Source organism: Nicotiana tomentosiformis, chromosome 8, assembly GCF_000390325.3.
Source record: "Nicotiana tomentosiformis chromosome 8, ASM39032v3, whole genome shotgun sequence".
Taxonomy (NCBI): Eukaryota; Viridiplantae; Streptophyta; class Magnoliopsida; order Solanales; family Solanaceae; genus Nicotiana; species Nicotiana tomentosiformis.
The window spans coordinates 2,869,690-2,935,384 of NC_090819.1; the positions used below are offsets into that span (position 1 = coordinate 2,869,690).

At 37.6% G+C, this 65,695-nt stretch overlaps 7 protein-coding genes across 7 annotated transcripts; 3 read left to right on the forward strand and 4 right to left on the reverse strand.

Moving 5' to 3' along the window:
- The first annotated feature begins 18,814 nt into the window (after positions 1-18,814).
- On the forward strand, positions 18,815-23,089 carry LOC104109996 (ras-related protein RABB1c-like). The gene is made up of 6 exons (XM_009619407.4): positions 18,815-19,094; positions 20,215-20,354; positions 20,554-20,636; positions 21,307-21,511; positions 21,630-21,698; positions 22,733-23,089. Exons 1-6 carry the CDS (start codon positions 19,049-19,051, stop codon positions 22,823-22,825), a joined length of 636 nt encoding a protein of 211 aa, XP_009617702.1. The 5' UTR covers positions 18,815-19,048; the 3' UTR covers positions 22,826-23,089.
- A 1,621-nt stretch (positions 23,090-24,710) lies between these two features.
- LOC104109995 (chlorophyll a-b binding protein 8, chloroplastic-like) lies at positions 24,711-26,931 on the reverse strand. Its single transcript, XM_009619406.4, has 3 exons — positions 26,658-26,931; positions 25,718-25,779; positions 24,711-25,461 (listed from the first exon to the last, which is right to left on the reverse strand). Exons 1-3 carry the CDS (start codon positions 26,799-26,801, stop codon positions 24,846-24,848), a joined length of 822 nt encoding a protein of 273 aa, XP_009617701.1. The 5' UTR covers positions 26,802-26,931; the 3' UTR covers positions 24,711-24,845.
- Positions 26,932-30,063: 3,132 nt separating this feature from the next.
- LOC104109993 (ultraviolet-B receptor UVR8) lies at positions 30,064-33,164 on the forward strand. The gene is made up of 4 exons (XM_009619404.4): positions 30,064-30,440; positions 31,551-31,767; positions 31,961-32,273; positions 32,355-33,164. The coding sequence occupies exons 1-4, from the start codon at positions 30,124-30,126 to the stop codon at positions 32,837-32,839; spliced, it is 1,332 nt and encodes a 443-aa protein (XP_009617699.1). The 5' UTR covers positions 30,064-30,123; the 3' UTR covers positions 32,840-33,164.
- A 170-nt stretch (positions 33,165-33,334) lies between these two features.
- LOC104109994 (uncharacterized) lies at positions 33,335-34,947 on the reverse strand. The gene is made up of 4 exons (XM_009619405.4): positions 34,642-34,947; positions 34,047-34,083; positions 33,847-33,968; positions 33,335-33,714 (listed from the first exon to the last, which is right to left on the reverse strand). Exons 1-4 carry the CDS (start codon positions 34,894-34,896, stop codon positions 33,652-33,654), a joined length of 477 nt encoding a protein of 158 aa, XP_009617700.1. The 5' UTR covers positions 34,897-34,947; the 3' UTR covers positions 33,335-33,651.
- Positions 34,948-35,997: 1,050 nt separating this feature from the next.
- Positions 35,998-38,366, reverse strand: LOC104120058 (pentatricopeptide repeat-containing protein At2g13420, mitochondrial-like). The gene has a single exon (XM_009631734.4). The coding sequence runs from the start codon at positions 38,262-38,264 to the stop codon at positions 36,690-36,692; it is 1,575 nt and encodes a 524-aa protein (XP_009630029.1). The 5' UTR covers positions 38,265-38,366; the 3' UTR covers positions 35,998-36,689.
- Positions 38,367-39,455: 1,089 nt separating this feature from the next.
- On the forward strand, positions 39,456-41,382 carry LOC104120060 (CASP-like protein 2A1). The gene is made up of 4 exons (XM_070181897.1): positions 39,456-39,718; position 39,789; positions 40,594-40,710; positions 40,806-41,382. Exons 1-4 carry the CDS (start codon positions 39,540-39,542, stop codon positions 41,076-41,078), a joined length of 570 nt encoding a protein of 189 aa, XP_070037998.1. The 5' UTR covers positions 39,456-39,539; the 3' UTR covers positions 41,079-41,382.
- Positions 41,383-41,864: 482 nt separating this feature from the next.
- LOC104120059 (DNA-directed RNA polymerases II, IV and V subunit 12) lies at positions 41,865-44,492 on the reverse strand. The gene is made up of 3 exons (XM_018778993.3): positions 44,355-44,492; positions 44,178-44,270; positions 41,865-42,192 (listed from the first exon to the last, which is right to left on the reverse strand). The coding sequence occupies exons 1-3, from the start codon at positions 44,395-44,397 to the stop codon at positions 42,170-42,172; spliced, it is 159 nt and encodes a 52-aa protein (XP_018634509.1). The 5' UTR covers positions 44,398-44,492; the 3' UTR covers positions 41,865-42,169.
- Between the last annotated feature and the right edge of the window lie 21,203 nt (positions 44,493-65,695).

Here is a 65,695-nt window from a genome sequence, read left to right on the forward strand (position 1 = left end):
GATGCATCTATGGATCGCGCCGCACGTCCCTCGGCAGTGTACACGACACTCTGGATCGGGCCGTACGTCCTCGACAGAAATCGTGCTTAATAATAATAATCACACGATACTTTAATAATTTATTTCAGCTTGCGAAGTTAATGGATAAATTGGAAAATCCTTGGAATTTAATGAATTATTATGCCTGCTTGTCGAGGAATTCATTGTTATTCCTGTAAATGAGATTAATTGATAAATTGGAAATTATTTGAATTGAAGGAATTTAATTAATATATTGAGAATTGTTGCATTTGAAGGAATTTGATTATTTCCGTTGATTAAATAAATTATTTTAAATTCTGTAAATCAACATATCCTAGTTGTATTTCATTATTATTATTGACCCATAGTGAGTGTAAAAGTCGGCCATCTCGTCTCTACCACTTCGAGATTAGGCTTGATACTTACTGGGTATACGTTGTTTACGTACTCATACTACACTTGCTGCACTTTTTGTGTAGGAATTGAGGCGAGTACTAGTGGGGGACCTATCGTCTTACACCCACGTTATCCAGGGGCATAGTGGTGAGCTGTTTCTCTAATCCATTCTGCAGCTACTAGTGTCTCACTTTGTATTTTTTTTTATTCTGTCTATTTTTATTTCAGACAGCATTTGAGGTTTTGTATAATCTACTAGATGCTCATATACTTGTGACACCAGGTCTTGGCACACACATTAGTAGAATTTGGGTTTTATTATTTTTCTTGGTTTTTAATTTTCTCAATATATACTTAATTTATTAATTTGGCTTGCCTAGCTGTAGTGTTGGGCGCCATCACGACCTATAGGTGAAATTGGGTCTTAACAACATGGTATCAGAGCACTAGGTTCACGTAGGTCTCATAAGTTATGAGCAGGCCTAATAGAGTCTTGCGGATCATTACGGAGACGTCTGTACTTATCCTCGAGAGGCTATAGGGTGTTAGAAAATTACCTTTCTTCATATTCCATCGTGCAATTGATGTAGTTCTAAATGTCCTTTTCTTATTCTCTCACAGATGGTGACAACGCGCTCTAATGAGGTTCCAGACCAGGGAAGATCTACTCCCCCAGTTGCTAGAGGCCGAGGGAGGGCTCCAGCCCGTGGTAGAGGGATAAGACGTCCCAGGACTGTTCCAGTTATGCCGCCACTGGGTCTAGCAGAGAATCCCATTATTGAGGAGCAGGGTGAGGTGCCCATGGCAGAACCAGCTCCGGTGGATTTCACATCTGCACCAGGATTTCAGGATGTCATGGGTCGTATGATACGGTTCATGGATAATATAACTCAGGCCGGTTTATTTCCGGCAGACCTAGCCACATCTCAGGCGGGGCGGGGGAGCACAGACCCTTACCGCGTAGGCTCATGGACAGGCAACTGCTGTATATCAGACCCAGGGTGCACTACCCGTGGGTGGAGCCCAGCCAGTGGCAGCAGCTACACCTGAGCCCAGGCCAGCTGTAGCCGCCGATCCTTAGAAACTATTGGACAGATGGACTAGACTACATCATCCTATCTTCGGAGGTGAGAGACATGAGGATCCACATGATTTCATTGATCGTTGCAAGGATAGACTGTACAACATGAGGATATTGGAATCCCATGGGGTTGATTTCGCTACTTTTCAGCTATAGGGTAGAGCCCTTAGATGGTGGCAGTCTTATGCTCTTGGCAGACCAGCTGATTCTCCTCCCATGACTTGGGACAGGTTTACCCATATCTTCTTGGACAGGTATATTCCACCCTCCTAGAAGGAAGAGTTACGGTTTCAGTTTGAGCAGCTCCAGCAAGGTCAGATGTCTGTGACTGATTATGAGGCAAGGTTTTTTGAATTATCTCGCCATGCACTTATGATACTCCCTACGGAGGCGGAGAGGGTGCGGAGGTTTGTAGCCGGTTTACATACTTGTATTCAGGCCACTATGGCACGAGAGGTTGAGATGGGTACTTCTTATGAGCGAGTTGTGGAGATAGCCCGGAGGATTGAGGGTGTGCGCCAGCGGAGACAAGAAAATATTATGAGAGATAAGCGGTTCAGGTACTCTGGAGAATTCAGAGGTGCTCAGTCTGGGGGCAGAGGTCAGTTCGTGAGGGGGAAGTCCAGTAGACCCCCATTTCCAGCACCACCACCTCCTCGAGGTGCTCCAGTGCAACCTTATCTTAGTGTTATACCAGAGAATTCCTACCGCACACCAACTATTTAGGGTCCTCCTAGTGGGTATTCAGTTCCCCAGGGCCAGACACTTAGTCAGCAGGCCATCGCACCGAAGAGTTGTTACGAGTGCGGGGATCCCAGTCACACGCGAAGGTTTTGTCCCCGGCTTCGGGGTAGACCAGTACAGCAGGGTCAGCAGCCTATGCTTATTGGACCAGTTGCTCTACCAGTAGTCTGACCACAAATAGGTGGAGGACAGGTGGGTAGGAGTCGTCCTAGAGGTGGAGGTCAGCCAGGCGGAGGCCAGCCAATTGGCGCTCCAGCTCGGTTCTATGCTTTTTCGGCTAGACCAGATGCAGAGGCCTCAGGATGCCATGATTAAAGGTATTATTTCTGTTTGTGGCAAAGATGCCTCAGTATTATTTGATCCAGGATCTACATATTCATATGTGTCATCTCTATTTGCTCCATTCTTGGGTGTTTCTCGCGAGTCCTTGAGTATTCCTGTTTATGTGTCCACTCCTATGGGCGATTCTGTTATTGTGAACCGGATCTACCGGTCCTGTATTATTACATTCTGTGGTTATGAAACTAGAGCAGATCACTTATTGCTTGAGATGACCGATTTTGAAATTATTCTCGGCATGGACTGGTTATCTCCATATCATGCTATTCTAGATTGTCATGCCAAGACTGTCACCTTGGCTATTCCAGCATTGCCTAAGCTGGAGTGGAAGGGTTCGCCTGTTAGTTCATTTAATCGAGTTATTTCTTTTATAAAGGCTCAACACATAGTTGAGAAGGGTTGTTTACCTTATCTAGCCTATGTTCGGGATACTACTGCAGAGACTCCGGCTATTGATTCAGTGCCTGTAGTTCGGGAGTTCTCCGAGGTATTTTCGTCAGATCTTCCAGGTATGCCACCTGATCGTGATATTGATTTCTGTATTGACTTGGCTTTAGATACCCAACCTATATCTATCCCACCGTATCGCATGGCTCCGAAAGAATTGAAAGAATTGAAAGAACGGCTTGAAGAGTTACTAGCCAAAGGGTTCGTCAGACCGACTGTATCGCCTTGGGGTGCACCAGTATTATTTGTGAAAAAGAATGATGGAACAATGCGGATGTGTATTGATTATCGCTAATTGAACAAAGTCACTATTAAGAACAAGTACCCATTGCCGCGTATTGATGATCTATTTGACCAGTTGCAGGGTGCTAGGGTATTCTCTAAGATCGACTTGAGGTCAGGGTACCATCAGTTGAAGATTCGGGATTCGGATGTTCCGAAGACTGCTTTTCGGACTAGATATGGACATTATGCGTTTCTGGTGATGTCCTTCGGTTTAACTAATACCCCGGCAGCATTTATGGATCTGATGAACGGGGTATTCATGCCATATATTGATTCGTTTGTCATTGTCTTCATTGATGACATATTAATCTATTCGCTCAGTAAGGAGGAACATGAGTAGCATATGAGAGTAGTGCTTCAGACATTGCAGGAACAAAAGCTATATGCTAAGTTCTCTAAATGTGAGTTTTGGCTAGAGTCTGTAGCATTTTTGGGACATATTGTATCGGGCGAAGGTATTAAAGTTGATCCTAAAAAGATTGAGGCAGTTCAGAATTGGCATCGTCCCACTTCGGCGATTGAGATCAGGAGTTTTCTGGGTTTAGCAGGTTATTATCGTCGGTTCGTGGAAGGTTTTTCATCTATTGCAGCACCTTTGACCAAAATAACCCAGAAGGGTGTTCAGTTTCGATGGTCCGATGATTGTGAGTCAAGATTTTAGAAGCTCAAGATAGCACTGACTACAGCACCCATGTTAGTGTTACCATCTGGTTCGGGAATATATACAGTGTATTGCGACGCATCACGCATTGGCTTGGGTTTTGTATTGATGCAGGAAAGGCGAGTTATTGCATATGCTTCACGTCAGCTGAATGCCCACGAGAAGAATTATCCAGTACATGATTTGGAGTTAGCTGCGATTGTTCACGCTCTAAAGATTTGGAGGCATTATCTTTATGGGGTGTCTTGTGAAGTTTACACTGATCATCGCAGTTTGCAGCATTTATTCAAGCAAAGGGATCTAAATTTGAGGCAGCGCAGATGGCTGAAGTTACTAAAAGATTATGATATTACTATCTTGTATCATCCGGGCAAAGCAAATGTGGTTGCAGATGCCTTGAGCAGGAAGGCGGAGAGTATGGGTAGTTTGGCTTTCATTTCAATAGAGGAAAGGCCATTAGCCTCGGATATTCAGTCCTTGGCTAACAAACTTGTGAGGCTGGATATTTCAGAGCCCAGCCGAGTTCTTGCATGTGTGGTGGCCCAATCTTCATTATTTGAGCAGATCAAGGCTCGCCAGTATGATGACCCATACTTGATGGTTCTTCGTGAAACGGTACTACGAGGTGGTGCCAAGGAAGTTACTATTAGAGCGGATGGTGTTCTGCGACTCCAGGATCGTCAATGTGTTCCTAATGTGGATGGACTGAGGAAAAAGATCCTGGAAGAGGCACACAATTCTCGATATTCTATTCATACAGGTGCTACTAAGATGTATCATGACATGAGGCAACATTATTGGTGGCGACGAATGAAAAAGGACATAGTTGAGTATGTATCTAGGTGTCTAATTTGCCAGCAAGTTAAATATGAGCACCAGAGGCCAGGTGGCCTACTTCAGCAGATGACTATACCAGAGTGGAAATGGGAACGAATTACTATGGACTTTGTAGTTGGGTTGCCACGGACCTTGAGGAAGTTTGCTGCAGTTTGGGTGATTGTTGACAGGTTGACCAAGTCGGCACATTTTTTTCCTGATGTAACTACATATATTTTAGAGAGGTTGGCCCAGATTTATATCCAGGAGATAGTTCGGTTGCACGGTGTGCCAATTTTCATCATATCAGATAGAGGCCCTCAGTTTACTTCATATTTCTAGAGAGCAGTACAGAGTGAGTTGGGGACCCGTGTAGATCTCAGCACAACCTTTCATCCGCAGACCGATGAATATTCACAGCGGACAATACATATTTTGGAGGATATGCTCAGGGCATGTGTGATCGACTTTGGAGGTCAGTGGGATCGTTTCCTGCCTTTGGCCGAGTTTGCTTATAATAACAATTACCAATCCAGCATCGAGATGGCTCCATTTGAGGTTTTATAAGGTCGGCGATGTCGTTCACCTATCGGATGGTTTGAGCCAGGTGAGGCTAAGTTATATGGTACTGATTTGGTAAGGGATGCCTAGGAAAAGGTAAAGTTGATTCAGGAGCGACTTCATAAAGCACAGTCCAGACAAAAGAGTTACGCGGATCAGAAAGCGCGTGATATATCATTTATGGTAGGTGAAAAAGTTCTCTTGAAGGTTTCGCCGATGAAGGGAATTATGAGATTCGGGAAGAAGGGCAAGTTGAGCCCAAGGTTTATAGGCCCATTTAAGGTGTTGAAACGAGTTGGGGAGGTTGCTTATGAGCTTGCATTGCCTCACATCCTATCGGGAGTTCATCCGGTTTTCCATGTATCTATGCTCCGGAAGTATCATACCGACCTATCACATATGTTAGACTTTAGCACAGTTCAGCTAGATAATAGCTTGGGTTATGAAGAGGAGCCAATTGCCATTGTTGATAAACAGGTTCGCCAGTTGAGGTCCAAGAGGATTTCTGCAGTAAAAGTCCAGTGAAGGGGCCAACCAGTCGAGGAAGAGACTTGGGAGGACGAGGAAGACATGCGGAGCAGATATCCACACTTATTTAGCACTCCAGGTACAATTCTAAACCCGTTCGAGGACGAACGTTTGTTTAAGAGGTGAGAATGTAATGACCCAACCGATCATTTTAACTTTTAGAACCCCGTTCCGTAAAATAAAACTTCTCGTATGTGCTTAGAATGATTTATGACTTGCGGGGATGGTTGGTTCAGGATTTGGAAGTGTTTGGGGTAAAACCGGAACACTTGGTTCCTTAAGTTGGCCTTAAAGTGCTAAGTTTGACTTCGGTCAACATTTTGAGAAAACGACTCCGGAATAGAATTTTGATGATTCAAACAGATCCGTATGGTGATTTTGGACTAAGGAGCGTGTTCGGAATTTTATTTGGAAGTCCGTAGTTAAATTAGGCTAGAAATGGCTAAAAATAAGAATTTAAGTTTGGAAGTTTGACCGATGAGTTGACTTTTTGATACCGGAGTCGGAATCCAGTTTCAAAAATTTTCATAGCTCTGTTATGTCATTTATGACTTGTGTGTAAAAAATTTGAGGTCAATCCGAGTTGATTTGATAGGTTCCGACATCGAATGTAGAAGTTAAAAACTCTTAGTTTCATTAAACTTGAATTGGGGTATGATTCATGGTTTTAGCGTTGTTTGATGTGATTTAGAGGTTCGACTAAGTTCGTATGATGTTTTAGGACTTGTTGGTATATTTGGTTGAGGTTCCGAGGGCCTTGAGTGAGTTTCGGATGGTTAACGGATCAATAATTAGACTTAAACAGTTGCTGCAATTTTTCTCGTCTGCTGGAAATTCTAGGCTGAGATCGAGCCCAAGTTCGAGGCCCAAAATCGAGGCCCAAGATCGAGCTCCCTGAGATCGAGCTCCCATGATCGAGCTCCCATGATCGAGCTTCCAAGATCGAGCTCCCAAGATCGAGCTCCCATGATCGAGCTCCCATAATCGAGCTCCCAAGATCGAGCTCCCTGAGATCGAGCTCCCAAGATCGAGCTCCCATGATCGAGCTACCAAGATCGAGCTCCCAAATATCGAGCTCCCAAGATCGAGCTCCTTGATCGAACTAGACAGATCTGTAAGTTATAAAAATAGAGGGCATTCGTCCCATTCGCCATTTTTAACAAATTGGAGCTTGAGCAGAGGCGATTTTTGATAGATTTTCAAAGAAAAGACATTGGGGTAAGTAATTCTAACTTGGATTTGGTCTATAAACATAAATATATCATTGTTCTCATCATTTAATTAGTGTTTTTAGATTAAAATTTGGGAAATTTTAGAAATCTCATAGAAACGAATTTTCGAGATTTCGGTATCGATTCGGAGTCAGATTTGAGTGAAACTGGTATGGTTGGACTCATAATTGAATGGGTTGTCGGATTTCATAACTTTTGCCTGATTCTGAGACGTGGGCCCCACGGATGAATTTTTAATTAATTTTGGGATTTGTATTTAAAATGTAGTATTTTCTTATAGAATTGATTCCTATAATTCTTAGTGATTGTATCGAATTATTTTTGGCTAGATTCGAGCCAGACAGAGTTGGATAATCGTGGAAAAGGCCTTATAGTGGATTAAATTGGAGCAAGACGAGGTAAGTCACTTGTCTAATATTGTGAGGGGGAAATTACCTCATAGGTGATTAAAATTTAATAATTATTGCTAATTGTGGGGGCTACATACGCAGAAGGTTGCTAATTGTATCGGGCGAAGGTATTAAAGTTGATCCCAAAAAGATTGAGGCAGTTCAGAATTGGCATCGTCCCACTTCGGCGACTGAGATCAGGAGTTTTCTGGGTTTAGCAGGTTATTATCGTCGGTTCGTAGAAGGTTTTTCATCTATTGCAGCACCTTTGACCAAATTAACCCAGAAGGGTGTTCAGTTCCGATGGTCTGATGATTGTGAGTCAAGCTTTCAGAAGCTCAAGACAGCACTAACTACAGCACCCGTGTTAGTGTTACCATCTGGTTCGGGAATATATACAGTGTATTGCGACGCATCACGCGTTGGCTTGGGTTGTGTATTGATGCAGGAAAGGCGAGTTATTGCATATGCTTCACGTCAGCTGAATCCCCACGAGAAGAATTATCCGGTACATGATTTGGAGTTAGCTGCGATTGTTCACGCTCTAAAGATTTGGAGGCATTATCTTTATGGGGTGTCTTGTGAAGTTTACACTGATCATCGCAGTTTGCAGCATTTATTCAAGCAAAGGGATCTAAATTTGAGGCAGCGCAGATGGCTGACGTTACTAAAAGATTATAATATTACTATCTTGTATCATCCAGGCAAAGCAAATGTGGTTGCAGATGCCTTGAGTAGGAAGGCGAAGAGTATGGGTAGTTTGGCTTTCATTTCAATAAAGGAAAGGCCATTAGCCTCGGATATTCAGTCCTTGGCTAACAAACTTGTGAGGCTGGATATTTCAGAGCCCAGCCGAGTTCTTGCATGTGTGGTGGCCCAATCTTCACTATTTGAGCAGATCAAGGCTCGCCAGTATGATGACCCATACTTGATGGTTCTTCATGAAACGGTACTACGAGGTGGTGCCAAGGAAGTTACTATTAGAGCAGATGGTGTTCTGCGACTCCAGGATCGTCAATGTGTTCCTAATGTGGATGGACTGAGGAAAAAGATCCTGGAAGAGGCACACAGTTCTCGATATTCTATTCATCCAGGTGCTACTAAGATGTATCGTGACTTGAGGCAACATTATTGGTGGCGATCAATGAAAAAGGACATAGTTGAGTATGTATCTAGGTGTCTAATTTGCCAGCAAGTTAAATATGAGCACCAGAGGCCAGGTGGCCTACTTCAGCAGATGACTATACCAGAGTGGAAATGGGAACGAATTACTATGGACTTTGTAGTTAGGTTGCCACGGACCTTGAGGAAGTTTGCTGCAGTTTGGGTGATTGTTGACAGGTTGACCAAGTCGGCACATTTTATTCCTGATGTAACTACATATATTTTAGAGAGGTTGGCCCAGATTTATATCCAGGAGATAGTTCGGTTGCACGGTATGCCAATTTCCATCATATCAGATAGAGGCCCTCAGTTTACTTCACATTTATGGAGAGCAGTACAGAGTGAGTTGGGGACCCGTGTAGATCTCAACACAGCCTTTCATCCGCAGACCGATGGATAGTCACAGCGGACAATTCAGATTTTGGAGGATATGCTCAGGGCATGTGTGATCGACTTTGGAGGTCAGTGGGATCGTTTCTTGCCTTTGGCCGAGTTTGCTTATAATAACAATTACCAATCCAGCATCGAGATGGCTCCATTTGAGGCTTTATATGGTCGGCGATGTCGTTCACCTATCAGATGGTTTGAGCTAGGTGAGGCTAAGTTATATGGTACTGATTTGGTAAGGGATGCCTAGGAAAAGGTAAAGTTGATTCAGGAGTGACTTCGTACAGCACAGTCCAGACAAAAGAGTTATGCGGATCAGAAAGCGCGTGATATATCATTTATGGTAGGTGAAAAGGTTCTCTTGAAGGTTTCGCCGATGAAGGGAATTATGAGATTCGGGAAGAAGGGCAAGTTGAGCCCAAGGTTTATAGGCCCATTTGAGGTGTTGAAACGAGTTGGGGAGGTTGCTTATAAGCTTGCATTGCCTCACATCCTATCGGGAGTTCATCCGGTTTTCCACGTATCTATGCTCCGGAAGTATCATACCGACCTATCACATATGTTAGACTTTAGCACAGTTCAGCTAGATAATAGCTTGGGTTATGAAGAGGAGCCAATTGCCATTGTTGATAAACAGGTTCGCCAGTTGAGGTCCAAGAGGATTTCTGCAGTAAAAGTCCAGTGGAGGGGCTAACCAGTCAATGAAGCGACTTGGGAGGCCGAGGAAGACATGCGGAGCAGATATCCACACTTATTCAGCACTCCATGTACAATTCTAAACCCGTTCGAGGACGAACGTTTGTTTAAGAGGTGGAGAATGTAATGACCCAATCGATCATTTTAACTTTTAGAACCCCGTTCCCTAACATAAAACTTCCCGTATGTGCTTGTAATGATTTATGACTTGCGGGGATGGTTGGTTCGGGATTTGGAAGTGTTTGGGGTGAAACCGGAACACTTGGTTCCTTAAGTTGGCCTTAAAGTGCTAAGTTTGACTTCGGTCAACATTTTGAGAAAATGACCCCGGAATAGAATTTTGATGATTCCAACAGCTCCGTATGGTAATTTTGGACTTAGGAGCATGTTCGGAATTTTATTTGGAAGTCCGTAGTTAAATTAGGCTAGAAATGGCTAAAAACAAGAATTTAAGTTTGGAAGTTTGACCGATGAGTTGACATTTTGATACCGGAGTCGGAATCCAGTTCCGAAAATTTTCATAGCTCTGTTATGTCATTTATGATTTGTGTGTAAAAGTTTAGGTCAATCGGAGTTTATTTGATAGGTTCCGACATCGAATGTAGAAGTTGAAAACTCTTAGTTTCATTAAGCTTGAATTGGGGTATGATTCATGATTTTAGCGTTGTTTGATGTGATTTAGAGGTTCGACTAAGTTCATATGATGTTTTAGGACTTTTTGATATATTTGGTTGAGGTCCCGAGGGCCTCGGGTGAGTTTCGGATGGTTAACGGATCAATAACTGGACTTAAACAGTTGCTGCAATTTTTCTCTTCTGCTGGAAATTCTGGGCTGAGATCGATCCCAAGATCGAGGCCCAAAATCGAGGCCCAAGATCGAGCTCCCTGAGATCGAGCTCCCATGATCGAGCTCCCATGATCGAGCTCCCATGATCGAGCTCCCAAGATCGAGCCCAAGATCGAGCTCCCAAAAATCGAGCTCCCAAGATCGAGCTCCCTGAGATCGAGCTCCCAATATCGAGCTCCCTGAGATCGAGCTCTCAAGATCGAGCTCCCTGAGATCGAGCTCTCAAGATCGAGCTCCCTGAGATCGAGCTACCGAGATCTAGCTCCCCTGATCGAGCTCCTTGATCGAACTAGACAGATCTGTAAGTTATAAAAACAGAGGGCATTCGTCCCATTCGCCATTTTTAACAAATTGGAGCTTGAGCATAGGCGATTTTTGACAGATTTTCAAGGAAAAGACATTGGGGTAAGTGATTCTAACTTGGATTTGGTCTATAAACATAAATATATCATTGTTCTCATCATTTAATTAGTGTTTTGAGATTGAAATTTGGGAAATTTTAGAAATCTCATAGAAACGAATTTTCAAGATTTCGGTATCGATTCGGAGTCAGATTTGAGTAAAACTGGTATGGTTGGACTCATAATTGAATGGGTTATCGGATTTCATAACTTTTGCCGGATTCCGAGACGTGGGCCCCGTGGATGAATTTTTAATTAATTTCGAGATTTTTATTAAAAATATAGTATTTTCTTATAGAATTGATTCTTATAATTTTTAGTGATTGTATCGAATTATTTTTGGCTAGATTCGAGCTAGACAGAGTTGGATAATCATGGAAAAGGCCTTATAGTGGATTAAATTGGAGCAAGACGAGGTAAGTCTCTTGTCTAATCTTGTGAGGGGGATATTACCTCATAGGTGATTAAAATTTAATAATTGTTGCTAATTGTGGGGGCTACGTACACACGAGGTGATGAGAGTCCGTGCGTAGCTACTATTAATGCTAAAGTTCGGGTAGTTTAGAACTCAAAGCATGAATTACTTGTGTAAATTGTATTCTTTGTTTAATTAATATTATTTGATATGTACATATATTGTGAATTGTTAGATAAAAATATTAAAGGATAAAAATCTCATATACTTGATTTTCTATTTTAATTAATTAATTGTTAAGAGAAATTTGTTCTTCCTCCCGAATTAATCTTATAATAAATATACTCTCCTTCCGGAAGTACATAAGAAAATGGCCTCCTTTCTTGTGAAGCGGGCCGAACGCCTCGGCAGGATAGATGCATCTATGGATCGCGCCGCACGTCCCTCGGCAGTGTACACGATACTCTGGATCGGGCCATACGTCCTCGACAGAAATCGTGTTTAATAATAATAATAATCATATGATACTTTAATAATTTATTTCAGCTTGCGAAGTTCATGGATAAATTGGAAAATCCTTGGAATTTAATGAATTATTATGCCTGCTTGTCGAGGAATTAATTGTTATTCCTATAAATGAGATTAATTGATAAATTGAAAATTATTTGAATTGAAGGAATTTAATTAATATATTGAGAATTGTTGCATTTGAAGGAATTTGATTATTTTCGTTGATTAAATAAATTATTTTAAATTCTGTAAATCATGTTGATTTACATATCCTAGTTGTATTTCAATTATTATTATTGACTCATAGTGAGTGTCAAAGTCGGTCATCTCGTCTCTACCACTTCGAGATTAGGCTTGATACTTATTGGGTACACGTTGTTTACGTACTCATACTATACTTGCTGCACTTTTTGTGCAGGAACTGAGGCGAGTACTAGTGGGGGACCTATCGTCTTACACCCACGTTATCCAGGGGCATAGTGGTGAGCTGTTTCTCTGATCCATTCTACAGCTACTAGTGTCTCACTTTGTATTTTTTTTTTATTCTGTCTATTTTTATTTCAGACAGTATTTGAGATTTTGTATAATCTACTAGATGCTCATACACTTGTGACACCAGGTCTTGGCACACACATTAGTAGAATTTGGATTTTATTATTTTTTTTGGTTTTAAATTTTCTCAATATATGCTTAATTTATTAATTTGGCTTGCCTAGCTGTAGTGTTGGGCGCCATCACGACATATAGTTGAAATTGGGTCTCACAAGGCTGACGTGGGATCACCCCCGGGTATGTGTGTGGTAAGGTAGAATAGTTATTCGAAGGTTTAGGAACAACTCTTGGCACGCAATTTACATCATAGTTTTGGAGAGAAGTGCAGTAAGAATTAGGTACACAGGTTCAGTTCAGTACAACATTTCACCCTCAGACGGACGGACATTCCGAGCGCACTATTCAGATATTGGAGGATATGCTACGCGCTTGTGTCATTGATTTTGGGGGTTCTTGGGATCAATTTCTGCCATACACGGAGTTTGCTTACAATAACAGCTACCAATCGAGCATTCAAATAGCTCCGTATGAGGCTTTATATGGGAGACGGTGTCGGTCTTCGGTGGGTTGGCTTGAGCTGGGTGAGGCTAGGCTATTGGGTACTGACTTGGTTCTGGATGCTTTAGAGAAGGTCAAAGTGACTAAGGAATGACTTCGCACGGCGCAGTCTAGACACAAGAGTTATGCCGACAGGAAGGTCCGTGATATTGCTTACATGGTTGGGGAGAAGGTAATGCTCAAGATTTCACCCATGAAGGTTGTGTTAAGGTTCGGGAAGAAGGTCAAGTTGAGCCCTCGGTATATTGGGCCTTTTTAGATACTTAAGAAAATTGGAGATGTGGCTTATGAACTTGCTTTGCCACCTAGTCTATCACGTGTTCATCCAGTGTTCCATATATCCATGCTCCGAAAGTATGTCGGGGATCCATCTCATATTTTGGATTTCAGCACAGTGCACCTGGACAGTAATTTGACTTATGATGTGGAGCCAATGGCTATTTTAGACCGGCAGGTTTGAAGGCTGAGGTCAAAGAACATAACGTCAGTGAAGGTACAGTGGAGAGGCCAGCCAGTCGGAGAGGAAACTTGGGAGATTGAGCGGGAGATACGGAGCAAATATCCACACCTATTTGAGACTCCAGGTATGATTCTAAACATGTTCGAGGATGAACGTTTGTTTAAGAGGGGGACAACGCAACGAACCGGTCGGTAGTTTTGAGTATTATAACTTTGTTTTCCTATTTACTACTCAAGTTATGTTTTACAATTATTTTACGATTTACCGGGTTAGTTGGTTCGGGTCCGGAAGGATTTCAGAGTGAAATGAGATACTTAGTCTCATAATTGAAAACTTAGGTTAGAAAATTTGACCGGATGCAAATTTAAGGTTTTGTGGTGCCTAGGTAGATTAATTAGTACAAAGGTTGCGCGGCTCAGACCTTTTGGATTGAACAATGCACTGGTGAGTAAAAGAAAGTTTTCGGGTAGGAAAATACATTTTTGCAGCCCACTATTCACCCACAGAATCACTCTGCGGACCGCATAACGGCCACAGAGTGAAGCAGTTGAGGCAAGTTTGGAGATCAGGTTTTGCGGTGCACTATGCGATCTCATACCAGTTCTGCGGTGCATTATGCGATCGCAGAACATGTCTGCGGGCCGCATAATGACCGCATATTGAGGCAGTGTTGCCCAGTTCCGAAGGCTATTTTTGCAACCCATTATGCGGGCCGCAGAAGCATTATGCGGTCGCATATGCGACCGCAGAGTGTGTTTCGGGGCTTAATTTTTCTGGCTTTATAAACCCAACCCTATTCTTATAAAATACTATTGGGGATCATTTTTAAAGGTTTCATCTGATATTTTAGAGAGAGGTGAGAGCATCTTATAGAGAGGAAGTGAAGACCTAGTCATTTGTCTATCAATCCTTGTTTAAGGTTTAAAGATTTCACAAGGATTTTGCTAGGGCTTCAAAGAGATAAGAATTTCTTTCCCTAATTCTTCAATTTCAAGTTTGGAGTAAAAGATGGGTAATTAAGAGTATGATTCTTGGGTGTGAGAGTATTATTTATACATACACATACCAATAAAGTTTGTGGAAAGATTGTTGAGTTCAAATGGGTAAAGATTGGGTTGAAAATGGTAGAAATCTTCAAATATTTTAATTGAGGATTTGAGGGTCGAGTTGATGTCGGAATTTGGTAAAATTTATATGGTTGGACTCGTGGTTGGATGGGCGTTCATATTTTATAACTTTTGTCGGGTTCCGAGACGTGGGGCCCACGGGTGATTTTTGGGTGCAATTTTGGATTTTGTTGAAAAATTAGTATTTCTTACGGAATTAATTCTAATAATTTATATCGACTGAATCGTATTAATTGTGACTAGATTCGAGGATTTTTGAGGCCGATTTATGAGGCAAAGGCGTAGCAGAATAAAGAATTACACTGTGTGAGGTAAGTAACAGTTTTAAATCTGGTCCTGAGGGTATGAAATCTCGGATTATGTGTTATGTGATTAGTCTTGAGGTGATGCACATGCCAGGTGACGGGCATGTGGGCATGCACCATAGGAATTGTGAATTGGTCAAATTCCATGGAACTGTGTAGTTGAATAATATGTTGATAGCCTTACATTCTTTATGTGATAGAGAAAATTGAGCTGAGACTCGTATTAAAAATCATGCTTAGATATATGTTGTGGGTCATTTCTGTGGATGAATTATATGTTCAAATTGTAATCTCACATTCAGTCATGTTCATTTATTTCATATCATATCTCAGTCTCTGTTACTATTTATTAATACATCATATTATCATTTTTGGGCTGATTTTCATGACATCTTGAGCCCGCGAGACTGGAGAGGTTGATGACCGAGTGAGGCCGAGGGAATAATTGTGAGGATATTTATGGGATCGGGTTGCACGCCGCAGAATGTTTCATTAATTTATGCCAGGATTAGCTTGATATAGCGTTTGGGATGAAGGATCCCCTCCGGAGCGCATGTACCTACTAAGTGCGAGTGCTGAGTGATTGAGAAGAATGAGTAACTAAGAGGAAAGAGTGATTGTGAGGTTGGAGTTAATGGGAGGACTGAGTGGTTGTTACTCTGAGAGGATGCATTGATACCATTATTTTTGCATTTCAGTTGTCATATGTCACTGTTTTGGAGAAACTCTAAAAGATATTATTTCTGTTTCGATAAAAAAAAATTGATATGAAATTGATGTGGAGATTTAAATGTTGAACTTGAAAGCACGCCTACCTTTTCATGTTGGAAAGTACTATATTTGGACTTAGCTGTGAAGCTCGTCACTACTTTCAGTTCTTTATTTATTGTTGTTACTTGCTGAGTTTGTTGTACTCATACTACACCCTGCACTTCGTGTGCAGATCCAGGTGAATACGGACACAACGGGTGTTGATCCTTTCCCATAGTTGATTTTCCCGAGATTCAGAGGTAGCTGCCATGTTTCTCAGACCTTGTCTCTCCTTCCCTGCCCTTTTATTTATTGTATTTGGTCTCATATTATTATACATCATGCTTTCCAGACTTTAAATTTATAGATACTCATGTACTCAGTGACACCAGGTTTTGGGAGTGTTGTATCGATATTTGCGAGATTTATTTTTGGTATTGTATTTAAACATTATGTCTTCAAACTTAAAATAATTTGGGATTTATTGAGGTTATTGACTTTCCTAGTATCGACATAGGCGTCATCATGACATGTGAGATTTTGGGTCGTGACAAAGAGAGTACAAAATTAGAGTAAATACTATAATTAATCCCAAATACCCTAACAGAATAAACACACAAAATCACTCCAAAGAAAGGGTTCACACAAGTGTTTCCCAATACTCAACTATCATACAAAACACTCTTAATAAAGGAGGAAAGGAAGAAACAAGAAATGAAGACAAAAGTCTTGTTGGTGTGTCTAAAATGAACTAATGGCCTTTCATTTTATAGGCAAAAAAGCCTTGGCCTCTTAGTTAAAAAAGAAAAGATACAACTTGTGCAAATTGATATCCACCACACAATGCAATATATTTTGGGTCCCAAAGAATATTACCAACAAAGTCTATACTTTGCAAATATGCTTATGCTTATGTGATATGGACTCCATTAGCCAAAATATTGGTCATATTACAAATCTCCACCTTGGCCTAATTTTGGCTGATATAGTAAATTTGCTCCACCCTCTCCGCAAAAGCCCCAATGGGCATATGTCAAAGTTTAATGCCATCAAAATCAGACAAGTTGTCTGATACTGAAACTGTAGTAGGGCATATAACAGTGGATCCCAATAAAGTATACAACGAACCAGATCTCTATGGTTTCATAATCACAAGAGCACCTTGAAAACTTTTTAGAACTCAACATTCACTAGTGAATTTACACCCAAGGGATTCTAAAGTGCCCAAAGAGATGAGATTTTTCTTTAGCTCGGGAACATATCTAACATCGGTGAGAGTTCTCACCTTACCATTGTGCATTCTGATCCGAATTGTACCTTTGCCAATAAAGTTACAAGTAACATTGTTAGCCAGCTGGACAACTCCACCTTCAACTGAATCATATGTAGAAAACAAGTCCTTGCTAGGACATATATGATATGAACAACCGGAATCTAAAATCCACTCATTGTCTGATCTGAAACTAGTTTCAGTTGCTAAAAATATAGTTCCCTCAATCTCATCAGTTGCTACACTAGCTTTTGCGGTGTCAGTACGTTTGTGCTCATTTTTTCTTTTTTTATGATTTTTTTTATTTTTCAGTTTATAGCATTCAGAGATAATGTTACATTTCTTATGACAATAGCGACACTCCAAATTATTGTATCTGGATATGGAGTCAGATTTTTCCCTCACAAACAAGCTAACTTCCACTTGTGTTCCACTAGCTTCCCCAGTAATATCACTATTTATTCATTCTTTTGATTTTAAGATATATTTAATATCCTTATAAGAGATATTATCCTTTGCATAAAGCATAGTATCTGTTATATGCTTAAAAGATGAGGGTAGAGAATAAAGCAGTAACACGGCTTGATCCTAATCTTTAATTTCAGCATCTATATTACTCAAATCTATAAGAATGAAATCAAAGGTGTCAAGATGAGAGAGAACAGAGGTATCTTCACCCATACGAATTGTATAAAGTTTCTGTTTTAGGTAAAGTCTATTTTCCACCGTCCTCTTCATATATAAGGTTTTCAATTTTTCCCACATGCTTTTGGCTGTGGATTCTACCGAAACTTCACATAAAATCTCATTTGAGAGATTTAAAATGATACATGCTTTTGCCTTTTTGTCTATGACAGCAAACTCCTTGTCCGTCATTTTATCCGGCTTCTTCTCCTTTTCTTGCAATGCCAAATCTAAGCCATCATGAATTAGGATAGATTTCATCTTTAATTGCCACATTCCGAAGTTTGCACTTCGATCAAATTTCTCAACATAAGTCTTTGTTAAAGTTATATTGGCTACTGAAATAAACCTGATTAGATCTGGCTCTGATACCAATTTGTTAGGATCGAGAACTCGGGTATTGCGAAATTTAGCCAAACAATGTTATAATGACAACAAAAAATACAATGCAAGTTGATAACAACGACAGTTAAAGCATATAAAGTAGACACCAATTTAACGTGGTTCAGTCAAAGTGTGACCTATGTCCACAAGCATTGAGGAGCAATTTACTATAACAATAAGAGTACAAAAGAGAGTATAAAATTAGAGTAAATACTCTAATTAATCCCAAATACCCTAACAGAATAACCTCACAAGATCACTCTAAAGAAAGAGTTCACACAAGTGCTTCCCAACACTCGACTCTCATACAAAACACTCTTAATAAAGAAGGAAATAAAGAAACAAGAAATAAAGACTCAAGTCTTGTTGGTGTGTTTAAAATGAACTAATGGCATTTTATTTTATAGGCAAAAAAAGCCTTGGCCTCTTAGTTGTAAAAGAAAAGATACAACTTGTGCAAATGATATCCACCACACAATGCAATATTTTTTTGTCCCAAAAAATATTACCAACAAGATCTACACTTTACAAATATGTTTATGGTTATGTGATATGGACTTCATTAGCCAAAATAATGTTCATATTACACTTATGTATCAAGCCTCACGAAATGGTGGATAATAAACATGATTTGTTAAATATTTGAACGAGACCAAGGTGTTCACTTTTGATAAATTTACAGGATCGATAACTTTCAAAAGTATACTTAAGGGACTATTTTAAATTTACTCCAAACATGAGGGAATATTTTTGTCGTTTTCTCCTTCCATGAATATAACTAACGTGAATATTCCAAAAGCCTCTGCAAATCCTGTCTTTCCCCCCGCGTTCAGCATAAGGGAGAAGAAGATAAAATATAGAGAGGCTCTCCAAAATCTTTTATAGAGCTAATTACCTGTTATCACCTTCAAATTATTAGGAGGATTTTATATATTATTATTATTTATTATTATTCTGTCGTTTTCTCCAGCTCACAATACAATTTATCAAGTCCTCTCTCTATTCAGATCTCCTTCTTTCCCTTCGTATCGGTGAACCATGTCGTACGCCTATCTCTTCAAATATATTATCATCGGTGATACCGGTAATTTTCATCTCTTGTTTTTATTTTTGTTCGATTTGATTCCTTAACTTCCTTTTGTTTTTCAACGAGTTTGATTTTTTTTAATGATTTTGCATCTGATTAATAGGTTCTGTGTAATTTGGATATCGGTGATGTTAATTTAATTGTTTAGCACTAGCTGTAATACAGTATTTGTTTTTAATTTTTTTTTAATAAATATTTTGCATCTGATTAGTAGTTTCTCTAATTAACAGGTTTTGTATTATTTTGGTAACCAGTGATGTTAATTTAGTGTTTTTGCACTTCCTGTAAGTGTTTATTCTGGATCTGGAAAAACAATGGAATGTTCCAGTGTAATGGATTCTGTGGCTATTGTGCCTTCTGAAATATGTGAGCAATTGAGTATATGCTGCTATCTAAGTACTGGCATTTTATTCAGTCTTCTATTATTTGAGCTATATTTCATAAGAATTACTCCCTCCATCCCATTTTGATCATGTGATCCAGTTTGACTGGACACGAAGCTTAAGAAAGAAAACAAAAATTTTGAAACTTATGGTCCAAAACAAGCCATAAGTATTTGTGTGGCTTTAAATCAATCTCATTAAGGGTAAAATGGAGAGTTTAGAGTTAAATTATTTTTAAATATAGAAAAATATCATTCTTTTGGGGACAAACTAAAAAGGAAAGTGCGTCACAAATTGGAACAAAGAAAGTAGTAGACAGCCAATCATATATTCATGATGTTTCGGCAATCGATCATTTCAGAAGGAAAGAATTTTTTTTTTCTGGCCAAAATTGGTGCTTTATCATCATGATATCAAGGGAAACTAGAGTTTCAACATTTTTGCCTGATTTTATCAATACTAATTGTTTGGTTGTCACTGAGATTTTGGGGACACACGATAGTTTAAGTATGTAACTGACAAAAAGTTGATAGTTAGGGTCTTCGGGGGTTTTTAGGGTATTAACTCTTTTAGTTTTTGTTGTGTCATGTATTAGTGCAACCCTTCCCTCCCCCTCTTTGAAAAATCATTTGATTTTTCAAAGTATTGGATTCTGTCATGTGATGTCCATGCATACATTACTTAAAGTCTTGTGTGAGACATCACTTATAAGGATATAATATTTCTCTGTACAGGAGTTGGAAAATCATGTCTTCTTTTGCAATTTACGGACAAACGGTTTCAACCTGTCCATGACCTGACGATTGGGGTTGAATTCGGGGCTCGAATGATCACAATAGACAACAAACCAATAAAACTACAGATCTGGGACACGGTTAGTGACACAAATTTTCTCTCTTCCTCTGTTTTTTTCTTAGTATTAGAAGGTCCAAATAAATGCCTATAGAAGTCCATAATTCAGTTGGTCATCCTTTTTTTTAATCAAAATGCAGCCTAGTCCTCCTAGTTTTTCGTATCTGGATGTGCTTTCACTGAAGTCTGAAAGTATGTTCTAATGAATGTTCTCGTTTCAGGCTGGTCAAGAATCATTCAGATCCATCACAAGGTCATATTACAGAGGTGCTGCTGGGGCATTACTTGTTTATGATATTACAAGGTAGGACAAATCTTTGACACTTTGGATAAGGGAATTTGACACTTTCATAATGCATGTAACTCTAGGTTGCCTGGCATATATTTTCTCTCATATTTTAGAGATGTACTTATTTATATGTAATTTTATTTTGGTTAGAGATTCCTGCATAAGTAACTTATTTCCCAGAAATCTCATTTAAAATTGCCGCATCTCAAATATATTGTAGTATTTAGCTTAACTGGTTGTGGAACATCACATTTTAGTCCTTAACTTGTCATTGTGAAAACATATCTGATGGTGTTCTGATCATGATATAGCTAATATGTCGTTGACTAAAGAGAGCAATATAAAAGATGCTAAAGATAATAATAAAAGTGCAAAAGATAGTGGATGAGTACTGAACTTGCAGAGCAGCATCTCTGTTGGTCAGTGAGCTAGTGTTACTATAGTTTTAAAGGCTTTTCGGTTCCTAAAATTTGTAATTGACTTAATATTCTTCTCTGTCCAATTGAAAACTTATGTGGAAGTAATGTTACACATCTGTGTTTTGAAGTCTACTTCTGTTCAAGAATGTGAATAGTGAGCAAAACATAGTGTATATGAATCAGGTAGCCCAATTTGCATGTTTATTTGCATTTGCCCAATTATTTTGTTAGTGACAGGTGTTGTATGTTTTCTCCAAACTAAATAGGAGGGAAACATTTAATCACCTTGCTAGTTGGTTAGAAGATGCAAGGCAGCATGCAAATGCAAACATGACCATAATGCTGATAGGAAACAAGTGTGATCTGGCTCATAGAAGGGCTGTAAGCACAGAAGAAGGTGAGCAGTTTGCCAAGGAACATGGCTTGATATTTATGGAGGCCTCTGCTAAAACAGCTCAGAATGTTGAAGAGGTAAGAATTTCTCCTATCTGATACTTCTCTTGAGGTTTTATCTCCACCATGGACATTTTCCCTAATTGGATTTCGATATTGGCTGTTAATCTTGTGCTTCCTTTTCTGCATTATTCAGGCTTTTATCAAAACAGCTTCAACAATCTACAAGAAAATACAGGATGGTGTGTTTGATGTCTCAAATGAGGTATGCCACTGTTGTTATAAAGTAGTTCTGTTCAATATGTTCTGCTTTGGTTATTGAAAGCATATGTTCTTACCTGTTTGAGAAGACGTAACTTTTGCTAAGATGTATTTATATGTAAAAGGCACCTTGGTAAGAGAATCTGGAAAAGTAGGGGGAAAATATGTTTGGCATCCCATTAAGTAGACCACATGATATTTACCAAGTATTCTTAGTTTTCATTATTTAAAGAACATAATGGAAAAAATCCAAGGATTGGTTTTCCTGTAAAGTATGAGAATTTATCCACAACTAATCAGGTGAACTAGCCAACACTGCTCATAAGTCATAAACCAACATCAACACTGGGGGACACCATTCTCCAGATACATGTCTCATCTGGTTCAAGTGCTATGCCAGGCTCAGTGCTATTTACAGCTTCTGTGATCCCTATTCCCTGAAATATCTGTGAAATATACTACGAGATATCCAACTAGTATTAGCTGTTGTAGGAGGTACTGATTAAATTATGTAAGAAAGACATTAACACAAACACTCATAATAGGCTCTTTGATTCGTCCTACTTTTGACTGGTAAAAGTAACATTTATGGGGAGATGTGAATGTTGAAATTCGTACTTGATTGAGAAGTCAATATCCTGTCCATACAACTTTGGAGTGACATCCCATATCAGGAGGGTTAAGAAAGTTAATTTGATGGAAGATGCGAAAGATTACTAGCCAACTGAAGAAGACTGCCTGATGGATTTAATCTGTGTTCTTATACTCTAAGTAGCTGTTAGGATCCAATCAAGGCTTCCAGCAGTTGAGCATATCTTTTTAGTTAGGTCCTTGTTTATCAGTTCGGTACTGATGACAACTAATTATAAAAGAGAAGTTTGATATTGATGACAACTGTTGATGACTGAATTCATTGTTTAGAGAATCAGTAAACAGAGTTTGCCTAAAGTTTGGTAAATGCTTCTGTTCCACAAAGAGTAAATTTTCATTGCATTGTTTTTATATAATTCCCGTGTAATTCTTGGATACTTTTTGCAGTCCAATGGAATAAAATTTGGATATGGAGGCATTCCTGGACCGTCGGGTGGAAGAGATGGAGCTGCTTCTCAAGGAGGGGGTTGTTGCAGTTGAAAGGCGAAAATTATTCTTCAAACTTGATACATGTTCTCATCGTCTATATGCCATCTTCACCGGTCCCTTTATCTTATCTTTCAGAGGCTTCGTTGATTTGTTTCAGTGATGTTATCTGTGCAAAAAATAAGCAAATATGGGACAGTCATCTTTCCACACCCCCCCCCCTCCTGTGTATAATATTTGACATCTATCAAATGTGAATAGAACTTCCCACATCTTGTGTACTTGTGTAAATGAGAAATGTTAAACTCCAGTTGCCCACCCTTCTCTCTCCTGTGCTCCACACCTTGGTGTCAATTTTTGGCTTGTTCAATATCTTAAAACAAGGTATAGGCAACTCTAGTTTTTGCCAGAGTAATTCGGCACAAATAGTAACAACATCTTATATTCGACGTGATTGAGAATGCAGAAAAAGGAAATTACTTTAGAAGTGTATTGTTGTACTATGTAATGAAAATAAACCATTGGCGTATCAGGCCTTTTCATCTACTGTCCAAATTCACCTAAATTAGCTTCTACAATTTCATTTCATTATATAATTTTGATTAAATGGCCAAAAATCAAGACATCAACCTTGCTATGAGCTCCCATTTGATTGACATTCACTGTCGCCTGTGATATATGCCATGGACTTGATTTTGAATTATATTGCATACTGGCACTTTCTTCCAATATTACGTTTATAGTGCCTTTTAGTAGAAATATTCCTATAGCGCATTCTAAGTTAGCGTTTGGACATAGATGATTTGATTGAAAATTAAAAAAAGAGTTTTTGAAGTTGCGTGAGAAAATAACTTTTGAAAATTGAAGTTGTGTTTGGATATGTATTTTATTTAAAGAAAAATTAAAGTTTTGTGAGTGGAAGAAAAACTTGAAAATTTTTGATTTTTTTTTTTTTTCAAAACATATCATATTTCATAAACAAACAATAACTTTAAATTTTTTTTTGAAAAAATGAAGCCAAAATCTATGGCCAAACGGGAGCTAAGAAACTCAAACAATGAGTATGGGTTTCAAGAAACTTGCCTACTACGAAGAATGACATGAATCGGTAGGTTTCAACTAAAAACATTTTCATTTGAATTCTTCTATCGACTAAACTCTTTGCATAAGTAAACTGAAAAATATTCTTCTTGCTTATGTGTGCTTTTGGTCGGTGACTGATACAAAGTTATAAGGATCTCGTCGCCAGGAAATTCCAATTCTGGTTTAGTGAATGTTTATCAACACTAGCAACAACAATAACTACGCTTTATAGTGAATCTGGTTAGATCGACTATATAAATCTTCACTAATCATGTTGTTGTTTAGCAATAATAACATATAGAAAGTGTTAATCAGAAGTCCTAGCTTTTTGCTCTTTGCTGAAAAGTTTTGTGTTTAGTGCTGTATATTCTGTTTTTAGTCTATTAATGCTTTTTTATTCGAAATTTCATTCATCTCATAGCACTGAGTTCTTGTTTGATAGAAAAGATTGCAACTGATATATAATTTCAACAGGACTCATTGCTAATACAACAACAAGGGCAACTCATTGCACTAAGCTCCCGCTATGGGCGGGGTCCGGGGAAGGGCCGGACCACAAGGGTCTATTGTACGCAGTCTTATACTGCATTTCTGCAAAAATGCCGTTTCCACGACTCCAACCCGTGACCTCCTGGTTACATGTAAGTAACAACAACAAACCTAGTGAAATCCCACAAGTGGCATCTGAGAAAGGTAGTATGTACGCAGACCTTACCCTACCCTGGGGAGGTAAAAAAGCTATTTCCGAAAGACCCTCGACTCGAGAGGATAAATATAAATAGTCAAATACCAACAACAATACCCAGAAAAATGATAACAACAATGTAACAACTAGAAAAAATAGACTCATTGCTAATACACTAAAAATATATCAGGCTTTTTAGACCAAATGTCCCCTTTTTAGCATTACAGATGACATACAAAATAGTATCTGCACATAGTGTTACACATAAGAGAAGAGTAAGTTGGGAAGAAATAACTACAAGTTCACTTAGTGGAACTTGAAGTTGGTCAAGATGTTGTTGTTTACGGGATCAGCCAAATGATCAAGAAGGTTTTGGTAAGGTCCAACACCAGTAACCAAACCTTGAATAAAATAGCCCAAAATTGCCAACATAGCCAATCTTCCATTCTTAACCTCCTTAAGCTTCAAATCCTTCATAGATTTTTCATCTTTTCCAAATCCAAGAGGGTTAAAGAATGGGCCACCCGGGTACGCTGGATCACCCGAGCCGCCTAAGCCTTTTTCCAAGCCCAAGAAGTATTGTTTTCCCATTGAACCAGGCTTGGCCCAATCTTGAAATCTCCTGTGTTCAGCAAATCCCATTAGTGCCATTTCCAACACAAACAAAGTGTAAGAGTCAGCCCAATAGTTGTATGTTCCAGCTGGTGGGATTACACCAGTTTGGAACCAAGGAAGTGCTGTTTCTGGTGGGATGAGACCAGCTTTTCCAAGAATCTCTGGTGCTATGGCTCCTACTGCACCTAACATGGCGAATCGCCCGTTGATGATTTCTCCGTATGCTAACCATTTTGGCTCGATGAAACCTCCGGTTCCTTCGGGGTCTGATAGTCCCAAGGGATCAAATCCATAGTCGCCAGGAAGACTGTGGATCAACATACAATTGGTCTTAAGATATATGGCATATGTTGATGAGTTAACTTATATACACTAACAATGTAAAGAAATGGTTACACTGTCGGATCCTTCAAAAGATATCTATAGATAACCCTACGTAAAAAGTGGGGATTATAATCTTGAAAATAAGGCAGTCTGTCTGCTATAACACGTAAAGGTGATCTAATACTGTAAAAATTCTTTACTTTGGCGGTATATATACCCTTAAGGCTCATAAATCTTACCTGCCATCCAAGTATGAAAGACTTTGCTTGGAAGCAAACCAGAGAGGCCTATTTGCTCCTTGCTGTAAAATAGAATTAAGTGAATCAATACTTGTGTATAGTAATATGATTTTTATCGATTATTGAAGCATACTTATATCAATCAACAATATTATTCAATACAATTTTAAGAATGCAAATACATTTAACAATGTAAATGATAAAGATTGATGTTATATTTTCTTGAGTGAGTTGGAGGGACTTTCGCTGACCAAGCGTAACCTTCATAACCAAAGCGTCACAACAACAGCCAAAAGTAACCTTTGAATTTTTAAGTAGGGGCAAGGAAGAGTACGTAGGCACTTCAATCATAACTCAGAGGCGGAGATAAAGTGAGCAATTATGTTATATTTTCTAAATCAAAGTAAATGTTAACTATAACTTCAATGCTTCAATTACTGCCAATACAAAAGTCAATTTAACATCTAAAGATCCGTTTCTAGCTAAACATCGTCATTTAAAATGGAGATACGCAGAGGCGAACCTATGTTTGTTACAGTGGGATCACTGGACCTGGTTAACTTCGGCAAAAGTTCTATATATATGAGTATATATGTTAAAAACAATAATTTATTTTACTTGGAACCCTTAAGATAAAAAAAACCAATAGGGCCACTGGCAGCGGCTCACTTCACGGTTCGAAACTGTGATATATAGGTCACACGAAGACAACTTTACCATTGCTCCATGGTTTTCCTTCTTTCCATTTCTAGCTAAACATCGTCATATGAAACGAAGGCGATAAGAGTACTATACACAATAAAATATTTTAGTTGTAACCCTTAAGATAAAAAAATCGGGGCCACTGGTTGAACAGTCCGTTCATGTTCCCCGCCAACTTCAAATCTTGGGTTCGTCTCTGGACCGGAGAAGAGTACTATTTACAAGGAGGGGAATTTACCTTAACAGGTGGAGTGGAAGCAGCCCTTACAACAAAGGAAGCTTTCTTGGTAGAAGATTGAGAAGGTCTTCCCACAAGAATCTGTCTGGCATTCTCCACTGAGGAAGTAATAGAAGATGAAGAGAGCAATGCTTGTGTTGCCATATTTTCTTTTGGATTGTAGTAATGTTAGATTTGCAGTTGAAGAATGAGCACCTAATGAAGCTCAACCAAGAATAAACAAAAGGTGGCAAATAAGTGACAAACCAAATGCCACCAAATATTTTGTGGGGCTAAGGAAAAACTATGAAATTGTGGTGTATATATGAAGAAGATAAAGTTCGGATCTTGTTGCCAAATGAAAAAGGAACATGTGGATTCATTACTCAGATAAGAGATATTCTGCACTCCTAGTCACAGAAATGAAATCTCAGATATTCTTGTTGGCACATGCCTTCTTCTAGATTCTCCAATGATCAAATCATATTTAATTTACTATTTTTAAGCCTTAAATTAAGGTGAAAATGTATGTTGGTAGATTAGTACTATGATTTAAGGGGAAAAGGCCAAATATACCCATCTACTTTCATATATTGTCTACATTTAACCTCCGTTATACAATCGGGCTAAATTTACCCCTACCGTTATACTATCGGGCCAAATTTATCTCTACAATCAGCAAACTTTTAAAAATACCCCTTGATTTGTTAAGTAATCCAAAATCTTCCAAATTTCTTTTATTTAAATCACTTGTTGTTTTTCTTGGTCCACTATTTTTTAAAATTACTATTGATGTGAATGCTAAAATTACTAGACTATACAAATTATTCATAATTTTTTTTTATTATCAATGCACCCATTTATCTTTTTGTAATAAATAAAATTAGTTTAAAATTTTATTTATTTTTCAATCATATACATACCGTAGAATTTAGTGGGTCTATTTATTGTGTATTATATGCAGTTGATCATCATGTATGTACATGTATATTCAAATATATTTGTCATTGACTGGTTAGTATAGAATTCGATCGACTAATTTAAGAGTGCACAATGTGAGGGCATTTAAATAAAGCAAAGTTAAATTAGACAATGTAAAGTTTCCGAGGAATTTTAACTTCAATCACTAATACTTGCAAAGTCTCCATACATTTGGTGCAACGAATTCATTAAAATTGGGATGTTGTAAATACTTTTAGATTTTAGAAAAGCTACATAATTTAGATTTTTTAATTTACTATACTTTTGTTTATTCGGTTGTATTATTTAACATTTTTTTCTCTTTTTTTTTCTAATTCAGAAAGCAGGTAAATGCCAATTATTTCAAAAATAGTGGACCAAAAAGAATAACAAGTGATTTAAATAAAAGGAATTTGGGAGATTTTGGATTACTTAACAGATCAAGGGGTATTTTTTTAAAGTTTGCTGATTGTAAGGGTAAATTTGGCTCGATAGTATAAAGGTAGGGGTAAATTTGGCCAAATAATAATGGAGATTAAATATAAACAATATATGAAAGTAGAGGGATATCTTTGGTCATTTTCCCATGATTTAATGATAAGAATAGTATGTTAAAATATATGTTTAGATTAAATTTCATAAAAGGACATATAACTATGACCTAAAATCAAGCAACTTTGTTTTGTTACAGAAAAATCACAACTATACGAGCACAAAAGTTACAATGTCGAACATCGCAACGCATTGTAACTTTTTACTCCACATTTTAACTCATTTTTTTTATTTTTTATTTAATAAAAATACTGATCTAACTAACATAAAGTAAGATTTGAATGTCCTTTATCCTTACACTAAAACTTGTCTGATATAGAGAATTCAATAGTTTATACATAACAAAAAAAGAAGTTACTTTTATATTATTTTTGTCGTATAATTTTTTAAAGAAAGAACTTTAATTAATCCCCCTTCTCTTCACCTAGTTTCACCCCTGTTTGAAATTGGTGGAAGGAAATGAAAGAAAAGGAAAAGGAGATTTACATTTTTTCCGGTATAAATAAATTTGAAGAAAACCGAAAATAATTTTTGAAGAAACCGGCAAATAGATATAACCTCTAGACCTTTTTTTTCTACCCGACTTCCCTCCTAAGCCAAGAAAAAATTATCTACTTTCTATATTCATTTTCCTTTTTTCCAGACAATAAGGGTTATAATTGATTTTGTTTGAGTACGAAAATAAACTTGTAGGATATATCATATACATATGTTTCAATTCAAATGACATATTGTCATGGACTTCCCTAACTTCAATTTCAAAAGCTAACTCATGAGGTAAAACGTAAATCACTTATTAATTGATCAGACTTTAATTTCATGTCAGATGTAAGATTAAACGTCACGTTCTTAATCACCATAATCTGCATCACTGGTTCAAAAGCTAGGTCCTCATGTTGAAAGTTTTCATCCTCTGTTAAAGTCTATATTTGAAAGACAAGATTATTTCCGAGGAATCAACTAAATTGGTCGAGAAATAATGCGGTGTTACGAGTTCAAATTTATTGTCCAATTAAGTGATTCTTCCTTAGTAAACTATATATCAATAAACTAGCTTTCAAGTCCAATTTAGGATTGATTGCATGAAACTATGAATCCTTTGCATCTATTCTTCTCTACTTTAAATTCAATATTTAAAAGATTAATTATAGTGCTTGAGCCGAGGATCTATCGGAAACAACCTCTTCTGCCTGCACACGGGTTCGAGTCGTGAAAACAGGCTCTTGCAAAAATGCAGGGTAAGGTTACATACAATAGGCCCTTGTGGTCCGACCCTTCCCCGGACCACACGCATAGCGGGGGCTTAGTGCACCGGACTGCCCTTTTAGGGAGAAAATCTCAAATTATTTACATCAAGTAGCCGCTTTGTGGCATATATTTTAAATTTACCACAATTTAAAAATATGTTGTAAATCTAGCCACCATTGGCTACACAACATGCGGCTTCTACTTCCTATCTCCTCTTCTTTTTCCTACATCTTATTATATTTCTGCATCTTCTTCTTCCATCCTCTCCTTTTCTTCCTGTATCGTCGTCGTTATTTGCTTCTTTTAATTTTGATTTAAAATTTGACACAAGTACTAGATTGAGATTTAGACCACAGGTGTAACAGTTCAAACTTGAGATTTCTTGTCTGAAGTTAACCTATGGTACTTTGACCTAAAGTTTACTTTTTAGCTAAAGTTGCACTAATTTTTAATTTGTGGACATAAATTTTAAGAGCAACCTTAAAAAATGGCTATTTGTGCAAATAGCTCGAAATATTCTTCGTAAAGATGAAACCGGTAGCCAAATCTAAAAAGCTTCTATTTAGAAATTAGCCAGTGCATCGTAAATTTCAGTTTTAGGCTAATTTCGAAAATGGCTATATGTGCACTTGCCTCCAATTCTTCAAAGAGATCCGAACCGTTTTAAGTTTACTCTGAACACCACAAAAAGGATCCAACGACCACTTACAATCGGGTCGAAATACAAATGATGTTACAGTTACTGAAGCACGGAAGAATTCCGGCGAGTGATCTCTGCCGCCGGTGGATGAGCAGCAGCTTTAGTAGGAAAACTACGGTAATGAGCTTCGGTGATGGAAGCCACGGGGCATTGGGCTTGCCGTCGTCCATCATTGGTATGGGCTCCGACGCTTACGAGCCCACTCCTATTCCAAGCCTTCCGCCCGATGTTGTTACCATCGCCGCCGGTCACTTCCACTCCCTCGCCGTTACTTCTGAGGGCCATGTTTGGGCTTGGGGTCGTAACAATGAAGGCCAGCTTGGCCGCGATCCTCTTTCTCCAAGGTTGAGATTTTTTTAAGATTATATCAATCAATCAAATTAGTTGGTCGAATACATATATCCTCTGTATCTATTCAGCTTTATTAAGGAGTTTGCTCAAAATTCGGTATCTTTTATGCTCTGACGGTATAAAAAATATTTACAGTTACTTAAAAGGTACTTGTAGCTAATTCTATTTAATACCACTGATGGGTAGCCTAAAATAAATGGTAACTAACATGCTATAACATGTTAATTTACACTTATAGTGTGAAAAATTCATTACAATCAAATGACTAATATCCAAGAATCATAGTGTGCCAAAATGATGATCCTGACAGTCTGATGTATGGAAACCACTAAATTCTTTAGAACTTTGGCAACAAAGAATAGTAACAGCAATGGACAAGTTTTTTGGTTAACCAAACAACAGCTTATTCCTTAAGGGGTCGTTTGGTACAAGGGATGAGGATAATTATCCCGGGATAGAATTTGGGATTGTATTTATCCCATGTTTGGTTATAGGTATTAGTTAATCCCTGGATAAGTTTTACACTAAAATGATGGAATTAGCATCCCATATAGAAGGTGGGATAGCTAATACCATGGGATATCCTTGTTTATCCCACCGTTGTATCAAACGACCCCTAAGGTCATCGTACCTGTAAAAGAAATTCCATGATACGAGAATAAAATATCGTCACTGCACCAAAAATAGAGTTTATTACTCTTAAATGTTTTTTTCTTTCTTCCTTTAGATTGAGTTGTGCTAGAGTTCTTATAGTATCCTGGCTTATCTCTATTTGTTTGTCATATGAATGTCCATGAAAAAGTTTCGTTCTTTTCATTTTTCTGAATTAAAAATGTTGTAGAATTTGCTTTCTTGACTCTGTTAGTTATCTCGGTTCTGATGACAAAAAACTAAGCCCCTCTTTGTTCTATGTGAGGTAGGCAGATGATTGATTTTTTCTCTAATAGCATACTTTGTGTATTCCTGAAGAAACTCATGTTTCCCCCTCTATCCTATTTTCGTCTTCTATATTTTTCTCCTTTTACTTAGTGCCGTGTGAGAGTGGGGAGTTATTGGGTGTTTGTATCGCTAACATGGAAATCCTGTTTCCCAATCTTGTACAGAGAATCATGGAGCGAACCAAAAATAGTAGAAGGATTAAATAAAGTAAGAGTTCAAGCTGCATTCGCATCAGGTGCCATTTCTGCTGCCATTGGGGGCGATGGGTCTCTGTGGGTTTGGGGAAGTTCCAAGCGCGGACAGCTTGGTCTTGGTAAAGGAATCACGAACGCTGCCTTACCTTCCAAAGTTGAAACACTTTCTGGAGAAGAGATCGTTAAGGTGGTCATTCAATCATGCTTAAGGTAGAAGAAGTTCTACTTGTCAAAAAGATAGGTGGAAAAAGTTAAACTGGAAACACATAATGATATGATGTGCAACAATAATAACCAAGTAGACGGCGAATATTATTCAAATGCTTAAAAGTTATTTTTTGTAGGTTTAGGCTTGTTTTCAATTTGTTTGGTGTTGGCAGGTCTCATTAGGCTGGGGGCATGCTCTTGCATTGGCTAAAAATGGGAATTTGTTTGGCTGGGGATATTATTCAGATGGTAGAATTGGCAATATAGGAAGAGAGTTGGAGATCTCTCCACTGGAATCAAACAGTACTAAACTAAGTTCAGGAGAAGAATCTTCTGCAATTGAAGCTGCTGAGAAGTCAGTCATGGAAGCCATGGAGAAGGAAAAGGACATGCCTATAATTTGGGAGCCCGGTTCAGTTGAGGAGTTACATGGGTTAAAAGTTGCAGATGTGGCTTGCGGACTCGACCACTCTTTAGTCCTTTGCTGTAAGTCACATTATTTGATGTCTATATACTTGAAATGTGCATGAATATGTGGTGATGGTGATTTTTATTTTCTAATTTTAGGTGATGGGGCATTATTTAGTGGTGGAAGCAATATTTATGGCCAGTTAGGAAGACTCAATAAAGACTTGGGGATGCAACCAGTTGATATACAATTCCGTCCTCTCTCTATAGCTTCAGGTTTAGGGCATTCTTTGGCAGTTTGTCATGGTGCTTCATCAGAAGCAATAGAAGATGCAACAAGTGTTGTATCTTGGGGATGGAATCGAAGTTCTCAACTCGGGAGAGAAGGTCCAGAGGACATTCCTAAGGTTGTAGAGGGGCTGGCTGGCGAGACGCCTATTTCTGTGTCAGGAGGACGTGCACATTCCCTTGCTCTCACAGCTAAGAAAGAGGTTTGGGCTTGGGGCTGCGGGAAGAATGGAAGGCTTGGGTTGGGCAGCTCTGCCGATGAAGTGGAACCTATGTTGGTTGAATATTTGGAAGGTTGTGAAGTAATTCAAGCTGTTGCAGGGTTGGATCATAGTCTTGTTCTGGTTGCTGAATAATGCAGTGAGAATATGGAGTACATATTTGTAATTTTTCCTGAAATTTCTTACTTTTGTTTGTTTTTGCTTCACTTGCTCTACTTCAATAAAATGGTAGAACCACTTAAGTTTGCCGTATAAGATTAGCTTTAATATTGTCATTTACCACAAAGAGAGTGGTGATTGTGGTGAGCTCTTGTGATGTAAACAAGCTCTAGGCTGTCAGCATAGTTAAGAATATGAGATTTTATAAATATAGCTTCAGTCAAATTGTATAATCATGAAGGGAACTTCCTTGACTTATTTATTCATCAAACATTTCAGCTCTTCCCAGTTTGGGGTGTAATATTGTCCCCATTGTCCATCATCTATATTTCTTAAAACTGCATTAGGATAGGCTGTCTACATCACACCCCTAGGGATGCGACTCTTTCCCGATTCCCGCGTGAATGCAGGATGCTTTGTGCACCGGATTGTCCCTTTTGTTCTGTAATCTTAAATATGAATCCATCAAGCTGAAGATCTTAATCTTGAAATTTCTTAAAAAACACCACGAAATAAATGTTTGATTTCAAAAAATAAAGAAGTAATGCTTGGGAAATTGTTCTCAAGTATTAGTATCTTTCGCCCTTGAATGGGCAAAAGCATCCTGCTAATAAAGATAGAGGCTATTATCCTACAAAACTAGTGCTCGCCTTCATCATCCCTCAGACCGGTTGATGAAGTTTTGGACAATTGATATGAGCAAACATTTGGAATCATGAAACTGTCTGTACTAGCTCGTCCCTAGTGCCTTTGAACGAACTTAAAGGCCTCTCTTCAACTCTATAGGTTCAAAAGTTTGCAGGGCTATCATCCAACTGTTTCTCATCTTCTATATCCACCTCTAATATTTCCTGAGAGAAAAAAAAAATCAATGAATAAAATAGGTTACTACCAAAAAGGTTGATCACAAATATGAAAGACCTAAACACCACTAGTTGAGGAAATTAACACTGATAATTTTTGACATTCCATTAAATGCTCACTGGAATTCTTTGCTTCAAGTAATTGCCAAGTCTTGCTACAACAGTAGAACGTTTATGCCAAAACTTGCCACTTAGTCTAAGCTTCACATAAGGTCCATCCACTTCTGCTAGTTCTGCTTTCCCTGTACATTTTATTTCCTCTTGTTAATACAAAAAGGGAGACTAATTTAAATTCAATTATTCCTTTGATGAGAAATCACCTGTTATCCCAACTGAAGTATCAAAAAGTTGTGCCAACTGCAGAACCCAAAAAAAAGGAACAAATAAATACAAGTAAAGAAGATTAATAAAACCGGACCCAAGAAATGAATCTTATATATCCAGTTCAATATTCAAAGAAAACTAATGATATATCATCCAAACTGTGGCCCAAACAGTCAATGAATAAAGTAGGTGAAAACCATAGCAGATCAGGATCTAAATATTGTAATGACGAAAAAATTTAAGTGATTTATTTCTATCTGTCTAAGTTTTGATGGACAGAGTTATTTGTTACATGTCTTCGTGCAGAGGCGAAACTAGGATTTCAAAGTAACGGGGCACATGAGCGGACTGCTCAACCAGTACCCTATCAGGCTTTTGATCTTAAGGATTCCAGGCAAAATATATAACCGTTTCCAATATATATGCACATATATATTTAGAATTTTTGCCGACATTATCGGGTCCGATGACCCCTCCTGCATATAGGTCCGCCTTTGTCTCGTTGGAGGTAGTACGTAGCCGGTGAAATAGGTGGAGGAGTACGCAAGATTTTTTTTTTTTTAAAAAAGGAGAGAAAAATTAATAATTTACCTCAGCCTTAGCATCTTCTAAGACTTGATTGATATTTTCTTCTGTCAAATCAAGAGGTGAAAGTGAAGCTGATAATATATGCCTTCTTTTACTTGGTCTTGATGATATTCTTTGACTTTTTACCCTTGTTATGCTTCCATTTACCTTAGAAGCAGATAGTGTCTGAAAATTTAGTAGTAAAAGCGAAGCAGAAGTGAATTTAGGTGGTGTTGAAGTTAAGTGTTGTAAATGGCAGTGGTGAAGTTTCAGTGCCATATTTTCTCTTTTTTTCCTTTCCTTTCCTTTTGCAGTTTGTTATCCCTTCTTTTTCTTTCAGATTGAATTTGTGGCTAGTAGCTATTGACTTAAGAAAAGCCTTTTCTCAACCACAAAAAAAAAAAAAAAAAAAAAAAAGAAGAAGTCTCCTTATCCTTGTAAATTGCAAAAATGTTTTGTCTCTTTTACAAATTTAGTTCAGCAGTGTCTATATATTTATGGGATTAGGCTGCGAACAGGCCTCGGGTAAATTAATGTAATTAAGAAGTTTTCTCCTCCTCCTTTCTTTCAATGTCCATGTTCACGAGCTTACTTACTCAAATAAAATCTTTAAAAAATAATACTCATTATTTTCCACAGTTGAATTACTCAATTTAAACAACGGCAAAGGGCCAAATATACCCCTGTACTTTCGAAAATGGTCTAAGAATATCCCTCATTATACTATTGGGTTATCTATACCCCTGTCGTCATACTTTGGAACAAGGTTATCTATACTCTTGTCGTCATACTTTGGAACAAAAATACTCTTATTTGGATGGAGTGTCACATGGCAGCACCAGGTTAAAACTACCAATTTCTTTTTTTACCCGATCCGTTTTAAAAAATCCACCGTCCGACCCAATTTTCACCCCACTTAAAAATACAACCTAACGTAAAAAGCCCTCATTTTATGAATTCTCACGTCTTTGTAATATTAGTTGAAGAGAATCGTTTGTTTACGTAATTTTGTATCTTGTGTATGAAACATTAAGTTGTCTATTTGTAATGAATATGCTTTTCTACCATCTTAACATGATGAAATCTTAACACTGTAATGGATATGCTTTTCTATCTTCAGTGCTTTTATTTTTCAGACTTAATGAACCTTGATATTTTCATCTCTTTGCTAAGAAGCAAATGATTAAACTTGCACAAGAGCTATACCAACTGTAATCCGTGCAGCTATTACAACTCTTTTTGTCATACAACTCTTTTAGACGTAGATAACAACAAAAAAGATTTGCATAATCTTACACAAAGCAAAGAAAAAAAGGACCAAAAAAAAAGAGCTGCAAAGATCATATTAAAAGGAAAACTGGAGTATGACTGCAAAAATAGTCAAGAACCAAGGTAGAAACTGCTAAAATAATTGAAGATCTCAGCTTAAAACAATAAAAGAGTACGGTCATAAGCCGTAATCACATCGCCAAGTTAAGAACAATAAAAATGTACTGTCATAAGCAGTAATTACATCACCAAATTAACCAACCAAAACAAGACTATTGTCCAAAAATTAATAAACTACTGAAAATGTCCCTTCATTGGCTTCAACTTTCCAATCCTTTTTTGACGTTCAACTTCCAACTGATTTGTAGTCATAGCAGCTTTGCCCTTCCAAATTAAGTTGTCTGGTGTATATGGAAGATTTGTTGGAATACTAATTCCTGTATGGTCACCTCTGAAGCTAATTTGCCTGGTCCCAGTTGGTATAAGTTTTTGCTGCCTCTTTTGGAGTCTAGTAAGTGTTAATGAGATATATAACCTTGGGCCTTAAATCAGGGTCTGCTTCATGCTCAGAGTTGGGGTTCTCAAAGTCTGTAAATGAACCTTGACTGTTTTGCAGTCCTGGAGTAGGCATGAATACACAAGTGTTGCTTTGGCTATCTTGTGAGTGTTTGGGGGGGGGGGGGGGGGGGCTGATAGATTAATGTCTTCTTCGATTGGACCCCCTTCTTCTTCATCAATTAAACCCCTCCTAAAAACCAGTTAGCTCTTTAGCTTGACATCAGCCCTTTCAAGACTTGATCAGATCACCTTCTATAAGGCTTGAGGTGATAATTTTCGAATTCTGAACCAAAAGTTATTGTTTCCTCGTCAAGCCTTTTCTTTAACCTTCTCCAGGTTCTCAACATATTGGATTGTATTAAGCCTCTATAAAGTGTCTCAAAGGTCACCTTGTGCGGCAAAAATCCTTTTTCTATCATTTCCATAAAGAATTCACAGGCCGTTTTCCATTTTTGTTTCTCGCAAAATCCATGAACCAACAATGTATATGAATCTAAATCAGGCCCTGCTCCAGACGCCTTCATATCTTCCCAAATATCTCTGGCCAGCCCTATTCGACCCAATTTCAATAGCATCCCTAACAATATATTATACGTACTCACGTTAGGTGGGCAGAGGGAACCCTGCTTCATTTTCTCGTACAACCTCAATGCACCATCGACATCCTTCCTCCCTTTGTACTCTTTAAAGAAGCAATTGTAAGTTGCGGATGTGGGAGTCACTCCATTAGAAACCATTTGCTCGAGTAAAAGCTCAGCATCTTCAATCCTACCACAAGAGCAGAGGCACTTGATGACTGAGCTATATGTCACAATATTCGGGCATATCCCTTTGCGTCTCATAATCCTTAATTTATCAAGTAATAACTCCGGCTTATGAGCCCGGCTATAGACATGAAGGAGTACAGAATAGCTGGTCACATCCGGTTCCACACCTCGTTCAGTCATTTCATCAAACACCTTCTCTGCTTCCCTAATTACCTGCTCAAATCTTCCCTCAGGATGCAAACTCGCTCTCCTGCAAATCCCATTCAACAACACATTGTAACTCACCACGTTCGGATGAATTCCCTTCTCCAACATCTCTTCTAGAAACCTCCTAGCCATATCTATATTCTTCACCTTACACCAACCATATATGAGAATGGTATAAATCTTACAATTGAGCTCCAATCTCCACTTCTCCTTATTGAACACTTGAGTAGCCACTTTAACATATCCATATTTACAAAGAGTATCAAGAAGATAACAAAAATACGACTTCCACACTTGCTCTTCACTTTCTTCATCCATAAATATATGCATTTCACTGAATGCCCGAATGGCTTGACGGGTCAAACCAGCAGAAATAAGCCTACGGATCAACAAATAGAAAGTAGTGAAGTTGGGTTTAATGCATTTCTGTTCCATTAGGATAATAATCTGCCACGCAACATCGAACTGGTGGACTTTGCATAGAATGTCGATGAGGAGATTCAAAGTGTTGGAGTCGAGGGAGTAACTGGGATGTGACTGGGAATACTGGAAAAAGGAGAGGGCAATTTTGGAAGAGTTTTTTAGGCGAAGAAGGGTTTGATGGACAAGGAAAGGGGTGAGAGAAATTCCGTGGAGCTGAAGAGAAGATTCCATGGCGTGAAATGGATTGCGGTGTTGGACGAGCACTTGGGAAATCAAGTCGGCGTCGTTTGAGGGTTCCAATTGCGGCAGTGACGGCGGCCGTCGATTCACTTCTGAACAACACAAAAAGCGGAGGAAATGGAGACAAGCGAATAGGGTTTTGGTTTTGGTTTTGGAGAAGAAGAGAGAACGGGCTTGTTTCATTTTGATCGCTGTAAAATTAACGACGGATAGTGTGAGGTTCGAAACTCAGTGGCTAACGAGTCTCCCCTCTATCCCTTTTTACTTAAATACAATATTAGATTTATGTCTTATCACATCTCGAACCCGCAACTTATATTTAACCTGTATATCACGCGTTGTAATTTTACCACGGGATCAAAGCCGTTGGCCTCTATTATGAAACTAAATTTGAGCTTAATTACCTTATATTCAGATTTCGGGGAGGATTTATAGCCCCAATCATGGGTACGTGAAGTCTCACCGTCAACCTAAGTTTTTTATGTACGTAATTTTTAAAAAAAAATCTAATATAATTTGTTGACACCCATGCTCCAAAAAGATTGAATGGTGCACTTGGTTGAATATTGAATTATTTATCCTGAGGGAGAGGGATCGATTTCCACTTAATATTTTTTTTTCCTATTCTTTTTAATGGTGCATCCATATTCAAGAAATCCTAGATTCGCCTGCTCATTTGTCAATAGAAATTGGGATAAAGCTTAGGGGTATGACATACTTTCTCTAGCCTACTTTATTTCTCTTCTTTTTTTTTTTGGCTATTTTTACACATAATAAGGAATCCAACTTCTAGCATTAATTAACAATAAAATTGACCATATTAACCCTTACTATCTATTTAATTTGTTCACTGAAATATAACATATGCTTCAAGACTCTTTACTCCAAGGGTAACTTTGAAAAAAAAGAAGTTAACTCTTCTTGATAACTGAAAAAATCAAATATTGTGACCACAAAAAAATCAAAATGACAGTGGATGACTGAGGAAGTATACTAATTTTTTATTAGAAAACCAAGTTCATATCAGTTTTATTTCCACCTGTTTTCTATCATATTCTTTCCCAAGGAGAAAATTTACTGATTGCAGCAAATTATAGCAGTTCTCTGCCATATCTCCAAGAAACAAAGATTTATATCTTTAATGTTCTCCATAAATGCATTAATTGGAGGATCTAAAGGGCAAACTGGCTCTTATTGTTGTCATTATGAAAAAAAAGATTTCTATATATGTTCTCCATAATGCATAGTTATACCAATGATGAGGTTGCCTTAATTTGTTGCATAGAAATGTGTGACAAGTTTTGATGTGCATTAAATGCCAAATTACCCAACTTTTTATCTAAGCTCATTATTAATAAGTAGGGGCATATCTCCCTCTCACTTTCTCCATTGCCATTATCTTTGGTTAAGTGTCGATAGGGGCGGAGCTACAATATTAGTTACGAGTTCGATACTTTAATGAGGTCACCACAAGGCCTAGAGGATGAAAATGGAAGCAATAGCAGCATGCAAAGAGCTGAGACAATGCTGCGACTGCTGCCCATGGCACTATGTGTAGTGGCTCTTGTAATCATGCTCAAGAACTCCCAAACCAATGACTTTGGTTCCCTTTCTTACTCTGATCTAGGAATCTTCAGGTAACTATTTCCCTATAATTTTAAGTTTTATGCAGGGCAACCTGGTGTACTAAACTCCCGCTATGCATAGGGTGCGGGGAAGGACTGGACTACAATGGTCTATTGTACGCAGTCTTACCCTGCATTTTTGCAAGAGGTTGTTTCCACGGCTCGAACCCGTGATCTCCTGGTCATATGTCAGCAACTTTACCAGTTACGCCAAGGCTCCCTTTCATGATAAGCAATATCGTAGTCACCTTAGTTTTACTAGAAAATTACGTTGTGTAGCTAGATCAATTTTTTTTTATGTATATATGTTATATGTGGAATCCAATTAGCTTATTCGTGTGTTTATTTCTTTATATTTTAACACCCCTCAGTAAATTCTTGACTGCGCCACTAATGATAGCATGATTAGACCGGCGAACTTGGTAAATTAGTAAATAAACTATAAAAGGTTAAACTACAACAATCATGTAAATAAATTTTTATACTGCAAGTGTATACACACGCACATTATCTATTCCTCATCTGTATATGTACAATCATCTTACTTCTGAATTTTCATATACTTTCTTGAGATGGCTATTAGCCTTTTTTCATGTTCTATATATCCCAATGGAAATTCTTTCTTGTTATAAAAAAGTCTGAAATTTGGCTAAAATTGAACCAATAGTTGGTTTCCAACTTGTATAATGTTATCAGAGGAGGAGCCATGATTTGAACTTTATGGGTTCTAAATTCTATGATATCTGGGTTCGGAATTTTATTTTTGTACATATTTAGTGAAATTCTTAATAGAAATATAGAGTTTGGACAAAAGCTACTGAGTTCGACTAAAGCCTCTAGCTCCACCCCTGAAGCTATGTGGGTGAAATCTTTGAATCTGCTGCAAGTACCTTGTACATGCAAATGGAATTGGTGCAGCTTATTCCCTTCTATCAGCTATAGTAGTAGCCGTTCCTCGTCCTACAACTATGCCTAAAGCCTGGACATTCTTCCTCCTTGAACAGGTTCTTTTCCCATTTATAAGTACAACAAACGTCGATCTTATTTAAGTTTTAAAAAGCGTTCCTATACTGACAGTGTAAAACAATTTTACTTGTAGATCTTGACATACGTAATATTGGCTGCTGGAGCTGCATCGACTGAGGTGGTTTATTTGGCGTATAAAGGCGATACGGCTGTTACATGGAGTGAAACATGCGGTTCATTCGGAGGTTTCTGCAGAAAGGCAACAGAATCTGTGGCCATTACATTTATTGTAGGCCTTTGTTATGTAGGGATTTCTCGGATTTCATCTTACAGACTTTTCAGCAAATATGATGCATCAATTGGGGACTATAAGAACAAGGGAGGAATTGAAATAGCTACTTATTGAGATGAATATTGGATGGATCCATTGTATGGGTAGCTAACTGAGCACTTTCTAATTTTTGGTTGCACTGCCCTATCTATACTGCAGAATGTAATAAACATTGACCTAAACGTGTTGCTTCAATTCAATATCATTTGTCATCCTCTCTATTTGCTGACTTATTAAACCTTGTATCGTTCACGCAGAGATCAGAGAAGGGCCGCACCCCAAGAGGTGTGATGTCATTACTCAAACCCGTAACCCATAGGTCACACGAAAACAGTTTTACCGCTACTGCATCACTGCATATGGGCGCTCCCCAAAAGCTAGCTGTTACCAAGCGGTAAACTATATTAACTCGGCACATTTCAAATCAGATTCTATAACCTATGGACCTTAAACCTACCTATTTACAACCAAGTTTTATCTTAGCAAATAATGTATATCACGTTATGTCTCAATTTCAAGTAAACAAGCATCAGTTATATGTATTCTCACATAATCTAATATTACATAAAATAAAAAGGCACTAGAAATTCTCTATAATATCTAATTCACGAGAGGATTTATTTATGGGAAGAAGGAAAAAAGGGAAGACAAGAGAAAGGGAGAGATGAAACAGATCTTTACTGAAACTTCTGCTATGTATGTATGTACCTTTAGTGAAGTAGTCAGTTAGCTTAGGCAGCATCAAGATTGAGTAGGGCTATGAGCAAAGTTGCAACTGCAGTTCCATACTAATTTTGGACTAAAGAAAAGTAGTAGTACAAAGCATATACTAAACCTTACTTGAGAGCAAACTAACCAATATGCAAATAAAATGAAAATTCACATTCACAAGGAAACACAAAGTTACGAAGGTTTTAATATACCAAATGTTGCACAAGATCTTGTTTTAAATTTGAGCTTTCCACATGACACAACAGTGAGTTTACATTGAACTTGCCAATGCGCCCACAAAGAAAGCCCACGCTGAAAGGTAACAACACAAAATGACCACACGAGAAAAGCACCGTAGCTAATAGCTATTACATGCTAAATTTGTACTTCCATAGGAAAAGGGCTCGCTGCCTTTCTTAATCAATTGCGTATTGACGCTGAATTGGTTTCAAGCATCACCGAGCTTCATACTGCACAACTGCACCAAAACACTATAGCCTTAGTACAGACGAGACAGTATTTACATCCTGATTTATTGTAACACTGTTAATAAGACCTGGAAACCTTGTACTGAATAATGGTTCATTTAACTTTAGAATCTCCAGATTTACAAACAAGAAAAGCATGTATAAGCACATCAATTAAACCATCTTAGGACTAGAACTCCCAAATTTATCTTTCTGATCTTCCGGGCTATCACAGTTGCTATCAACCAAAAAATGAAATTGCAAATCACAATCCAGTGGAGGACTTGGAGCACATCAGTGGATGCGGGATCACCTGCTACCTTTAGGAAGAGTTGAACGATTTTAAATTACACATGTTTACACTTAATACTAAATCCAAATCTATTGCCTCGAAAGAGCAGTAGGTGGGGGTTCGACTCTGCAACAACCTTTATTAGTTTAACATTTGGACAGAGACTCCACCATTTGCTGACAACACGTGGAACATTAACAATGGTCAATGCCAGCTTAACACATGTATATACAGTTTAAAGAACCAAGTCATGTCTTATACTAGATATCAACTGGAAATTCACCTAAAATGCTCAAAAAGAAAAAAGGCTAATTCACCAAGAACATGCTACAGTTATCTGCAAACATATTCAGTTTTACCCAATACAATTTTGTTGCTATTTAACTTTATTTCCTGTCAGTCGACTGCCAACCACAACTAGCCAACCAATGAATCATGAGAATAAGTCTATAACACTAAAAGACACTTGTGAGGCAAGGAACTTAAAATACTATTTAATTGTTGACAAGTTCCACAGTTGTCTTTACCATTTAGCAAGCATTACTCAATAAACACAATAAAAATAATCATAAAACCAAAATAATGATCACCACATAATTTTAAAACTGTTAACCTTCTTCTGAGAGTTCTCTTTCACAACAATTCAACATTAAAATGAAATTTGTACAACTCAATAGAGGCACATCATTCCCATTCCCCGCCAGCCCATTAATTGAAAAATGAATAGCACCTGAAATTACTTAAATAAAAATTACAGCACTTTCTACAAATTCCATATTTATCTAAGATCACCAATTTATCCAACACCCCTTTGAGCCTCAATTCTATAGCCTAACAATGTTAGAACGAACGGATCCACAAGCCTTAAGCTGCTAATATATTCCTAAGAAAAATTACCTACTGGAATTGAATCACTACAATATCAAAAGGGGTTGTCCCTACAAGGTTCCCAAAACCTATAATCCTCACAAATAGGCATGAATTTAGATTAGTCAATTCCTTCCAAAGAAAGTGAAACATCTATGCCAACTCAAGTCTTAAGCATAGAATCCCTAAATTCAGTATTATAACAACATGAAGTAAGAGGCAGGTCCAAATCCCAACAGAGGCAAACAACACTAGGCGATTTCTTCCAATCTGCCCAAGTGTTGGTGGGCAGAGTTATTAACTCTAATACCTGTGTTGGTGGGAGGTAGAGGCATTCAATAGAATTAATTGAGGTGCACGCAAACTAGCACGAACACCGACGTCATTAAGGAAAACAACTACTAGTATGCCTCAATCCTAAACAAGTTAAGGTTGGTGTGTGTGAGCTTGCTCAGATCGCCGGTCTCAAGCTCGGATAAAGGATGGTTGTAGTAGGTTGGTAGCTAGCGTAAAACTTGACACTTTCATGATGAATCCTAAAATCAATGATTTCAAGCTAAGGCGAACGAATCCCTAAATATAGTGACTACTAATTAACACATAAAATTTAAAAAGTAGATCAGATTGCCAGTCTCAAGCTCGGATAAAGGATGGTTGTAGTAGGGTGGTAGCTAGCGTAAAACTTGGCACCTTCATGATGAATCCTAAAATCAATGATCTCAATCTAAGGCGAACGAATCCCTAAATCGAGTGATTACTAATTAACACAAAATTTAAAAACTAGATTAAAGGGTAAAAAAACGTTAGAGAGAGAGAGAGAGAGAGAGAATTAAATACTTCTGCGGGTTCGTTTCTTGTAGAGAATACGATAACCACATTCACGGCACTGTATCACATCACCGGGCTTTAGGGTATTCTCCTGTCCACAATCTGCAAAATCCAATAATAAAGCTCGTTAAACCAAAACCAAACACGGCAAATATGAAAAATTAGGCAATGAATAGGTGAGGTTACCTCCGCAGATGTAGCTGACTGGCTCAACAGGTTGAGAATCCATTAATAATATTAACAACTATTAGCAGAGAAAGAGATGAAGACCAAACAGAGCGAGAGGGCTTTTAGGAGGGTTTGTAGGGTATATATAGAGCGATTGTACGCGGGCTTGGACCGGGTCATTATCCGTCCACTTTATTAACGGTCTGGGCCGAGTTGGTGAATATGGGTGAAATTAAAAAATAGCCAGATTTGGTAATTGAAAATTTTGTCACAGTTTCAAAAGTAATCGACATTTAGCCACTTTTCATGTAATGATAAGTCTAAACGAAAAGTTTCAGTATAATATACTGGTCCAGCATAATATGTTGGAAGTTCATACACAGGTGCTCCAATCTTCAGTATATTATGCTAGAACTTTCCGTGTGTTGGAGTTCCAGCATAATATGCTGGAAGTTCATACACAAGTGCACCAATCTCCAATATATTATGCTGAAACTTTCCGTGTGTTGGAATTCCAACATAATGCTGGAGATTGGTGCACTTGTGTATGAACTTCCATTATGCTGGAAGTTCATACACAAGTGCACCAATCTCCAGTATATTATGCTGGAACTTTCCGTGTTGTAGCAAAATAGTGGCTATTTTTCAATGACTTTGCAAACGCTGACTATTTTTCAATTATCAATCCAAAAACTGGCTAGCTCGTGCTATTTTCACATGAATATGTGAAGAAGAGATGGGTCCAGCCCAGCTCATGACCTCTAACTACTTTACTGGGTCGGATTCTGATCGAACCGTGTTGGGCCTTTTTTTTTTCCTTTCCTAGATTGCGAAGTGTAGCAATAGCCACTTTTAATCATGTTATTTAAAATATATTCACAATTTATAATGTATTTAAAGATTAACCAATTCACCCAAACTTCAGGACTAAGTATCCTGAATTTTTGAGCTGCTAATTTGAAATTCAGGACAAAGTGTCCTGAATTTCCGAATTACTAATTTAAAATTCAGTACATAAGATTCGAACTTCTAGACACAGTTTTCGAACTTTAGAATACGATATTTTGAAGTTTAATCTTTGAGATTTAAACTCTATGACGACATTAGCTACCTGATTACTGATATTTTGGCTCAAATAAGTTATTAATCTCTATTTGATTACCAACGTAGGGAATAAAGCACTTGTGGCTATTACTGAAGGTTGCTCTCAGCATCATTTGAATGTAATTAGTGGCTGCCACCAAATTGGGGATGCTGAAATAATAGCCATAGCAAAACTGTACGTGTAAGAATATAAACCCCTTACCCCACCAAAGTAAGAAATTAAGAAATGTGTTATATTTTGACAGAACTTCTGATGAAATATTTTTATTGTAACAAGGATCATATTACAAGGCTGCACGTGTATCACGCCCTTACCGCCCAACAACACTACACTTTCGAAGTATAAAGAAGCAATTTGAGTGATAATCAGCGTCTTTTCGCTGCTGAAATTCCGTCTTCACTTCACCTCGATCGCAATATGGGGTCAAATCTTGTTTTGACGGACAAGCGCAGGAATAAGAAAATATTAGTGGAGTACCAATAGTTGTTTATACAGTTAACATTGTTGTAGTTTTTGGTTCATACATAGTTTCTGTTATGTAATATTATATGTTTGCACTTTGGTTAAGATATCTGAATAAACTGGGACCATAACTTTTTTCCTTCTTAATAACTTGATCTGAATAATCTAGGAGCAGAACGTTTTTCCTTGTTAATTACATTATAACCTTTTTGTTAGGGATATAGTAGATATGCCCTAAATCCAATCTTATGATTGATGATTTGAACATATTTTTGTGAACGTTATTTCATATAGAAATATATGGCATCTGATATTCTTTTATCATAGTTATTATTAATTGTTTGAATAACTTGACAAGATCCTTGATTAAATTTTGAGACTTGACATTATGATGGAGATCATGATAATGAGAGTGAAGTTTCTTATAATTTAATCTAAATTTGTTCTTGATCGTAGGATTATTAATTTGGATATTAATAATCACGTTAGGTCAATATTTATGTGATCGTCTTTATGGGATAAAGATTAGTTGATCTCATTAACTAAATCACATAGATAAATGATGCATAAAGAGATATGATCATTGAACCGACTCATTAGATAATTCCTAATTGTTAGAATTATCATAAACTGTCAATAGGATATTCTATTGAGGAATGTGATGTATGAGTTTCCTTTGACCTGAGATCGTCATAGTAATTGACAAGTTATTTATTATGTTTTGATACTAGACACCTATGGCCCTAGGTCGATAGTTGAAAGGATATTGGGTATGATTAAATGCTTGTAGAATTAGTGATTGATCAAGATGGAATCTGTCGATTCTTGATAATGAGTTTAAACTACATGTTGTCATGAATTATAAACGATCAAAGTAAGACCTTGGCAAGGGCAATTGAATGAAAGAAGAAAAGAGTTTTTTAGGTCATTTAATAGTCGATTATATTTGACATGAACACATAGTTGGTTGCCTATTAGGATTTGACAGTTGAACCATATCATAGCGTGACCCAGAGTTATAAGAACAGAAGGAAATACTACATTATTCTTCTACAGGTTCTTGAGAGTAAATTATATACTTCATGATATCCGGTCGTTAAGGAGTGTTGCTAGATACCACCCTTGATTAGTGTATTGATATGATCAATTTACTATCGGCTTAGTATTGAACCCATGGGGTCGCACACTAACGAGTGTTCTGATCTTTGCTAAAAGATTAATTATTTTATTGTTTGATAATTAAATTAAAGAATTTGATTAGTCAAATAAATTAAATTATTAGTCTAAATAAAATATTATTATGTTCTTTGCTAGTACAAAGGGTATAATTAATATTGTGAACAAACTAAAGTTTTCTATTTGAAATAGAAAATTAAATTATATCTTGGTTGAAATATATATGTGATATATATACATATAATTAATATTTATTTATATAAGGTATGCATATAATATATTATTAAAAACTTATTTGGAAATCCAATTTAGAATTGGACGGACAACAAAGTCCAAAAATGGATGTGAGATTAGTTTTTTTTTTTTTTTTGAAAATTCCTTCCAAATAAGGAGGATCTATAGTGTTTCCACACTTTTCCTCGAGCGTGAAACAGTCGTGGGTGAAGATGTTTTACCAACTAAGCAACCCTCACTTGTCAAACTCATTAAGAATGAGATTGATATTTTTTAATATAAAATATTTGTTAATTCTCATAATCCAATCCAATCCAATTTGGAATTTAATTGCACGTCCATAAAGGACAAGCTGACGACGGCGCACGTATCCCATTAGGAATGGTATATACGTTTCTTCAATGGAAAATTCCATAGGTTTATTTTGGAATAAACTTTTACTTTAACTATAATGATCCAACCGGTCATTTTGATTTTTAGAACCTCATTCCCCAAAATAAAATTTTTCGAATGTGCTTTTAATAATTTATGACTTGCGGGAATGGTTGGTTCAGAATTTGGGAGTGATCGGGTTGAAATCGGAATAATTAATTTCTTAGTTTGGCTTTAAAAGGCTAAGTTTGATTTCGGTCAACATTTTTAGAAAACTATCTTGGAATTAGGATTTGACGGTTCCAATAGGTTCGTATGATGATTTCGGACTTGGGCGTATGTTCGAATAGTGTTTTGGATAATCCGCGAGCGTTTTAGCGCTTAATAGTAAAAATCAACTATTTGAAGGTTTAAAGTTCTTTAAATTTGATTTGGAATAAGTTTTGAAGTAATTGAGGTTCGTTTGAAATTTCGAATTTGGGAATAGCTCTGTATAGTGATTTAAGACTTGCACGCAAAATTTGGTGTCATTCCGAGTAGTATAAGTATATTTCGGAGCATTCGGAGTAAGTTTGAAAATTTTGAAATTTTTAAGTTTAATCAATTTGGTTTGGGATATGATTCTTAGATTTGATGTTGTTTTACACATTCCTAGAGTTCGAGCGAGTCCGTTTTATGATTTCAAACCTGTTGGTATGTTCAAGCGGGGCCCCAGGGGGCCCGAGTGTTAACTGAACGAGGCTCAGATAAATTTTGGAATTTTGAAGAAGAGCTGAAGCTTCCAGCTTCTGGTATGATCGCACCTGTGCATGGTCAGCCGCAGGTGCGAGTCACCAGCCACAGGTGCGAAGTTGAGGAGCAAGTCTGCCACTGCAGGTGCGGAACTTTTGGCGAACCTGCGAACGTGCAGGTGCAAGGCATGGTGCGCAGATGCGACAGCGCAGATGGCTTTGCAGCATTGTGAAGTTTACACTGATCATCATAGTTTGCAGCATTTGTTCAAGCAGAGGGATCTAAATTTGAGACAGCACAGATGTCTTGAGTTACTAAAAGATTATGATATTACTATCTTGTATCATCCGGGCAAAGCAAATGTGGTTGCAGACGCCTTGAGTAGAAATGCGGAGAGTATGGAGCAGATATCCACACTTATTCGGCACTCCAGGTACAATTCTAAAACCGTTCGAGGCCGAACGTTTGTTTAAGAGGTGGAGAATGTAATGACCCAACCGGTCATTTTGACTTTTAGAACCCTGTTCCCCTAAATAAAACTTCTTGAATATTTTTTTTAATAATTTATGACTTGCGGGGATGGTTGGTTCAGAATTTGAAAGTGATCGGGTTGAAATTGGAACAATTGGTTCTTTAATTTGGCTTTAAAAGGTCAAGTTTGACTTCGGTCAACATTTTTAGAAAACGACCTCGGACTCGGGAATTTACGGTTCCAATAGGTTCGTATGATGATTTCGGACTTGGGCATATGTTCGAATCATATTTTTGATAACCCGAGAGCGTTTTAGCGCTTAATAGTAAAACTCAACTATTTGAAGGTGTAAAGTTCTTTAAATTTGGTTTGGAATAGGTTTTGGAGTAATCGAGGTCCGTTTGAAATTCCGAGTTTGAGAATAGCTTCATATAGTGATTTAAGACTTAACCGCAAAATTTGTGTCATTCCGAGTAGTATAAGTATATTTCGGCGCATTCAGAGTAAGTTTGAAGAATTTGAAATTTCTAAGTTGAATCAATTTGGTTTGGGGTATGATTCTTAGATTTGATGTTGTTTTACACGTTCTGAGAGTTCGAGCGAGTCTGTTTTATGATTTCAAACGTGTTGGTATGTTCAGGCGGGGCCCGGGGCCCCCCGAGTGTTAACCGGATGAGGCTCAGATCAATTTTAGAATTTTGAAGAAGAGCTGAAGCTTCGAGCTTCTGGTATGATCCCACCTGTGCATGGTCAGTCGCAGGTGCGAAGTTGAGGAGCAAGTCTACCACCGCAGGTGCGAAACTTTTGGCGCACCTGCGAACGCGCAGATGCGAAGCTGGTCCAAGCGAGTGAAACTCTCACCTGCGAGGAACTTCCACAGGTTCGAAGCCGCATGTGCGGTCACTCCTTTGCAGGTGCGAAAAACCTGCTTGGACAGAACCTTAAAACGGATGAAAACTCAGTCCATTTTTGTTTATTTTCCCTCCGTTTTTGGGTGATTTCAGAGCTTTTGAGAGGGGATTTCAACTAACAACTTAGAGGTAAGTTAATTCTACATACTTTGAGCTAAATACATAGATTATGGATAGATTATAACTTGTAAATCTTAGAAATGAAAGGTTAAGATGAAAAACCTAGATTTTTATAAAAATGAGATTTTAACCACGAAAATGGTTATGGAATTGGATAGAAATTATATATTTAAGTTCTTGAGATTATGGGTAACGTTTTCATCCGAAAATTTCCAGAATCCGGGCACGTGGGCCCGGTATGAATTTTAAAAAATTTACCATTTTGGATTGGGTAATTTATTTAATATCCTAAATTCGAATTATTAAACATGTATTAAATATTTTGTATAACATTTGAATAGTTTCAGATTTTTCGTCATCGAATTGAGAATTTAACGTGATGTGGTAATCAGAAAGTGGACTTTGAGACAAGGTAAGTCTCTTGTCTAATCTTGTGAGGGGGAATTTACCCCATAGGTGATTAAATTGATAATTATTGTTAATTGCGGGGGCTACGTACACACGAGGTGCCGAGAGTCCGTACGTAACTACTATTTATGCTAAAGTCCGAGTAGTTTAGAACTCAAAGCATGAATTATGTGTATAAATTATATCCTGTATTTAATTAAATTATTTGAAATATATTGTGAATTGTTAGGGATAGATAGTAAAAGATGAAAATCTTATATACTTAATTTTCTGTTTTAATTAATTAATTGTTACAAGAATTGTTCATCCTCTCGAATTTACCTACAATAAATATACTCTCCTTCCTGAGGTACATAAGAAAATGTCCTCCTTTCTTGTGGAGCGGGCCGAATGCCTCGACTGTATAGATGCATCTATGGATCGCGCCGCATGTCCCTCGGCAGTGTACACGATACTCTGGATTGGGTCGTACGACCTAACCAGAAATCGTACCGAATAATAATAATTATACGATACCTTGGCATTTCAATTGCAGTTTGTGAATTTAATTAATAGTTTGGAAATTATTGCATTTGAAGGAATTTAATATTTTCTGTTGGTTAAATAAATCATTATTAACTCTGTGAATCATGTTGATTTAGATATTCTAGTTTTATTTCAATTATTATTATCGACCCATAGTGAGTGTCAAAGTCGGTCATCTCGTCTCTACCTCTTCGAGATTAGGCTTGATACTTACTAGGTACACGTTGTTTACGTACTCATGCTACACTTGCTGCACTTTTTGTGCAGGACCTGAGGCAGATGCTATTGTTGGACCTATCGGTGTGTACCCGTATTATCCAGAGGCTTAGTGGTGAGCTACTTTCTGAGCCGTTCTGCAGTAACTAGTGCCTCTTCTGGGAGTTTTATTCTGTCTATTTTACTTCAGACATTCTTTATAATTTTTGTATAATCTACTAGATGCTCATACACTTGTGACACCGGGTCTTGGCACACACATTGGTAGAATAGTTGGATTTAAATTATGTTCTTGGTTATTTTAATTTATTAAATTCTTGCAAGTAAGAAGAGTTTAATTACTCGGTTAATTTTTAAAGAATTGAATATGGGTTTAAGTTAATAGTTAGCTTGCCTAGCTGTAGTGTTGGGTACCATCACGACCTATAGGTGAAATTGGGTCGTGACAACATGGTATCAGAGCACTAGGTTCACGTAGGTCTCACAAGTTATGAGCAGACCTAATAGCGTCTTACGGATCGGTGCGGAGACGTCTGTACTTATTGTCGAGAGGCTATAGGGTGTTAGAAAACTACCTTTCTTCATATTCCATCGTGAAATTGATGTAGTCTTAAATATCTTTCTCTTATTCTCTCACATATGGTGAGAACGCGCTCTAATGAGGTTCCATTCCAAGGAAGAGCTACTCCCCAGTTGTGAGAGGCCGAGGCAGAGGCCGAGGGAGGGCTCCAGCTCGTGATAAGGGGCGAGGACATCCCAGGATTGTTCCAGTTATGCTGCCAGTGGGTCCAATAGAGAATCCCATTATTGAGGAACATGGTGAGGTGCCTGTGGCAGAGCCAGCTCCGGTGGATTTCACATCTGTACCGGGATTTCAGGATGTCATGGGTTGTATGATGAGGTTCATGGACACTATGACTCAGGCAAGTTTATTTTCGGTAGACCCAGCCACATCTTAGGCGGGGCGGGGGGGGGGAGGGCACAGACCCCTAACGTGCAGGCTCATGGGCAGGCGGTTATTGTATATCAGACCCAGGGTGCACTACCCGTGGGTGGAGCCCAGTCAGTAGCAGCAGCTACACCTGAACCCAGGCCAGCTGCAGCCGCTGATCCGCAGAAACTATTGGACAAATGGACTAGACTATATCCTCATGTCTTTGGGGGTGAGCGACATGAGTATCCCCAGGATTTCATTGATCGATGCAAGGATAGACTGTACAACATGAGGATATTGGAGTCTCATGGGGTTGACTTTGCTACTTTTCAGCTAGAGGGAAGGGCCCGTAGATGGTGGAAGTCTTATGTTCTTGGCAGACCAGCAGATTCTCCTCCCATGACTTGGGACAGATTCACCCGTATCTTCCTGGACAAGTATATTCCACCCTCCCAGAGGGAAGAGTTACAGTTTTAGTTTGAGCAGCTCTAGCAGTGTCAGATGTTAGTGACCGATTATGAGGTAAGGTTCTCTGAGTTATCTCGCCATGCACTTATGATACTCCCTACTGAGGCGGAAAGAGTGTGGAGGTTTGTTGCGGGTTTACATACTGGCATTCATGCCACTATGGCTCGAGAGGTTGAGATGGGCACTTCTTATGAGCTAGTCGTGGAGATAGCTCGAAGGATTGAATGTGTGCGTCAGCGTAGCCGAGAGCAGGTTACTAGAGATAAGCGATTTAGGTATTCGGGAGAGTTTAGAGGTGCTCCATCTGGGGAAGAGGTCAGTTAGTGAGAGGGCAATCTAGCAGGCCCCCATATCCAGCATCACCGCCTCCTCGGGGTGCTCTAGTGCGAGCTATACTAGAGAGTTCTTATCGCCCACCAGCTATTCAAGGTTCTTCCAGTGGGTATTCAGGTCACCAGGGCCATATTCTTAGTTAGCATCCCATTGTATCGAAGAGTTGTTACGAGTGTGGGGATCCCAGTCACATACGGAGATTCTGCCCCAGGCTCCAGGGTAGGCCGGTGCAACAGGGTCAGCAGCCTATGATTACCGCACCAGTTGCTCCACCAGTATTCCGACCACCAAGAGGTGGAGGATAGGTGGGTAGGGGTCATCCTAGAGGTGGAGTTCAGCCAGGCGGAGGCCAACCAGTTGGCGCTCCAGCTCAGTTCTATGCTTTTCCGGCCATACCGGATATAGAGGTCTCAGATGTTGTGATTACAGGTATTATTTCTGTTTGCGGCAAAGATGCCTCCGTATTATTTGATCCAGGATCTACGTATTCATATGTGTCTTCTCTATTTGCTCAATTTCTGGGTGTTTCTCGTGACTCCTTGAGTACTCATGTTTTTGTGTCCACTCCTATGGGCGATTCTGTTATTGTAAATCGGATCTACCGGTCCTGTATTATTACATTATGTGGTTATAAGACTAGAGTAGATCTCCTATTGCTTGAGATGACTGATTTTGAAATCATCCTAGGTATGGACTGGTTATATCCATATCATGTCATCCTATATTGCCATGCCAAGACTATTACCTTGGCTATTCCAGAATTTCCTAGGTTGGAGTAGAAGGGTTCGTCTGTTAGTGCACCTAATCAGGTTATTTCTTTTATGAAGGCTCAACACATGGTTGAGAAGGGTTGTTTAGCTTATCTAGCCTATTCTCGGGATACTAGTGCAGAGACTCCGGCTATTGATTCAGTGCCTGTAGTTCGGGAGTTCTCCGATGTATTTCCTTTAGATCTTCCAAGTATGCCACCTGATCATGATATTGATTTCTGTATTGACTTGGCTCCACATACCCAGCCTATATCTATCCCACCGTATCGCATGGCTCTAAAGGAATTGAAAGAACAACTTGAGGAGTTACTAGCCAAAGGGTTCGTCAGACCGAGTGTATCGCCTTGGGATGCACCGGTATTATTTGTGAAGAAGAAGGATGGTACTACGCGATTTTGTATTTGATACGACGATAATCTATAATAGGTTATTGGATTCTACTATTATTTTAATTGTTATTAGTTCATGAGATTTTAATTAATAATGACATTCTGACATGAAATATTTTATGCGATATATGTGATATATAAGATAAACATCTTAGAAGTATGTTGAATTTCGTTTTTATGTCACGTGCTTGTTTGTTATATAATTTTGAATTATTTGTTACATGTGATGTAAATTAAGTTAGAACTAAGCATGTAGACAACTTGAATTAAATTCACATGCTATAAAAGATTTGATCTTTATGTTATTAAAAGCTGTTTTAGTAACAATTCCCTCTTACTAAAATTTGAGTTCTTAAATAATAAAATATAAGATATTTTATTGTAAAGCTATCCATAAAAATAAATAATTTTATTTATTTATTGTTTATAAGTGTCATGGTCAAAAATCCGTCTAGTCGTGATGGCACCTAACCCAACCCGCTAGGTAAGCCAATTAACCACTAACCAATTGCAATAACATTTAATAAAACAATTTAATTAAAGATATATCTGAATCTGATACATTCCCCAAGAACTGATAGTACAAATCATGAGCTTCTAAGAATAGAGTTTACAAAGCTGGTATGAAATAAATACATCATTTGTTTGAAAAGTACATAAACAGAGTTTTATGAATCTAAGGCTACCATGAACAAGAGGCAGCTACAACCGGAACGCAGGTACACCTTCAGATCCAGCTCCCAACGAACACAACAACATCAACAGCCAACATCTGGACGCAAGGTGCAGAAGTGTAATATGAGTACAACCGACCCCATGTACTCAATAAGTAATAAACCTAACATTAGGTTAAAAGTAGTGACGAGCTTATACCAAGGTGAGAGTCCAACCCCAATAACCAACAACAGTTCATAATAACATAAAGCAAGTAATACAAAAAGTAACTAAGAGATAAAATACTCAACAAAATCATGATTTCTAAAAATAGTTCTGCCTTTCAAGTACATCAGTGAAAACCCAAATTATTTACTTAGGTTGCCAAAAATATGAATAAGTTTGAAAACAGTAACTCTTCCAAAATTCCTTTAAATAATAATTAAGATGTTTCATTTTCTTTCTAGATAGCGAGTGTAAAACAAATGCATCAGTATGCCCATATGTCAATATGTGTGAGAAGTCATGAATGACGTGATACCGTACAACATGAGAAAAATACATCTCTATGCGCGTGTGTCATGTGTGCATGCCAATGCAATGTATCTCAGAGATGAACTCATGTACTCACACTCTCAGAGTACTCAATCTCACTTTCTCACTCATCATGCTCAATCACTTTGTACTATATGTGGCCAATCCGGCCCAGGGAAGATCCATCCCGGAATATATACATCAACTGATCATCAGTCACTCAGTACTGAGTAGGGATAATCCAGCCCGTGGAGAAGATCCATCTCCAGGTATATAATGCTTCAGACAAGATCCATGTCCAGGGAAGATCCATCCCTCAATAATATCAATTGCGCTCACTGTGTGTGTGTGCAGACTCTGGAAGGGCTCCTTCAGCCCAAGCGCTATCATCCGCACGGACAAATCACATGCCATAATATCAATTTTAGAATCAATCAGGCTGTTGGCCTCACTCAGTCATCAATCTCTCCATTCTCTCTCTCACGGGCTCACAATGTCATGAAACTGTAAGACCTCGTAAACATTTCCTAATGATTTAAGTTTTTTTAAAGTGCGCCAATGATATTTGGGAATAACGTATTTGAGTATTAAAGGAGACCTATGGGATTGAACAACATCATGTTGAATTGATAATGTATGTTTAAGGTGTGTTGTAACATACTAAGTAGTTTTGGGAATGACAAGAACTTGTGTGGAACAAGTTGGACACATTAAGTGGAAATGATATTTCAATTAGCACAAGACCCAACTTCAAATGAATATAACTCATTCAATATAATGACTTAAGTGGTGATATACCTATCAAATTAAATATCTTTGAATCTAGTTTCCAACGCATCAAATTGTTTGTCATTTGGATATGTATAAAGAAAGTTATGGCCATCTTACTGGACATGTGTCATATGTGCGGAGATGCGAGACCATATCCGCGGCCGCGCATATTTGAGAGTTTCTGCCTCAAATCTGCGGCCAATGCGCGGCCAAATCTGCGGTCGCATACGTGGAAACTCATTAAATAACCCCAAGGCCAGGAATAGAGAGGGATTAAGTCATTTTGGCCAAAAATCTTATATTTTTAGAGAGAAGGGAGAGTGTTTTAGAGAGAGAGGAAACCCTAGGCTAATTATTCATCAAGTCTTGCTCAAATCTTGGGTGATTAACAAGGAAATCTCACAAGTTCTTCATCTAAGAGGTAAGATTCAAACCCATAATCTTCAATTTAGAATTTGGGTAAAAGATGGTTGATTTGGAGTATGATTATTGGGTATAAGAGCATTATTTATACATGCTTGTACTAATAAGGTTTGTGGGAAGATTGTTGAGCTCAATAGTAAAGACTGTGTTGTGGAGTGAAGGAAATCTTGTAGAAGAACCTTGTAATTAGATTTGCACACCTAGTGCTTGATAAAATGCTCAAATGAGCTGAGATCATGAATATCTTCCTAATAATGGTTCAATTTTTGTTATGTCTCAAAATAGATTGGGATTGCTAGAATTTCTGGAACGTTGTAGTAATTTAAGAAAAGCTCAAATCAAGGTATGCCGACTAAACTTTCTCTCTTGGAATTGAATTCCATAATGTTTCCGTAAGATCAAGTATGATTGGCTCAAGATTCCTAACTTCTATATTCCAGGTTATTCCCTATAAATTTGATTATCCCGAATGAGCCTTATGTCGAAAGATAGATGTTCAAAGTATGGGTTGTGTATTAAAATGTTATGGCTTTGAGTAGTGTTTCAATGAAAGATAGTATGCCAAATTGTGTGAGAAAAGCTCAATATTCTTAAACTCTTAATTGCTCGTATGTGTACCTAAAGTCTTGATTGGAAATGTCTTATTGTTAATGACCTATAAAGATGGCTGAAAGTAAAATAAGTGAATTGGGGATATAAAGGGTGGACAACGTGCCAGTAGTGAAAGTTATACTTGTGGCCAATGGTGCCAATAAAATAAAATAATGTGAGAAATATTATGAAATAAGCTTTGACTCAACTATTCCAAAATTGACTTCAATAATATAATTGGCTAAAAGCTTATGAACTCAAGTGATGCCCAAATGTGACTGTTTTAGCTAATGCTATGCTTTGTAAGTATTTTTCAATGTGTTTTGTGTTCTTACACATTCGTGAGTAGAAATTGTATATGATCTTAACTTATGCTTCGATTGCCAATCATTTTACTTCATTTATTGGAAAGAAATCTATTGTGTTTAAAGCCTTCATTACTAATGAACTTAAAGTTGTGAATTTCGGAATATTCTACTTGTTGATAATTATGATGATGATCTATGAAAGGGAAGAAATGAAAGTGTGGAGTATGATATACGGCCACAGTGCCATGAATGAATAAGAATATTTATGGCCAAGGGAGCCAATGAAATAATGATGTTGTAAGTAGTTGAAAGTAATTGTGAAGTGATATATGGTGGGAAAGGTTATGAGACGAATGTACTTGTACTTATGTTTCCAATGTGTTATAAGCTCTTACGCCCTCATGAGGAGAGGCTATAGTGTTCCTAAATATTTTAAATGTTCTTGATGTCCTATGATCACCCATGGCAAGTACAAGTAAGTGATGGTATGAACATGAAATGTTGCCGTTTGCCAAAATGAGAATTATGAGGTGTTGTATGTCTCTATGGTTTCTATCATAGTATGTATGCTACTAAAATAATTAATGTAAATGACTCCGATATTAAGTCCCCAAGAATCATGAACATAGCTAATGACCATAAGTTGATAAGAGGGTATATATGAGGTGGAAGAGAGATATCATATGCTAAATGATGATAAATCTTATGAAAACGAATTTGGGCCATGTGCCACTGAAATTGACTTATTGATTCACCATACATGTGCTAATGTAATGAGCGATGTTTCTCCATAATGATCATGAACATGAAGTGTCTCAATGATCCTGGAACTTACGATCTTAAAAGTAGTGTTAATCATGTTGCTTTGACTTTATATATGATTATGTGCATAATAATGTGTTGTGAACCCTATGGATGGGCTATGAAACACATAGGTGTATTGTATATGTGATCCTATGTACGGGCTATGAAACGCATAGGTGTAAAATATGTGAACCCTATGGACGGTCTATGAAACACATAGGTATATTGTGTTATGAAATCCTATGGACGGTCTATAAAACGCATAGGTATATTGTGTTATGAAATTCCATGGACGGTCTATGAAACACATAGGTATATCTTGTTATGAAATCCTATGGACGGTCTATGAAACACATAGGTATATTGTGTTATGAAATCCTATGGACGGTCTATTAATCGCATAGGTATATTATGATATGAAATCCTGTGGACAGTCTAAGAAATGCATAGGTATATCATATTATGAAATCACTGTGAATGGTCTATGAAACGCACAAGTGTATTTGCATTGTATATGAAATCCTACGAACGGTCTATGAAACGCATAGGTATATTATATAAGTAAACACTGTGAACGGTCTATGAAACACATAAGTGTATTTGTATTGTATATGTAATCCTGTGAATGGTCTATGAAACACACAGGTGTATTGTGTAAGTAAACACTATGAACGGTCTATGAAACGCACAGGTGTACGGTATAGATGATACTATGAATGGTCTATGAAATGCACAGGTGTATTGTGTAAGTAAATACTGTGAACGGTCTATGAAACGCACATGTGTTTTGTATGATATATGTGAATCCTATGAACGGTCGATGAGACGCATAGGTGTATTGTCTATGGAATCCTATGAACGGTTTATGAAATGTATAGGTGTAAGATAAGAGAGGGATATGGACGGTCTAGTGAGACGCATTGTTAACGCAAACATTACGTGCCATTTTCATTGGCCTTATTTGTACATGTTGTTTCAATTACTTTATATTATGTATTCCACGTATAGATCATATTTGCATTCTATTTTGAAAGAGGATTTTTAGCTATACATACTAGTGCTATTCGATAGTATTAACGTCCCTTTTGCCGGGGGCGCTGCATCTTTTAATGGATGCAGGTATACTTCTATATGATGATATGGATCTTTGATAAGGATCTTCTGCGCAGCAGATTATGGTGAGCCCGCTACAATTCTATTAGGCATTTGAGTCTAGTTGGTTTTATGTACTTAGGTATCTATTGTCATAGAAGCTCCATGTACACTGTGGGTCATGTACTTAAGTTTTTGAGTTTCGTCATGTATTTATGTTCACAAATATTTATGAAGCTATGTACCCATCACGAGAGAAAAAACAAATTACGGGCCATTGAGCCAAATGCATTCAAATATGAAAGTCATGATTTAATTATGTTTTGATAAATCAAGCATGAGTTATGATGAGAGGTTGATGTAACGTAGGCTTGCTTGACTGAGTTCACTCGGTTGAGCACCGGTCGCGCTTCTCGAGTTCGGGGCGTGACAAAAACTAGCCCAAAAATGATGATATGATGTATCAATAAATAACAACAGAGACTGAGATATGATATGCATATGAATGTGTATGACTGAGTATGTAATGCAATGAAAGAAGATAACTCAACATCAGAAATGACCTCGGTGGGTCCCAACAGGATAAGCATGTAGCCTAAATATAGTTTATAGCATGAATCACATTTTGATAACTCTAGTAGGTAGAGATTTCATGATTTCAGACAAGTTCAGGTAACTACACAATACCACAGAAATAACGGAGCCATAGTTCACACGGTGCAACCCACATGACCGTGACCTAGCATGTGCGTCACATCAATACCAAATACATAACACGTATATTCAGGGTTCATACCCTCAACTCCAAGATTAGAAGAGTTACTTACCTCGAACAAGACGAATCCAATGTCGAGCAAGCTAAACGATGCTTCAGAATTTACATTCTATGTGTATCAAATCCTGAACGACTCGAATCTAGTCACAATTAATTTGATTCAGTCCACATAATTTATAGGAATTAATTCCATATCAAAATACTAATGTTTCCCAATAAATCTGAAATTACACTCAAAAATCGCATGTGGGGCCCACGTTTTGAAATCTGACGAAACTCATAAAATTTGAAAATCCATCTAATTACAAGTTCAACCATACAAATTTCACTCAAATCCGACTCCGAATCGGTGTTCAAATCTCGAAAATTTATTTTATGAAATTGTAGAAAATTTCTCAGATTTCTATTGAAAAGTCAATAATCTAAAGCCGAAAACGAAGATTAATTCATGGAATATAATCACAAGGGAGTCAAAAATACTTAACCCAAGTTGTGTGGAAAACTTCCTCTCCAAAATCGCCCAAACCGAGCTCCAAAATCCGAAAAATGGCTAAAAATAGTGAAACCCCAAATTTAAGGCTTCTGCCTAGCGACTTCCGCATCTGCGGTGGAAAAGTCGCATCTGTGACATCCGCTTCTGCGGACGAAGCTCGCACCTGCGAAGGTATCTTCTTCACGCGTTAGGCCATTTCTGCACCCTTCATTTCTACGACTGCCTTGTCGCACCTGCGACGAAAATTTCCAGCCTTAACTAAAACTTCCAAAATGCTCCGAACCTCGTCCGAAACTCACCCGAGTCACTCGGGACCTCGTACCAATATACCAACAAGTTTTATAACATAACATGGACCTACTCGAGGCCTCAAATCATATCAAACAATACCAAAATGACGAATCATACCTCAAATCAAAATCTATGAACTTTGAACTTTCAAATTCTATATCTTGTGCCGAAACTCATCAAATCAATCCGGAATGACTTCAAATTTTTCACACAAGTCATAAATGACATAACAGAGCTATTCAAATTTCCAGAATCGGATTCCGGCCCCGATATCAAAAGGTCAACCCCCTGGTCAAACTTGCCAAAAATTCAACTTTTGCCATTTCAAGCCTAATTCCACTACGGACCTCCAAATAATTTTTTAGACATGCTCCTAAGTTCAAAATCACCATACATAGCCATTGGAATCATCAGAATTCAATTCAGAGGTCGTTTGCACCTAAGTCGACATCCGGTTAACTGTTTCCAACTTAAGTTTTCAATTGTGAAACTAAGTGTCTCATGTCACTCCGAAATTCTTCTGGACCCAAACCAACTAATTCAGTAAGTCATAAAATAACTGTAAAGCATAAGTTGACTAGTAAATGGGGGAACATGATTGTAATACTCAAAACGATCGGTTGGGTCGTTACAATAAGGAGCGGCCTGACAACCAGGAGACTTAAATATGTTAAAATTATTTATTGCATTAGATGCATGGATTGGAAGAATTATTTAATTTTACACTAAATGCCTGGACTACCGGGGGGTATAAAATTTAATAAGTTCTTTGTTTTCATGATGGTTGAACTCAACTATGCCGATAGGATCGACCTGACTACCAGGGGACTATTTGACATATAGCTATTTAAGGAAATTGTATGGGGATACAATTGGTAAGAGTACCTACCTATAAAATATATGTGAGAAATGACTTGACTTCCAAGGGGCTCATACATATTATTAAAGGATTTTTTTACTCCACTAACAGAAATAAGGATTTCTTAAACTATAATGCAGGTAAATAGTTAAAAATAATTAGTGGAAATATCATTTAGATAAAAGTCCATGTCTTTATGATACATGTAATATGTTCTTATAGTATATATCATATAATTAATAAGTTCTTTGCTTTCATGATGGTTGAACTCAACTATGCCGATAGGATCGACCTGACTACTAGGGGACTATTTGCCATTGAGCTTTTTAAGAAACTTTAATGGGGATGCAATTAGTAAGAGTACCTACCTTTAAAATATATGTGAGAAACAACTTGACTTCCAAGGGGCTCATACATACTGTTAAAGGATTTCTTTACTCCACTAACAGAAATAAATATTTCTTAAACTATAATGAGGATAAATAGTTTAAAATAATTAGTAAAAATATCATTTAGATAAAAGTCCATATCTTTATGATATATGTAATATGTTATTATATTATTTCCTTTTCTTTTCTATATTTTAGATTTCTCAATATGTCTGTTATATCACTGCGTGAAATACTTGAGACCTACAAGTTGGTAGGACCAATCTTTGATGACTGATATAGAAATTTGAGAATTGCTCTCATGCATGAAAATCTCATTGATGTGATCGATAAGCCTGCAAAGCTAGTCTCACCAGAGAATGATGTTGAAGTCACCAAGGTTTATCAGAAATACTTGGAAGAATGCCTTGATATTACACGCATCAGTCTCGCTTCAGTGAGCTCTAAACTCCACAGGAAACATCAGAATATGGATCCAACTACAATCATTGAACATCTTAAGAAGATGGATGATACACAGTTGGACATTGGAAACTCTCCAGTTGGACCCCATGTCAATGTGATTGATCTTATCGAAGATCTTGAGAAGTTGGGGTACAAGCTTGGTAAAGAACTTTCTGAAAATTTGATCTTGTAGTGAGTATATGATGTTGAATATTTTCACTGTAAGAATAAAGAATATTGGAAGAGAAACTACAAGGAGTATCTTGCAACTCTAAAGGATAAGAAACAAGGTAAAACATTAATGAAAAATATTTTCAAGGTTTCTTTAGCTACTACTAATTCTTCACTGTGGGTATTAGATACTAGCAGTGGTTATAACATCTGCAATATGTTGCAAGGGTTGAAAATAAGTAGGAGGCTGAAGAAAGGAGAAGTTAATCTACAAGTTGGAAGTTGTACAAAAGTTGCAGCCATAGCTAGATTATTGTTATTATGTTCCTAAATTTGTTTCGAACATAATTTCAACTTCTATGTTGGACAAACATGGGTTTCTAATTAATATAGGCAATGGTATTTGCTCTATTCATTATGGTAATGATTTATATGTGAATGACTATCTACAACATGATGTTTATGTCTTACCTAATGTGAATGCAAATTCGATTATGCATGTTTCTAGTCTTAAGAGGAAAAAAGATGATCAAGTAAATCATACATACCTTTGGCATTATAGGCTTGGTCATATTGAAGAGAAATGAATTAACAAGTTATACAAGGAAGGGTACCTTGACAAGTATGATTTTGAATCATATCCAACTTGTGAATCTTGTCTCAAAGGAAAAATGACCAAATCTCCATTTATTGGAAGTGGAGAAAGAGTTTCTGAATTATTGGGACTAATTCATACAGATGTTTGTGTGCCCATAAAAATTCAAGTTAGAGGTGGATATTCTTACTTCATCACCTTCACTAATGATATGTTAAGATATAGATTTGTGTATCTTATGAAACATAAATCTGAATCTTTTGAAATGTTCAAAAGGTTCGGTAGTAGAGTTGAGAAACAGACTAGTAAAAGTATCAAAGGGCTAAAGTCTGATAGAGGTGAAGAATATTTTAGTGAAGATTTTACTAGGTATCTCAAAGAGAATGGAATTCTCTCACAGTGGACACCTCCAGGAACACCACAACACAATGGTGTATCTTAAAGGAGAAATAGAACCTTATTAGATATGGTGAGATCTATGATGAGATTCATTGATCTTCCAATAAATTTATGGGGATATACTTTAGAAGCAGTAACATACTTACTTAATGAAGTTCCCACTAAGTTTGTCTCTACAATGCCATATGAGATATGGAAAGGACGTAAGCCTAACCTTAAACATATTAAAGTTTGCGTTGCCCAACTTATGTTAAGAGACTGCAATCTAATAAACTTGACTCAAAATCTGATAAGTGTAGGTTCGTTGGGTATCCCAAACGAACATTAAGATATAATTTCTATCACCCTTCTGACCATAAAGTGTTTGTGGCTAGAGAAGCAACCTTTTAGGAAAGGAAATTTATTTTGGAAGGAAATTGTAGTGGTGAAATAGAACTTAATGAAGTTAAAAAAACTAATGAATCAGCACAAAATTAAGATCATGATACACAAGTTGAAAAACCTTTATTAGATGTTTCGAAGTTGAAAAGAAAGTTGTCATCTTCAAAGGTTGAAGTTCAATAACTAAATGTAGTCCAAGAACAGGTTAATGAACCAGTTCCAAACCAAATTAAATAACAACCAAATCCAGCACAAGGTGAACAAGTTGTACAAGAACCTCTTAGAAGGTCTACACGAGAACGTCATGTACCAACTAGATTAAATCTAATAGTACACAATGATGTATCAAATAAGGTTGATCATAATGATGATGACCCTAAGACCTATGAAGAGGCTATGCAAAGTTCTGACTATGAGAGATGGCAAAAGGTCATGGAATCCGAAATGGAATACATGAAGGAAAATAAAGTATGGACTTTAATTGAACCTTCAAAGGATATAAAACCTATAAGTTGTAAATATGTTTTTAAGAAAAATATTGGAGCAGACGGAAAGGTGGAGACCTACAAAGCCCGTCTTGTTGCCAATGGATATCGATAGAAAGAAAGAGTCGACTATGACGAGACTTTCTCTCCCGTGGCAATGCTCAAATCAATTAGGATTTTGCTTGCTAGCTATAGCATCATACTATGATTATGAAATATGGCAAAGAGATGTGAAAACAACTTTTCTTAATGGTGAGCTAGAAAAGGATGTGTACATGATACAACCTGAAGTTTTTACATCTCCGTCTGATCATAATAAAATTTGCAAGCTATGAAGATCCATTTATAGACTAAAGCAAGCTTCTCGAAATTGGAATATTCGCTTTAACAAGACAATTGAAAAGTTCAATTTGTTAGATGCGAAGAAGAGCCTTGTGTGTACAAAAACGTTAGTGGGAGCAAAATTATATTTTTAGTATTGTATGTTGATGATATATTGCTTATAGAGAATGATATACCGGTATTGCAAAGTACCAAGATTTGGCTATCTGAACAGTTCTCCATGAAAGACTTGGGAGAAACAACTTATATATTGGGAAAAAAAATCTATAAAGATAGATCGAGGAAGCTGCCTGGACTTTCCCAGTCTTTGTACATTGATACCATCTTAAAGAGGTATAACATGGATAATTCCAAAAGAGGCTATCTATCGATAGGCACTGGAATTACTCTCAGTAGGGAGGATTGTCCTAAAACACTTGAAGAGAGAGAACACATGAGTAGGATCCCATACACTAGTGTAGTGGGAGCTATCATGTATACCATGACATGTACATGTCCTAATGTAGCTTATGCACGAGGAGTGACTAGCCGATATCATGCAAATCCTGGTGAGGAATATTGGAAGGTGGTGAAGACCATTCTTAAGTACTTAAGAAGGACTAAAAACTAATTCCTCATTTATGGAGATTCTGAGTTGAAACTTGAAGGTTATACTGATGCAAGTTTCTCTTCAGATAGGGATGAAAACAAATCTATTTCTGGTTATGTATTTACCTTAAATGGTGGTGCAGTGAGTTGGAAAAGTTCCAAACAAGCTACAGTAGTTGATTCAGTGACTGAAGCAGAAAATATAGCAGCTAGTGAAGCTGCTAAGGAAGTTGTATGGATAAAAAAGTTATTAATTGAACTTGGTGTGGTTCCTTCAATAGAAGGTGCAGTTCCATTGTTGTGTGACAATACTGGAGTCATTGCTCAAGCAAAAGAACCCAGA

Excerpts from the sequence above, each read along its gene's own strand:
- LOC104109996 (XM_009619407.4), top strand. The coding sequence starts at position 19,049 with ATGTCGTACGCCTATCTCTTCAAATATATTATCATCGGTGATACCG. Across the intron at positions 19,095-20,214 it reads TATTATCATCGGTGATACCG|GAGTTGGAAAATCATGTCTT; the intron begins GTAATTTTCATC and ends TTCTCTGTACAG. Across the intron at positions 21,699-22,732 it reads TGTTTGATGTCTCAAATGAG|TCCAATGGAATAAAATTTGG; the intron begins GTATGCCACTGT and ends TACTTTTTGCAG.
- LOC104109995 (XM_009619406.4), bottom strand. The coding sequence starts at position 26,801 with ATGGCAACACAAGCATTGCTCTCTTCATCTTCTATTACTTCCTCAGTG. Across the intron at positions 25,780-26,657 it reads CTTCCACTCCACCTGTTAAG|CAAGGAGCAAATAGGCCTCT; the intron begins GTAAATTCCCCT and ends TCTATTTTACAG. Across the intron at positions 25,462-25,717 it reads CTTTCATACTTGGATGGCAG|TCTTCCTGGCGACTATGGAT; the intron begins GTAAGATTTATG and ends GTTGATCCACAG.
- LOC104109993 (XM_009619404.4), top strand. The coding sequence starts at position 30,124 with ATGATGTTACAGTTACTGAAGCACGGAAGAATTCCGGCGAGTGATCTC. Across the intron at positions 30,441-31,550 it reads CGCGATCCTCTTTCTCCAAG|AGAATCATGGAGCGAACCAA; the intron begins GTTGAGATTTTT and ends AATCTTGTACAG. Across the intron at positions 31,768-31,960 it reads CTGGAGAAGAGATCGTTAAG|GTCTCATTAGGCTGGGGGCA; the intron begins GTGGTCATTCAA and ends TGGTGTTGGCAG.
- LOC104109994 (XM_009619405.4), bottom strand. The coding sequence starts at position 34,896 with ATGGCACTGAAACTTCACCACTGCCATTTACAACACTTAACTTCAACA. Across the intron at positions 34,084-34,641 it reads TAGAAGATGCTAAGGCTGAG|TTGGCACAACTTTTTGATAC; the intron begins GTAAATTATTAA and ends TGGGTTCTGCAG. Across the intron at positions 33,969-34,046 it reads TACTTCAGTTGGGATAACAG|GGAAAGCAGAACTAGCAGAA; the intron begins GTGATTTCTCAT and ends TAAAATGTACAG.
- LOC104120058 (XM_009631734.4), bottom strand. The coding sequence starts at position 38,264 with ATGAAACAAGCCCGTTCTCTCTTCTTCTCCAAAACCAAAACCAAAACC.
- LOC104120060 (XM_070181897.1), top strand. The coding sequence starts at position 39,540 with ATGAGGTCACCACAAGGCCTAGAGGATGAAAATGGAAGCAATAGCAGC. Across the intron at positions 40,711-40,805 it reads CATTCTTCCTCCTTGAACAG|ATCTTGACATACGTAATATT; the intron begins GTTCTTTTCCCA and ends TTTTACTTGTAG.
- LOC104120059 (XM_018778993.3), bottom strand. The coding sequence starts at position 44,397 with ATGGATTCTCAACCTGTTGAGCCAGTCAGCTACATCTGCGGAG. Across the intron at positions 44,271-44,354 it reads AGTCAGCTACATCTGCGGAG|ATTGTGGACAGGAGAATACC; the intron begins GTAACCTCACCT and ends TGGATTTTGCAG. Across the intron at positions 42,193-44,177 it reads CAAGAAACGAACCCGCAGAA|TTGTGCAGTATGAAGCTCGG; the intron begins GTATTTAATTCT and ends GTTTTGGTGCAG.